Consider the following 61,706-nt stretch of genomic DNA (forward strand, 5'->3'; position numbering starts at 1 on the left):
ACTCAGATTCTTTATGACTCACTGCCTTGCTTCCTTTAAGTCTCCGCTAATGGCCATTTTCTCCCAGAAGCCTTCCTGGTAGCCCTTCATGAAATAGGAACCCCCAACCTCTTAGCCAGCTTTATTAGTCCTCCTCAGCACTTATCACCTCGTGCATGTTATGCACTTATTTGGTTGTCAGTTTGTGTTTTTCTCTCTTTCCCACTAGAATGTGAGGTCCATGAGGGCAGAGGTTTTGTCTGCTTTGTTCACTGTGCCCAAAACCAGCACCTGGATAAGGTCCAGCATACAGTAAGCACTCAACAGATGTAATTAGTGAGTGAACTTCTTCCTTTTTGGACTCTAGTGACACTGTACTGCTTTTGGCTGTCCTCACATACCATACTCTTTATCACCTCCACGCCCTTGCTCATGCCGATCCACTTTCTGGTGGGGCCTTCCTCCTTTGCGTAGATATTTCTTATGTTATATGCATAGATTTTTGCATAGATAGTTCATATGATGCCAAGATTTTGCTTGGATTATCACCTCCTCCAGGCAGCCTTCCCTAATTACTGCCTGTCTGTCTGGTTAAGTAGCCTTTCCTAGGCTCCTGTAGTATCTTGGACATTTCAATGGTAGGACTTATCACTGTGCTTTTGAAGGAATTATTTGTTGTTTGTTTGTTTCTTGTGAGCATCTTGTTAGCAAATCCTCCTTCTAGTAAATCCTTAACATATAGCTGGATATAATCAGTGCTGAGTGAATGTTTTTATGACTGAATGAATGAATGAGTTGGCTTGGGTCTAGCCATAAAACTAGCTCTGTGACACTGAGCAAGTCCACTCCCCTCTGTGGACCGCATTTTTTCTCAGTCTGTGTAACCAGGTGTCTCTCCAACCAGCTGCATTTATTAAAAATACAATTTCCGGTCCTAGCCCTGGGGGTTCTGATTCTGGAGAAGGGGACGTCTGCGTGCAATGCACCCCTGTGGGTCATTCTGATGTGGCAACAGCTGGACATCATAGCTTCTGAGGCCCATTCTCGCTCTGCAGACCTGAGATTCTGCTTTGACAAGAAACCAGAAGTGGCACTTGATGGCCCTGGAGGACAGTCCCAGGGGATTCCTGAAGAGTGGAGGTGGGGAATGGTATGGAACACAGGCAGGAAGAAAGCGGACCACCCCCCCTACCCCCCCAAATCAGAGCTGCAGATTGAAAGGGGGAGAAAGTAACACAGCTGCACAGGACAATTTAGCCCTTTCATTACGAGCAAGCTCTTGGCTGGCTGGCGGGGAGAGGCCTCAGTATGACCCTGGCCCCCTCCCTGTCTCCACTGCCTAGCAACATCTGCCTAGTTTTTTCACAATGTCCAAGCCTTTTCACCCCAGGAAGGGGTCTGGGATGTCCTTGAGAGACCCTAGGGCCTTGAAGTGGGCCCACAGAGATGGAGGGGCCATCCTCATGAGAAAAGAGGGAGAGGGAGCTAGAATCTGGGGGAAGGAAATATTTCAGTGCTGAGAATCCAAGGAATGGGGGTAAATCAGGTTAAACTGTGGCTGCTGAGGGCATATGTGTCTTGGGGAGCCCCCTTTCCTGTTTTTTTGTTTTGTTTTGTTTTTGCAGCCCTGCCACTCCAAAGTGGTGCAGGAGAAATTCTACCAGCCCTCTGAGCCCCACTTACCTTCTCTGTGAAATGGGTATCCCCACAGTAGTAGTGCTGATCATGCTGTAAATAAGCCTGTTGAGTGCCTCCCATTTCCAGCACCCTGGAATTTGTGGGGAGATCCCTGGGCTAGAAGTCAGGATAGTGAATTTGAATCCTGTTTCTGCCATGGACACACTGTGTGGCCTTGGAAAAGACTATTGCCCTCTCTGAGCCTCTTTGCAAGGTAGGTGACAGCAGAATGGAGGGTCTCTAAGGCAACTTATAACTCAATTACCTTAGCCTTGCACACATATCAAAAACATTTACTACCAACAGGATTTTATCACGATTGATGTTGACCTTGATCACCTGGCCAAGGTAGTATTTGTCAGGTTTCTCCACTGTGGAGTTACTCTTTTTCCCTCCTTTCCATGTTGTGCTCTTTGGAAGGAAGTCACTATGTGCAGCCCACACTTTAGGGGAGAGGAGTTATGTTCCATCTCCTTTCCTTTCCCGTGCTGAGAACACAGGTTCCCAAATCAATATATTTATTCACTTCTTCTGTCAGATAATATAGACAATAGTTTCAGAATCATAACACCACTACCTCTGCCAAGTACTACTAATTAAAGTTCAAGATTTCTTTGTAGTTCTCTCTTTGTCCTTAGAATATATCCCACTAAGAGGTTAGGGATCGAAGTCCTGTGGCCAAAATTACTTAAATTAATTGTCTTCTTTGTGTGGTTATATCATGAGTTTGACATACAATTAAGCTCATTTTTTTCTCTTTGTTTTCAAGTTTAGGGTTTAGGTTTTCACCTTTTCATCTAATTTTATTTTTGAAAATGTAAAATGTTTATATAGTTAAGAAGTCAGAATGTACGAAAATACATTTAGAGAAATTTTACTCCCATCTCTTTCTTCTCCATTGCATTGCTACTTCTCCTTAGGAGTCGCCATTTTTAGTAAGTTTCTTATTTGTCCTTCCTGCATTTCTCTTGCACAATCAAATAAAAAGGTACATGTGGAAATAATTAGTTACTTGTTTATCTATTTAGGGGGAGGTAATTAGGTTTATTTCTTTATTTATTTTAATGGAAGTGTTAGGGATTGAACCTAAGACCTTGTGCATGCTAAGCACATGCTCTGTCACTGAGCTATACCCTCCCCACTGGAAATAATTTTTAAAAAATTTTCTTGCATGAAAGGTAGCATACTGTACACGATTCTTTACATTTTGGGTTTTTTAAATTTTTTTATTTATTATATTACTTAATTATTTTTTATTTTGGGAGGGAAGGTAACTATGTTTGTTTATTTTTAAAGGAGACACTGGGGATTAGAACCCAGGACCTCCTGCATGCTAAGCATGTGCTCTACCACTTGAGCTATACCCTCCCTCTCATTTTGTTTTTATTTTATTTTTTTGGTTTAACAATGTATGTTGTCAGTCACTCCATACAGGTTCATAGAGATCTTCCTCCTCGCTTTCATGGCTGCATAACATCCTCTTGTAAGGTACCAAAGTTCATTCATCCAGTTCCCTATGGTATTTCTAACATTTTGTATTTACAAACAATACCTCAATGAATAATCTTGTATATAAGTTTTTAAATATTTGTGTAATTATATTTTTAGAATAAATCCTAGAAGTGAAAATCCTGGGTCAGAGGGTACAGCCTATGTCACTGCTAAATATTACAAAATTCCCACCAAAAATGTATGGGAATGCCTGGTCACTCAAAGGCTCCTCAATGTGTGTTGCCAAGCTTTAGAATGTCTGCCGATTTGACAGATGAGAAATGGCATTTCAGTGCAGTGGGATTTGCATTAAAACTTCTCATATGTCTCAGTCCCATTCGGATATACATTTCCCCAGGAGAAGGGCCACATCCCAGTAGATAGATTTCAGGCTGGTTGGTGGCTCAGGGGCCAGTGGGGTCTCCACAGAGAATTGTAGTTCCTCACTCCCCTTCTCTGGTTCCTCACAGCCACTAACCCTTCCCTCAGCCCCCCACCACGCCAACCGCCTCCTCCACACAAAGAAGACTCTGAGTGAGGAGAATGACTTGGCCTCTGAGAAATGCTGAAGTCTTGACCTCCCCCACAGCTCAGAGAGCCAGCTGGGCCGAGGAATGACGAAGTCAGGACCACAGGGTGCAAAGGATTGGGGTGGGACTGCTGCTTGAGGAAGCTGGATTTGGAGACACAGGGCACCCAGTCTCCCCGGGATGACTGACACAGTCTCTTGCTTACCTCTCAGACCTAAGGCTCATCAAGTCCATCCTCCCCTACCTGGCTGCCTGCATGACATGCCTACAACTTAGAGGTGACCAAGGCACTCGTGTATTACAGACTTCTTTTGGCTTCCAGTTGGGATCTGACCTCTACTCATTTTCTGAATAGAAGCTCCCTCCTTCCCTTCTTATCCCATATTCATCCATCCTTTCATCCATCTGTCCACTCATCCATCCATATTAGTTAGATGCACAACAAATTACCTCTAGCTCAGCATTTGAAATGAAAACAAACACTTATTTTTTTACAGTTTCTGGGGATCAGGTGTTTGGAAGCAGCTTAGCTAGGTGGGTCTGGCTTAGGGTCTCTCATGAGGTTGCAATCAAGTTGTTAGCCGGGGCTGCAAAGCCCCAAAGCCTTGACTGGGCTGGAGGGTCCACTTGCAAGATGGCTTGCTCACACAGCCACCAAGTTGAGCAACATGGCTGTTGGCAGAAGACCTCTGTTCCTTGACACATGAGCGTTTCCACAGAGCTACTCGAGTGTCCTAACAACACGGCGGCTGGCTTCCCCCTCACTGATTGATCCAAGAGACAGCAAGGTGGAAGCCACAATGTCTTTTATGACCTAGTCTTACAAGTCACACACTATCACTGCCTCCACATTTGATTCTTTTAAAGTGAGTCTCTAGATCCAACCCACACTGAAGGCGGCTCCACTTTGGGAAGGGGTGAGTGTGAAGAAATCTGTGGACATGTTTTAGAATCACCATGCTATCCATCCACTTAGCCAACAAACGTTAGTTGAGCACCTGTTGTGTGCCTGGCCTTGTGAGCAGCTCATAGTCTAGAACCTTTAAAAGCATAACATTTAGATCAGGGATGCAAACTCAGATGTCTGCAGGGTCCCGGAAGTAGCACGAACAAGTAAACTGAACCAAGCAGGGACACTGGTGAGCTGGCTACCACATGCCTGGATGCAGGGAGAAGTTGATGCCCTGCTTCAGAAGTTTATGTGATGCATCCTTATTTTTAGACACTGACAACTAATGTGGTTTTGGGTTTCTTTTAAAACTTCTGTATGGGTTTGGCCCATATGCCACCAGTTTGCAGCCACACGAAATTTCTCAACGTTCCCCCCAAATATTCATTCATTCATTCCACAAACATCTGTATGCACTGAGCCCCTTTCACACTACAGCAACGCCCTGCAGTCACGCCCTGCACACTCTGTTTCCTTGGCCTGGAGGGCCTTCTCATCCTTCTCCCCATAGTGAACTTCTATTCCTCCTTCACAGCCCAGGCCTGCGTCCCTGCCTCTGGGAAAGCCCCTTGGACCCCACTCTAGAGGGTGTTACTGGTTCCCCCCTCTAGGCTCCCATCAGGTTTGTGTCCACAGCTCCATTATAGCACTTTCCTGTTTCCTGGGCTCCTGAGGGATGAATGAAAAAACAGGTGCTGCTGAGCAGAGCTGGGGAAGATCACCTGGGGCCACTGGGCAGGGCTTCCAGGAGGTGGCGGTCCTGGGAGGATGAACAGGACTTGCACAAAGGGGATCTCTTGGCACGCGGAAGAGGATGAGCAAACCCCAGAGGCAGGAAAGCGTGGGTCGTGCCTGAGGCTGGCAGAGGACCAGCTCTTTCCTCCTTGGACCTCCCAGCAGCCGGCAGGCTCTTGGCGGCCTCCCCAGATGATGAGGGGCGAGGTCTACAGGCCCCGAGGAGCTCAAAGTAGCCGGGGAAGGGGAGACGGCTGGAATAAGAAACCCAACTCCTGGATGAGTCATCCATGGAGTCCGTCCCACAATAACAAGTGAGGGCTGGACCAGGAGGAAAAGAGAGGGCACAGACGGGTGGGGGCTAAGGGATGGAACAAGGGAAGCCATGGCCCTCAGTGCCCGCTGCCTCGGGACCTCCAGCCTCAAGTTCCCCTGGGGCCTTGGCTCCTGGTTTCTATTGCTCTTGGAGCTCAACTCTTCCCTAGCCCTCAAGAGACCCTTTGCTGGTGGGTTGGTCTCCTTGCAGCCTCTGCCTTCCCTCTACTGTGTCCTCCACCCAGAGCTAGAGGAATCTGGAAAAAAAAAAGTGATCATATTACTTCCTCTTTAATTCCTTCCCTCCATGGCTTTTCATGGTTCTAAGGAGAAAATTCAAGCTCTCTGTGATCTGCAGAACCTGGTCCACCTCTCCCACTTCTTCTCGTGTCCCTGTCCTTCTCACTCTGCCTCTTTTCCCTGCCCCTCTCACTCTGCCTCTTTTGTGCCATCAACCTGCTCTCCTGCCACAGGACTTTTGCATGTGCTGTTCCCTCTGAATGTAATGCTCTTCCTTGACTTCCTTCACCAGTTGATTCTTCCTCTAAGGTCAGATCTTAGCTTAAGCCTTCAGGGCAGCCTAGAATCTTCCTATTCCTTAATAGGTATACTTTTTCCCTTTTGACAACTGTATCACCATTTATATGATGCACTCATTATTAAGATTCGGTCCCTTCCTTACCACACTGTGAGCTACACAAGGGCTGCCAGTCGTGTTCACCCTGCTATTCCAGCACCCAGCACACACGCTGTGCCTGGAAGAGAGTGGGCCATCAATCAGTGCATCTCAGGAACTGCTACCCCATGCTGGACGTGACAACTGCTCATGGCTATTGCCTCACAGCAAGCAGGGAAGGAAGCCAAAGCAGACGAAGTTATTAGTTCCATTGTACAGCTGAGAAAATTGAGGTTCAGAGAATTTAGGCAAAACCCCGTGATCTCCCAGGGAGGTGGTGGGCAGACAGGGACTTGAACTCAGGGCCCCTACATATATATCACGGGCTTCTCTACCAGGAAGCATATTTTTTCCCCCACAATATAAAAATATTTATTAGCAGGGGACTGCATGTGCATCTTGCCAGGTAGTTGTCCTGGCTGGGCAGTGTGACACAGTGCGAGTCACCCCTCTCTGGGTAGATCTCCCTGCTGTAAATTAGGACAGTTGAACAAGTTAGGGTTTAAGTCTCAGGGGTGATAAGAGGTTTTGTTCTCACGGGTTTGGGCAGCCTTCCCAAATCTCTGTCCCTGCCACCAGATTGTAGGCATCCTAGGAGAGGGTGGGACGGTGTCTGAGGTAACTGTGTATCCATGGGAGTCCTCCACTTCCGTCCCAACACCTGGTATCAGGGACCTGAGTGAGGCACCATATTTTCTCCTGCAAGAACAGAAATTCATTGAGGGAGAAAACCATGTCATTTCCATCTTTTTTCATCCCAGTATTTATGAAGTGGGCCATGATCATCAGAGCTTTTGTTAGCTTAACCTGTGTTTCCATCTTCTTTCTGGTTTCTTTCAAGAACTTCTCCTGACTCCATGGAGTCCTGGTAGAGCTACGATCATGTGTTCCCACCTAGGGGTGAGCATAGAATCTCTTCTGGTCAATCAGAGTATCCTTGTTACCCTGACTATACTGATTGGTTCAGGAATAGACACGTGACCCATGCAAGGCCAATCAGGGTCTTCTCTAGAATTAGTATATAGATGTAGGGGGAAAATGTTGTCATTGTACCAGGACTGCAGAGCTGAGACCATGTAAGCCTGGAGTTCCTGGAGGCCGTCTTCCCTGGCCACAGAGGAGAAACTGCCAGAAGAATGATGACAGGGCTCTGGCACCAGTTCTTATTACTTTTAAGACCTTAAAGTCCCTTTTTACTTAAGCTAGGTTGAGTTGAACTTCTGTCACTTACAATCAAGAATCCTTGATGGGTGAGGCCAATTTCATTCAGGGGAGGCCATGGGTTATGTTACTGTGCCCTTCAGCCTCCCTGTTCTGGGTCGCTTTTGGCCCCCAGCACTCACAGTAATCTCTGTGCCAACCACTACTGTCACCATCAGAGAGGTGGAGCAAGCCACTCCTTTCCAACCCAGACTTACACAACTCAGTGCTGTGTTAGTTGCAGCCTCTGAGAAACAGAAGCCAAAGACAGAGTTAGAAGTACAAGAGATTCATTGGGGGTGATGCCCGTGAGGATAAAGGGGAGAGGAAGCAGGCAAGGAAGAGCCTTCAGACCACAGGTCCGACATCTGTGAAAGGAAAGGGGGAAGAAAGGAGGATTGGGTAGAAAGAACTTCAGACTGAGGTGCAGCACTGAAGACGTCTCTGCCAGCCCAGTGGGGAGCTCTGGCGCAGAGGCTGTTTATGGAAGAACCCCGCATCTGGCAGAAGTGGGGAACCCTCACACACGGTGTGCTCAGTCGAGGGCTGCCCAGCAAGTATGTGTTCTCAGCCACAAGCTGTATCCTGAGGCATCCCCAGCTCACTGAACTCCCTGCAGCGGGCTCTCTCATGAAGGGAGATGTGAGAGGCAAGCTCCACGGCTGACACAATGTCTCGGTACCTACTCATTTTGTAAGGGTATATAGGGGCTCCTAAGGCAAGATTCAAACCCAAGTCTTCGGCCTCCAGAGTCTGTGTCTTCTCCGATATCAATCTTCCTTATACACTAGGGACCACAGACAATTCAAAAAAAAAAAAAAGCATTGTCTCTAATGCCAACTCATACTGATTGGTAGCAGCTGCTGGGGCTCTGTGTTGAGGAGGATTCTGAGGCTGCCTTCTAGGTTCAGCAGCAAGTTCCATGATCGATTAGTGATGTCTACCGGGGGTTGTGGGTAGGAGAAGTGTGCACGTACACATGTGTGCCAAGTATTTACTATCCTGATAGTAGGAAAAAATACACATTTGTTGAATGAATGAATTCTGAATCCCATGACATTCTTTTAAATTAGGCTACTCTCTTCCCCCAAGTAAGACTGTCCTCTGCTGAGATGTTCTGGCACCTGGCCCTAGGAATCTCAGAATCTTAGGGAGAGCTGCCAGGGACCTATTATATGCCAAGCACTATGTTAAGCCCTTTCAATGCGTTATCTCACTGAATTCTCACAAAAGTCTCGTGAAGAGAGGCTTCTAACCTCCGTTTTCTGCCGAGGATACCATGGCCTCAATCTGTGCAGGGCTACACAGCAAACCAGGGGTAAAGTCCATCCCCCCATCACTTCCCCGTTTTCTCTACTCCACCATATGTAAGACCGGTGATGGATTTTGTTATTTCTCCAAATTCAGTGCAGCAATTGGAGCAAGATTCGGTTATTCATTTACCAACGAGAGAGGAAATGAATACTTGAATAGTCCTTGGAAAACCCTCTGGAAAGTTCCTGAGAGATGAACCAAGTCCAAGTTAAGGCTGTGTATTTAGAGGCTGATTTCACAACCATTGGCCCCTAACATAAACAACACCATTTTAAGTGTTGTATATTAATTCTACAGGGTACCAGACACAGTGCAAAGCACCTTACACTCATTAACTTATTTAATCTCCTCCGTAGTCCTGTGAGGAATTAAATATTATTCTGCCTTACAAAGGATGAATCGGAGGCTCAGGAAGGTGAACCTACTTGAGGTCACACACAATATGAGGCCAAGGCTATATGGATAAGTGCGTGTACTTTTTGGTTTCATGTGGAATTGTACCATATAAGTAGGAAGTATTTTTGGAAGTACATGTGATGGGAATAAACTTGCAAAGGATGTCAAGAGGCCCAAGCAATGAACTTTAAAATGAGCACTTGTGGTTTATAAGCCATTTCAGATCCATTCCCACCCCTCATATACAACCAAATTTCCCTTTGCATGACCAACTATTCCTGAAATGTTCAGTGTTAGTGGGACCTTGGGCACGTGGCCCAATGAGAATCTCTCTTTTAAGTCTTTGAACCTTTTGAGGAGAGCACTCGGCTTGAGATTCATTCTGGTAGCACAGGAAGGTAGCTCACAGCATAATTTCTGGAAATGGATAGCCTTGTCTAATTCCAGACTCCACAGTTACCTAGCTGTCCAACAATGGGCAAGCTGCATAACCTCTCTGTGCCTCAGTTTCTTCCTCTGTAAAATGAGGACAGTAATAGAATCTACTTCATAATTGTCACATGCTTACAGAAGTGCCTGGCACATGGAAAGTTCTACTTTGGTGTGTTTGATTGTCTTGATGTAATTCCTTTAGTCTTCAAGTGTTTACAACTCATTCCTGCCAAGGAGACCCCTGGAGCATCTTGCTTATCTTGTGCTTTTCAGAGGATGGACCCCAGCCTTCTCACTGATTCTGATACTCTACCAATCCTCCACTTCTCTGCTTAACTAACACAGAGTCAGTCTGTGCTGTCTGCAAACCGAGAACACTAAATGTCATGTCAATGCTGTCTCACTGCAAAGTTGGAACTCTAGAACCCCCAAGCCATGATCCCCCAACTCCCACCAAAACCATCCAGACTGGCTCCTGCAGGTTGGAGAGGGTTTATTTGACTGCTGAATACATACCACTGAGGGATCCTCTGGGCTGGATGGCATGGTGGAGCTATTGTTAGTCCTGAATTAACAATGAGCAAACGGCGGTCCAAGGATGTGAAGGAACTTGTTATAAGTTACATAGCAAGATGAGATGGCTCCTAGTTCACGTTCTTTCTACTAAAAGACTAATTCACCTTTGTGGGTTGGGAGATGGACTGTGAATGATGCTTGGACTTTGAACTTAAACCCTTCCTACTATACGCGTCTGTTTTCAGTTCTTCACTTACTCTCAATTTCCTTAAGCTTAATACACTACCTCAGGGCCTTTGTACATTCTGTTCCTTTTGCCTGGAACTCTGTTTCCCCTACCCCACCCCCCACCCCCCACTCTTCATTTATTCCTTCTCCCCTTTCAGATCTAGGCTTCTCTCCCACTTCCTAGACCACCAGCTGTAAGTTGATCTCCCTACTGTGCCCAGTGTTAACATCTGTCTGTTTCCTTCGTAACAGTTTCCACACTCAGGTTTGTTTTTTTTTTTTTCGTTTTTCTGCTTCTTGACTATCTTCCCTACTAGACTGTACATTACCTGAGGGCAGGGGCTCTGACTTGTTCTGGGTCAGTGCTTTACACAATGTTTCGACAAAGAAATGGATGAATCCCAGAGTCATCTAACCAGAACTAACTTCAGTTGTCATCTGGTTTCCCAGTTTCTCCCCAAAGCTGAGTCCTAGCAGAGAACAATGGCTTGGCCACAGTCACACAGCCAGTCACTATCTGAAAGAAACAAGACCAGAACTTGCAAACAGCCAACATCATCTCAGGTGGCCATGGTGGAGCGTGGGGTGGGCTTCACAGAGGAAGGGGGTTGGGACATATGCTTACTCCTCACCACCAAATCTAAGAGCCAGGTACTGTCATCACCACCACCATCATCACCACCATCATCATCACCGTCATCCCAACTCTTACAGGTGAGGAAACTGAGACTTATGAGTTCGTGACTTGTCAGAATCCTTCAACTGGCAAGTGGACGAGGAAGAGGCGCCACCCCAGCTCTGGCTCCGAAGTCAGTATGGGCTCCACGCAGCGCCTGGACGGTGGCGCGGGAGCCTCTCTCTGCCAGCCTGTACGGTGGGGGCTGCTGGGACCGGCAAGCTGCGAGACGGAGGCTGGAGCGCGGGGGAAGAGGGAGGAGCGGGGCCGGCTCAGCTCCCCTTGGCAGCCGGCGCGGCCCTGGGCCTGGAGGGGGGCGCCTGGTTCTCATCACGCGCTGCGGCGGGCGGGGCGGGGCGGGGGCGTGGCGCCGGCTCAGAGGGGCCGCCGCCGGCCGCCGCCGGGTCCCACGCGGGGAGCAGCCCCCGCCGCGCCCGCCCCGCCCCTGCCGCCGCCTTCGGTGGTGGCCTGGCCAGCCCGCCCGCGGCTCTCCCCTTCTCTCCCTGTCTCCAGTCTCGGTCTCCACGAGTCTATCCCACACCCCTTCTCTCCGCCTCTCTTTCTCTCCGTCTCTCTCGCTCCCCTCGGAGATGAGGCCGGGGTCGGCACCCCAGGCCAGCCCGCTCAGCCCTCTCCAGGGATAGGCCGGGGCGGGGAGCTGCACTGGACAGACTGCACTGGACAGCTGCACCGACCAACTAAGCCGGAGCCCAGCCGGGGAGAGGAACACGTGCCAGCCGTGCCCCGTCACCATGGTAATGCCTGCCAAGGCTTGGACCACCTTGCTTTTTCCCCTTCTGGTGGGACACAGCCCCCAAGGGGGTGTCCAGGGCAGACCCTTACCTTTTACACTGAGACAACCTTAAGTTCCTGGCCAGGGGTCTGTGCCTAACTGCCCCCACCAGCAAGGGTCGGGTGGAGGGTGCAGGATCCCATCTCCTCTCTCCTCTCCGGGCCTCCATCTGTCCACGTGTGAAGTGGATGGAGTAAGATAGGATGTCTGATAGGCTTTGATCCTGTCCTATCCCATCACACAGGTCAGAGCTGGAATCCTAGCTATGGGCCGTGGACAAACTTGGGTTGGTGTTGCATTTCAGACTTGGGCTTAGGGTCAGATATGTCCACTGTTGCCACAGGGGCTTGGTGAGGATGGGGATAAAATCTCTTCAGCCCAGTCTGGCAGCACAGTCAAGGAAGGTTAAGGGTGCAGAATGGAGGGGAGGGAGTTGCTCACCAAAACTTGTGGTAGTTCTACTTTAAACTCAGGGCACCAAAGTCAAATGTGCACATAGTCCCTGCGTGAGATGCTCCATGGGAATTGGGTGGGGAGGTAGACCTAGGGGAGTGGGGAGTGGGAGGGCAATATCCCCACCCCGTGGTTTCCTGGGCTGGCACCTCGAGAAGGTTGAGGTGCTGTGTGTGTGTGTGTGTGTGTGTGTGCGCCAAGATCTGGAAACAGAGAATGAAAGGAAAGTCTGTTTTCAGGGAATCCCAGCCCAGCTCCAGACAGGAGCCCCGGGTGGATTCATAGGAGCGGTGGGGATTTGGAAAAGGGCTGTGAGGACAGGCCATGGCTTTAACCCCTTGACTGTGATCCACACGTTGAATTTGTGTGGGTTTTCACTATGTGAATATGCACATGTTGAATTCTACATAGACATGTTCACACACACACACACACACAGAGCATCAAAACATGCTCCTACTAACTCACATGGCTGCACACACATACCCTCTCACACACACAAGCCTTGTCCACCTGATCTCCCAGACCACTAACATACGAGCATACACCTGCATACACACCACAGACACATTACAAAACAGGCTTCTAAATCCATACCCCACAGGGCAGGTGTACACACACGTTGCTCTTGGAGCTGTTTGACAATAATCATAAGCTAATGATTATTCACCTCTCGCCGCAGGCAAGGCCCTGAACTAAGCTATTTACATGCAGGAGATTTTGTAACTCACGTCAATTCTAATAATAAACCTGCTGGTGTCTCCACCCCACAGATGGAGACCCAGAGCTCTGGGGGCTTAAGTGGCTGCCCAAGGTCACTCTGCCAGGAGGTGGCAGTTCGGACAGCCTGAATTCTGAACCTGCACTCAGAACCACCTGCCCCAAGCAATATTTGCCAATCTTCGCCCAGTTTCAGACCTATCCCAGTTACTAGTTTTAGAATCCAGGAATTTCTCACTGAGGCTTAGACCCGTAGATCAAGGGTCAGGTGCTTGGTGGCTCCTCTCAAAGAGTGAACAATTCTTTCCTGAACGGGAGTGATGGACAGATTTTCCTCCCACCTTTGTCTTTGACTATTAAAGGTTGTCATCTGCCTGCCTCTCTGGCCTCATCTCGGTAATTAGTACTCAGGCGCCACAAACTGGTCTGTACTGGCCCCCGCCCAGCCCTGGAGCGGGCAGAGCAGGCTGGCCCCGGGTACCAAAGTCACTCTGACTTTCATTCAGAACCTCGTATGTTTCGTGCTGCCTCCTGCCACAGGGCCTCTGCACATGCTGTTCTTCCTGGGTGGAACACCTTCCCCTACTGAATTCCTAATCATGCTGTAATTTTGTGGGCTGATTTGATTAGTGGCTGTTTAGTGTTCTGGGGCAGCCCAATGTCAGAGCATCTTATGACAGGGCCTTAGAGTTTATCCAGTCCCTCGTTTCTGGAATTTCATTATCATCATAACAATTTTTGAGTATCACCTTACTGGATAAGGTATTACAAAGAAATGATAAAATTGGCTACTTATTATTTGCTTAATATTTTTCTTTAAATCAACTTACTTTATAAACTGAAGAATACGTTTAAATAGGAAATGTCACATCATGACCGTGAAAATCAGTATTCATTGTCATAAACAGAAAGTAACTGTAAAAATATATACTATGAAGGCAAATCTACATCAGAAAATCCTGGCTGAATCTAGTTGGAAGTGGGTGATTCTGAGCACAAGGACTACTTTCTTTTTCTTCAAAGGAGTAATAGCTAAATGTCGGAGAGGGGTTCGAGGAAAACTGGCACTGGACTATCCCTTTGGTGTCATCAAGAGGACTGGGAGAGAACTGGAGCGCCTTTCTTACTGTGATTTCACACCAAGTTCGCTTCCTCCCCCAAATCGTTCTGTGATCCCTTCCCATGTTTTGAGAAAAACTGATTGAGTCCAATTCAATTCATTCAACGTTGCCGAAGTACCTATCTCATGGTGGTCCCCCAAAATACCTACTGTGTGCCAGGCCCTGTGTAAGGACCGGGGCATGGAGATAAGTAAGCTCTGGTCCCTGCCCTGGGGGCTGGCAGTCCATGGGAAAGGCAGACCACTCACTGAGGACTCTCTCCTGGACCCCTTTGCCTGGAAGCACATGCATCATGAAAAGAGAAGAGAAGCAGGTCGGGCAGGGCTCTCAAGGGTGGGAAGGAGCTCATCCCATCTGGGGAGGGGTGCAGAGAAGTTCCGGTAGTGCTTCCCAAAGTGGGGAACCCACCATGGGTCCTAGGAGGGGAGACTTTCAATGACACTTTTTTTTTACAATTTTTTTTTTTTACAGCTTTTCATCTTATTGAGTGTCAGGAAGTGATTTAAACAGCACAAATGCATGATAATAAATACAAATAAATTTAAGTTGAAAATGAATTGACAAAAAGATGAATATAAAATAAATAATTAACAGTAAGGAAACAATAGGTGAGGTGAACAGCAAGAAAAACTCATGAATGCAGTGCACGGGACATTGAGAAGCCCGGAGCTGGAGTGGAAAGTGTATTAGACACAGGAAGGGTGTGCTAGGTGTAGACTGATAGGCTGCTAATGCCAGACTGAGTTGCTCGGGCAGTGGGGAACCACTCAAGATCGTTGAGTAGTGGAGGGTCCAAGTTGGATCTGTGTGTTAGAAAGGCCATTGTGGTGGCCAGAGGGGAGCCTGGCCTGGTGACAGGGAGCCTGAGGAAGGGGCAGAAGAGCAGGTAGTTGTGTGTGCAGGTTCGTACCCCAGCTCTACCATTCACTGGTGGGAGAACCTTGGGCTCAGTTTCTTAACCTGTAAAATGGGAATGAATATACCCATCCCATAGAATTGTTAGGAAGGAACAAACCCAAGTCTAAGGCCCAAAGAGGTGAACTAACTTGCTCAAGCTCACACAGATGACATATAACAAAGCTGGACTTGAACGTGGGTCTTCTAATGCCCACTCGCTTCTCAGTTCACTGCGTCTGGGTTGTTTTTCCAGTTTCTGAAAGTTTTTTTTTTTTTTTTAAACAAGGAGCCAATTCTCACTCATACCTCCACCCACACAAAACTAATAAGGATTTAAAGAGGGAGATGCTTTAGTTGGATGTGAGCAACAACTTCCTGGCAGCCAGAGCAACAAAACACTGGGTTTGGACTCTCCAGCCTGGAGAAGTTCAAGAGGAGAGTCTGGGTAGTTGAGCCTAGTGGTCACAGTCTAACACCCACTGGGCTGCATTTGGCTCACAGATGTGTTTGCTTTGACCCACCTTTAACATATTGGGAGGTTCAACTAAAATATCAATAGACCTGGCAATGCTGGCCAAAGGCAACACTTGACAGGAGCTGATGAGATGGGGTGTGCACCGAGGCCCCACTGCTCCCTGTTGCTTCTCTGACATTGAGGCTGACTATCAGGGGCCACTCAACGAAGGGCTCGGGAGCTAATTCCTCACACCTGGACCAGTTCTGTCTTCCATGTCAACTTTCAGGCCCCTGTAGCACTTGCCTTTGTGGCTGCCAGTTTAGACCCTCCCTGGGCCTGAGTAAGGAGATGGATGAGACAGATCTTTGTAAACTTTCTCACCAACTGAGGGTTAACTGATTTCATTTGGGAACCACCTCCCAGGTTCAAACCTTCCTGAACCTGATTGTGCCTTGAATTCTAGAAAGACCCCACTGGACGGGCCCTTAGAGATAGATAAGCCCAGTGCCCCTATTTTATAGATGAGGAAACTGAGGCCAATATGATGCAATGCGTCAAGGGTGGAATCTCCCCTTACCCGGGCATTCCTGCCATAGAGGAGCGCAGGGGTTGAAGGCAGTAGCCCTAGGACCCTGCCTGCCTCGACTTTCCTTAATCCTCTCTCTTCCCAAGCTAGGAGGTGTGATACTTGGTGATGCTAACATTTTTGCCTGTTGGAGTAAATGGATCAATCTGAACCTTTAAGAAGAGCTCAGCCCACATCTCAGAAGGCCCAACTAACAACATCTGGTGAGACCATTTAAAAGGGAACCAGACTTAAAAAAACCATGCACAATCACACTTTTATTCCACCCTCCCCCCCGCCCACCCCCAATTATAAAAGCTCTGTAGGCTGGTTACAGAGTTTGGAAAATCCAGCAACTATGAAGATAATTAAAACTGTGACTTACAAGGCCCCTGCCCCTCGCAGCCCTCAGGGGTAACTGCAGTTAACACTTTATTTCATGGCCTCTTGGCTTAACATTTTTACATGATGGGGATCATACCATATAGGAATTTTTCTTTAAAAAAAAAAATTCCAGTGGTCAGAAGAGTAGTTACCGCTGGGGTGGGGAGTGGTCTGGGAGGGGGCCTCTTTCTGGGGTGGTGGAAATCTTGTATTTCAGTCTGGGTGGTGCTTACAGGCGGGATGTACAGAGGTAAAAATGCATCAATCTATGCACTTCATATTTGTTTTGCTTCATAAAGATAAGACTTAAAATTGTAATATGAATAGAGGCTCATTGCAAAGACATTGAAACAGAAGTTGACAAACCCCCGTCCTCCCCGCCCCGCCCATGCCCAGACAGGACTGCTGGGAACAGACACTTTTCTATGTCCTTTGGCACCGTACATGTTTCCTTGGATCGGTCCAGAAGGTCTGTGAGCATCGTTTAGGCCCCAGCCCTGCGGGCCAGTCCTGCGAGCTGGTCTTGTCAGCCCCCTTGGTGGCCTCCTTCTCTGGATTGCAGGGGAGGGGGCTGGAGGGCTGTAGACTGGCTCTGGCCTGTGACATCCTTTTCCTTTTCAACTTCACGATGTCTCCTGCCTCAGCTCCCTCCCAGGAACAGTTAAAGGCCCAGACAGGCTGTGCTCACTGGGGAAGAATGGAAACACGTTGATTAAGTTTCACGGAAATCATTTTGAGGGGCCCACGTCTGGCCGACGGTGTTTGGGTTCCTGTGGTCCCAGGCTGGGCTGCCCGGTTGATTTGGAGTGGAGAGTGGCCAGCTCTCCTCCCTGCAGCCGTCACCCTGTGCTTCCCCCCATACTTGGACAGCTTTTGAGCTCCTGGGGTTCAGGCCCACAGCAGGTAATGCTCTGGCCAAGAGCTCCGAGACCCGTTAACTCGGAACATTCTTCCTTTTTCCTGGCTGCCCCTTATATGGTTACAGTGTGCAGCCGGCCGTGCCAGTTTGCAAAAGCCAAGGCATCCCAGTATGTGAGCCTTGGTCTGTGAGAGGTAAACAGCATCATTAGGCCTCACTTGAAACAGCGCAGGACAGGCAGCGGGGAAGGTGGCCCCCAAGGCTGGTGGCTGCTGGTGGCCCCAAGGCGGACGAGGCACCCATCTTATTTATGCTCATCTTACTTTACCTCCCTCAGTGTTAGATGGACCCAGAGCTTGCAACCAGTCTGGGGCAACCAGAGTGGCTTTCATCAGGCTTTTGAAGAGTTGAAAATCATTCCCCAGGGATTCTATTACCATCCCTGGTTGGGAACCTCAGGTCTTGTCCCACTTGCCAATTTTTCAGATGGAAAAAGTGTGATTCAGGCAGAGCCACTTTATTCATCCTTTTATGTTTCTTGAGCATCTATTTTGTGCCAGGAACTGAGACCTTGGAGGAGAAGGAGCCAGTGCCTGCTGTGTTAGTTTCCATTGCTGCTGGAAGAAATGATCCCCAATTTAGTAGCTGACAGCAACATCAATTTGTCATCTTGCAGCTCTGTAGATCAGAAGTCCAACACGGGTCTCTCTGGGCTCACATCAAGGCCTTGGCAGGCTGTGTTCTTTTCTGGAGACTCTCAGGGAGAATCTGTTTGCCTTTTCCAGCTTCTAGGAACTGCCCAGATTCCTTGGCTCTGCCTCCGTTTTCAAAGCCTGCAGCATCGCCGCTCTCTGATGATTCTTCCATGGTCACATTTCCTTCCAACTCTCATCTCTTCTGCATTCTCTTCCACTTTTGAGGACTCTTGTGACTGGATTGGGCCCACCTGAATAATCCAGAATAATCTCCCTGTTTAAGGCCAGCTGATTAGCAACTTTTATTCCATCTGCAACCTTCATTCCTCTTTGCCTTGTAACAGGACAGAGTCCTGGGTGCCATAGAGTAGGATGTGGGCGTTTGGTGGTGGTGGTGGGGTGCATTATTCTGCTTACCACCCCTGTCCTCAGGGAGCCCGGGATCCACGGAGGGGGATAAAATCAGTGTGGGAACCACCAGGGAAGCTTAGAAAAGGGGACATCTGACCCAGGTCGGACGGGAGTGGGAGATCAGAGAAAGTCTCCCGGAAGAGAGGAAGGTTGATCTGAATCTTGCAAAAAGAGAAGGAGTCAGCAGGTGACAAGGGAGTGGAAGGGGAAGGCATTCCCGGGGGAAGGAACAGCCTGTACAGAGTCACGGAGGTGAGGGAGAGACTGTATGACTGCATGGGTCACTGTGGGGGAAACCTGGGGAGAACAGTGAGGCTAGAGGCAAGGCTGGATGCTTTCTGAAGGTGGTGACACACCCTTGAGCAGGTTTTGAGCAGGAGGCTGACCAGGCCAGATTTGCATTTGAGAAAGGTCACTCTGGGGCCTTGGTAGAGAGACATGGCTGGAAGTGAGGAAGACTAGATTGGAAAACAGTGAGGAAGGGATTCAATGGAAGAGGTGATGGGGTCCTGAATCAGGGCAGGGCAAGCGAACAGAGCAGAGGGAATAGGTTGGTGAGCTTTTGTAGGTGAGAAGACTATGTAGAACATGGCTGAGGGTTGTTTGTGGGCAGGGGAGGCAGGAGGAGGGGGCAGGTTGATAAGCAGATTTTTGACCTAGGAGTTTGGATGGTGGGGCCATCACTAAGGTAAGGATGCAGCAGAGAGGAGTAGACTTAGGGAGGTATTGCATTGGGTTTATGTGTTGGTGTTCTGTGCCTGATAAACATCTAGGGGGAGCATCCTGGAGAGATGAATATGGAGCTCATATATCAATTATATCAACTTGTATAAGTTAGTTATTGCTGTGTAACAAACCAACCCAACTGTGTGGTATAGAAGAGCAGTCACTTATTATCACTCATACATCTGCATGTGGTTTGGGGCTTGTCTGATCTAAGTTGGGCTTCACTGGCGGCTTAGCTTCAAACTGCAGGTCTGCAGGTCAGCCAGGTGGTGGGATTTGGGGATGCTGACCTCCCTTTTCCCCTCTGGTCCTGACCTGGGTGCCTTCCCCAATTCTTCTACTCCACCTTGGACCAGCAGATGATATGTGAGCCAAGATCTGCAGGAGATGAGGGAATGAGGAAGTCTTAAGGAGGAATGTTGTATGCAGAGGGGACAGCTAGTGCAAAAGCCCTGAGGTGGGATTGTGCCTGGTATGTTTGAAGAACAGGAAAGAAGGCCATTATGGCTGGAGGGAGTGTGTGAGCCGGAGGGGGTTGGAGAGGAAGTCAAGAAGTTAACAGAGTCCTCAGTCAAATGGGACCAAGAAGGTCATGGGGAATGGCCACTACCCTTATTATTATTGTTGCTATCACTTTTTATCCTCTCCTTCTGTCCCCACAGGACCCCCCATCCCTGGACACAGCCATCCAGCACACCCTGGCAGGTCTCTATCCCCCTTTTGAGGCCACAGCACCCACCATCTTGGGTCAAGTGTTCCGTCTCCTGGATTCTGACTTCCGGGGCGATGGGCTGAGCTTCCTCCTGGATTTCCTGATCCCTGCCAAGCGCCTGTGTGAACAAGTGCGCGAAGCAGCCTGTGTAAGTCTGAAGGGACGTGGGGCCAGGGGACAAGCTCTCCCAGAAGGCCAGGGGCTGAAGGCGAGCAGGGAAGGAAGTGGGCTGGTGTGTGTCTTGTCTCAGAGCAAGAACTGAGGACGTGAGTTCTTAGGCATAACTGCTTCCCCAAAAAGAGACTTCAGCACCACAAATGGACAGGAAGGTCACTTGGCCCTTTACCCTCTGACATCGAGGAGTCAATCATGTTTGCACTTTGTCTAGTAGGGAGGGAGGCTTGGATAAAGCGCCCTTGTGGGTTCCCCAGCCCCTGGGAGCTGCCACTGTGGGCATCGCCAGGCTGCCTTGGCTGAAGTGGAGCAGCTTCAATGGAAACAGCAGAGAAAGTCCCAGACCTTCTCTGGAGCCCCTGTAGCGTCAGGAATCTTGCTTTCTTCCCTGGAGACTCCTTCAAACCCAGAGCTCAGGGAGACCTCTTCTGAGGCAAAGTGGAAAGAAAAGTGTTTCAGGCAGGACTCATTGGCTGCAAATGATAAAGCCTTAGTCAGACCAGGACAAGGTGATCTGGACCCAGACCCAAGCTGATCTACTGATCAAACCCCTTGAGGACTTTCTGTCTCTTGTCTCCACTTCTAGAACTTGCCAGCATCATTCTTATAGGCTGAGTGTTCCCACAAGGCTGGAGCCCAGGGCAGCACTGGGATTAAATCCTACCCTGGAGAGGAAAATGAACACTTTCCCATTAGTTGCAGATTGAAAATTACAAGGAAGGATCCTGATTGGCTGGGCTTGGGTCCTGTGCCCATCCCTGGACCAATCACTGCAGTGAGAGGAAGGTAATAGGACTGGCCAGGCTTGAGTCATATGCCTACCTCTACGGTCAGAGGGTGGAGATTGTTTTGAGGAAAAGGGGGGGGGAGAGGCCTTTGGAGACCAAAGCCTCAGATGCCCACTGCTGGAGCTTTCCCACACCCTTCACACAGTTGCTGACTGTGCCCTGCTCTGCTGTTGTTCAGTGCTCACCCACTGCTGCCCCTGCCTCAAAAATCACTAGGAGCATCTTAGGCTCCACCAGCTTTTCCTGAGTTGCTCGTGCTTGTCAGGGACATGGCCCAAAAGGAGCACAAAGTAAGAGGAGGGGACCATGTGTGTAATTTCAGTGATAGAAAGAAATTGAATGTAGTAGCTAAAAGTTCAGGCTTGGGAGCCAGAATTAGAGATGATTGGAACCAGAAGGAAACAGATCATTCATTTAATGTGCTTAGCACAGTGCCTGGCACATTGAAATAGCTCCTTACCCATTCACTGTTTTTGTAGGAGAAGGGTGAGTCTCATTGAAACACTGCCGCCAATTTCCATGTATCCACGTTAACATTATTTAAGCCATATCCCTTCCCCATCCTTATTTCTTTTCCCTGACAAGCTATGCAACCACCTGCTTCCTTTATTTGGCCATTAAAACTGCATTTGCACTGTTCCTTTCCACATTTCTTCGAGAGACAAGGGTCACAACATTTTGATTTCTCTATTTTTAATTATAGGCAACTTTATTTGTAATTATAGGTGAATTCATGTCACTTCAGAGCAAGGGGTAGTAGCATGGGATTAATATATGCCCTCAGAGGTCAGATGCCCCAGGGTCAAATCCAGTCTCCATCACTGTGAACTTGTGGGATCCATGTCACCTCTCTGAGCTTCAGTTTCCTCATATGGGAAGTGGGAATGTTAGTAACCCAGGACGTACCTCGCTGAGATAATATACACAGCTCAGCACGGAGCCTGGCATGAAGTAATTGCTTAGTAGCTGCTGCCTGTTACTGTCTCTTTTCTCTCTCTGAAGCAAGAATGTGCCAGCCTCAAAGTGTGTCTTTGTAACCGCCAGCACCTAGACAGTCAGCCACCATCAATGAAGTCTAGTGGGGGCTGGGGACAGACACAGCCAACGCCAAATGTGAAGGTCTAGGCACAGTCCTACTTTTGCTGCTTTTCAGCTGGGTGACTATGAGCCAAAGCTTGCACCTCTCTGAGCCCCAGTTTCCTCATCTGTAAACAGAGAATAATAATTCCCAAGCTGCCCACCCCACTGAGTTACTGTGAGTCAAAAAGGATGATCATAACAGTCATTCCTATGGTGCTTTGCTATTTGCAAAATACCGCTGGGCCGTTTCATCTTATTCACTGAGAAAGTGAGGGAAAGGATGTTGTAAACAGCAGAGGGCTAAGTGAAAAGGAGGGACTCACTCACAGACTCGTGAAATGTATAGATATGAAGTCCCTTGGAGACAGCCAGATCTGCAGTGTAACTGAAATGAACTGGTTTATCAGCGTGATCAGTACAAGTATGGTCGGACCTCATTATTTCCCCAATTAATAATTCTAGGAAACACCTGCTTAATTAGCAGGAATTTCAGTGTCACTCTGTGGAGGTCTCCCACATACACCACATCCACATCCAAATTTTATAAGATTATCCAGGACTTATTCCATCTGCAGGAATCGGACTAGACTCTTCCAAAAGTCAGGTAGAGATAGACCTGTTGACAGTCCGCTGGAGCTGTTGTTTCTTTTGTTGCCACATGGTGTCACTGTTGAACACTGGGCCTGCACAGCCCTTGCAGCACCATCGGGAGGAATCACTGCGTGGAAGGAGGCTGGCCGGGGATGACTGACTGCGTCTACCTATACAGAGAATTGCTGGCATCTTCTGTTTAAAAGGTTGACGTTCAGACCCAGAAGAGTGGAATGGCTTTTTCAGGGTCATCTAGCATGTCAGTGGCAGGGTCAGATTTCCTAACTTCCCACTTCATAATGTTTCTGCTTCACTCCCTAATCTCTCTACTTTACAAATTAGAGAATGGCATGAAGGCAGTAAATAGCCTTTTTTTTTTTAAATGGGATATCTGAGAATTTTTCAAAATATTGCCAAAGGGAAAGAAAATTAAATATTTATTGAACTTCTATTTATTATAGGTTATGCACTGTGTTGGTTTTAAAAAATAGATGTATTAATTTTTAAAAATTTTTTTGGGGGGAGGTAATTTTGTTTTATTTATTTATTTAAGTCTTTTTTTTTTTTTTTTTTTAATGACAGTACTGGAGATTGGACCCAGGACCTCGTGCATGCTAGGCATGCACTCTACCCCTGAACTTTACCCTCCCCCACTTAAAAAATATATGTATTTATTAACTCAATCCTCATCCCAACCCAATAATACCAGTACGTATCATTATTCTTGTTTGCAAATAGGGAAGCTGAAGCTCAAAGGTGTTACGTTGTTTGCACAAATGAACTGTTATTCAGACCTTAGGGACCTTGTCTTCCTGGCCCAACAGTGGAAGGCTCAGCTTGAGCTGGGTTAACAGAAGCTTTGATGGATGGAGAGAAGGGAGGCAGCAGGACCATCTTCATGGGAAAGGCGCATGCTAACTGGCGCCTGGTGCTCAGAGCTTTTCTCCCCCGACCCAGTAGGCCAACAAGTATTTACAAGGTCAGGGCCAAGACTAGGGTGAGGCAAGAAGCACCGAAGGCACAACATTTAAGAGGGGTGCTCGCTCTTGGGCTGTGCGACTTGCAGGATGCTGAGAGGGGGGCGTCTTGGGATGCTGTGTCCTAGGCATCTCTCTTGCCTCACCGGAGTCCTCGACCTGTTCAAGGTTCCTTTCAGGAGAGGGAAGGAAGCAAACCCACTGGCGGGGGGCTTTCAGGGCCAGATTCTCTAAAGCCATCCTCTTCTCTCCGCAGGCCCCCTACTCACACCGCGTCTTCCTGCACGAGGGCTGGCCGCTGTGCCTGCGGAATGAGGTTGTGGTCCACCTGGCACCCCTCAATCCCCTCTTACTGCGCCAGGGGGACTTCTACCTCCAAGTTGAGCCCCAGGAGGAGCAGTCTGTCTGCATCATGATCAAGTGCCTCTCTGTGGACCTCCGCACAGTGGACACGAAGCCTGTTCCCGTGGCATCCTACCCTGTACTTTTCACCCAAGCATGGCTGGAGGCCATCAACGGTGACTTTGAGGGAAGTCCCCTACACAACTGCCTGGTAGCTTCAGGAGATGGGATTGCCCCTGTGCCCTGGACCAAGATAACCAGTCCAGAGTTTGTGGATGACAGACCCCAAGCAGTAAATGTCCTCTCCTCTGCTTGGAGATCCCTTCAATTAGAAGCACTGGATTTGAGCAGCCCTCAAGAGCTGCACCAGGCCAGGTCCCCTGGCAGCCAGGTGCTGCTCACCCAGAGTTTGGCCAAGGGCAAGGGCAGGACATATGGGAACAAGTATCCAGGACTCATCAAGGTGGAGCAAACTGGGCCTGGGGAGGTGGCCTTTAGGATGGATGACGTGACCAGTCAGGACTTGGAGGGAGATTACGTGGCTCTCCTGGACTTTTCCCAAGAGAGCAGAGGAGTGTCTCCCAGGAAGGAGATGGAGACATCCAATGGGTGTCGTTTGGGGGCACTGGTAGAGCTATCTGGAGCAAAGGAAATCCCTTTCTCGCAAAGGATTCTGCCTCTCTCAGGGGCCAGTGGAGGGCATTCCTTGGAAAAATGGGCTTGTGAGAAGCCAGCAAGCTCAGAGGAGGAACTCTGTGTTTTGGGCTTGAGGACAAAGGTTAATCATAAAGTCCCCACCCAAGACTCAGAACACCAACCCCAAGAGCCCTACCTCAGCATCCTTGTAAACCCACTGCATTGTGCCTCTGGCCTCAGGGTGGGTGTCTCAGAAGAGCCTGCTGCGTCCAAGACACAGGGACCTCTGGGAAACCCAGAGAGTATGGTCCAGTTCAGTCTTGGACCAAAACAAGCATCCTCTCCCCGGCTGCGCCCATCTTCTCCTCCTGCTGCTCCAGCCCCTGAAACCAAGATGGAAGAGAGGACCAAACAGGGAGATGGGAGACTTCCCAAGCCTGTGACCAGCCCCAGTAGAAACACTTCCTCTTTCAGTTCCCCCGCTCCTGGGCTCAAACTCTCACTCTTAAAGGGGCAGAGGCAAGCCCGTGCGCCCCCGGAAAAAGTCTCACTCCAGCATGATGGGCCCTGGAAGGTCTTGTGTTCGCTCTACTCTCCCAAACCCAGCCGAGCCAAGTGCTTGGGGAAAGGTAAGATGCCCACTCACTCAGCTGGACTGGGGAACTGTTCTCTGGATGTTTTCAGGTGACAAGGTGGTACAGGCTGTTGGGGACAGAAACACACCTGAGCTGACTCAGTCTCAGAGGTTTAGAGCACAGGGTGGCATGTCAAGAAGCTTGAAGTTTCATGGGCTTGGAATTGAGCAAGGTGCTGTGACCATGTTGAGACAGCCTGAGTCTATACCCCAGCTTGGCCACATGCTGGCTGGGTGACCTTGATCAAGGACTTAACCTTCCTAAGTCCATGTCTCCCTCCCTGTGCAGTGTCGATCCTGCCTGCCTCCTGGAGTTGTTTTGAGGTTCAGAGACACAGAAATAAGGAGCTTAGCACAATGCCTGCCACATAGAAGGAGACCAGTATTGTCAGCTAGTCATATTACTCAAGAGAAAACATTTTCTCTGGGAAAATTCATCTTTTGCTTAACACCCTTTTTTGTTGTTGTTGTTGCTTTTCCCCAGCTGGAACAACTCAGACCAAAACATCTGGCCCAGACGCTGACTCAGACCCACTGACTGAGCAAAAGGATGGCTTCCCAGAAGCTTTGGCAGGCCCTCCAGAGAAAGGCCCCACTCTGACAGAGGACCCCCCAGGGCCTGAGCCCAGGATTGGGACTCTGAGTGTTGAGATCTTCCGTTCCAGGATAGCATGCCTGCCAGGTTCTCAGGGATTGTAGGGGCAGGGGGAGGGGGAGAGGAGGAGCAGTGAGGGTGGGGGTGGGAGTCCCTGAGCATCCTTAGATGCTGGTGGGTGGAAGGGAGGTAGGGAAAGTCCGGGAGGCCTGTGTTCTGGACCAAGCCTCCCTGGGACTCAGATTCCTCATCTTTTCAATGAAGGAGTTGGCTTATATGAGAGCAATGTCTAGGTATTCATCCATTCAACCTTCCATCCATCCATTTATCCATCCATCCATCCATCCATGCATCCATCCATCCATGCATCCATCCATTCGTTCATCCTACCTTCAGTGAGGGCATCAAGATAGATGTCTTAGGTCAGGCTCCCTAGAAGCAGAGCCTAAGACAGGGATATTTGGGAAAGTGATCTGTTTCACGGAAGGTGGCTCTCAGGGGAAGGGGAGGGAGGAAAACGTCCTCTTCTTTTAAGGACCCACGTCATATTAGGTTAGGGCCCACCCTCATGGCCTCATTTTAATTTAATCACCTCTTTAAAGACCCTATCTCCAAATGCAACCACATTTTGAGGTACTGAGGGGTTCGAGCTTCAACATAGGAATTTTGAGTGGGGAGAGGACAGCCTATAACCCAAAATGTCGGAAATGAGGTGAGTAGAGCTTACAGATCTTGGGGAGACTTAAGTACCAGGTTGAGAAGTTTGTCCTTTCTGCATGAGGCCTCGAGGATCCATGGAAGGTTATAGAGCAGGGGAGTGGCACCACGGGTACAGCAGACAAAATCTCTCTGTGTGGCGCAGGGTCAAGGGCTGAATCCGTCACGACCCCCACATTTGTTGGCAAATTGGCATTTGGATCTGTGGGATTGGAAAGCTGCTTCCCCACTCCAGGCCTCAGTTTCCTCATCAGTAAAATGGGCCCAGGGACATGAGGTAACATTTCTTGACCTGAGGAACCCAGTGGTTCTAAGAGGATTTCAGAAGGGTCTAGACAAACATCTCTAACTTTGCAACTTACGCAATTATTTTTTCATTTTAAAAAAATATTTTAATTATTTCACATTTTAAAAACTTTCTTTCATGAACAATTTCAAACATACAGAGAAGTAGAGACTACAGTATAATGAACACTCATATATCCAGTCCTCAGATTTAATAAATCTAAACCTTTTGGCATGTTTCACCTTTTTTTTTCCTGAAGCATTTTAAAGTAAATTACAGATTTTCATATTTTACCTGTAAATATTTCAGTGAGCATCCCTTAACTAGAGGACATTTCCCTTATAACCACAGTGTTATTCAATACACCTAACAAAATTAAAAATAATTCCAAATACTATTCAATACCCAGCTCATATTCAAATTTCCCATATTGTTCCCAGCAAAATGTTTCCCTTTTGGAATTTATAAATGAATATTAGGAAAAATCAAATGCATGATATCAAGAAGATACAAAGTTTATCTGTCTACACACACATACACAAATGTATATATTTGTGTAACATACAGTTATATATATTAATGTATACGTTTTGTATAAAAATATATATGCAAATGTAGATTTAAAAATTTTTTAAATTATGTGAAATTTCCAAACCTGTGTGAAACAAAGAATGTTCTAGATGGTTGCACCCCTGTGTAAGGCAGCACTTGTGAAGGTGGTTAAGTTTGTCTCAGGCTTCATGAGCTACAAAGGGTCTTACATGCTTACACACTGTGGAGGGTTGTGCCCACAAGGCGTAGGTGGTGGTCCTTGCAGGGTAGCCCTGAGAGAGGTGCCTCTGGAGGGCAGGGCTCCAAGCCCAGGCTGCAGGGCTGGCCCTGTTTCCAGAGGCCTGGGCCTCTTCCCCTCAGCTGTAGCCAGGCTGTGGGCCCCTGTGGAGAGAGAGGGGCACACAGCCCTGATTCCTGGAGCAGGAAGTAGTCAGTGGAGAGCTCACGGCTGGAGGTGGGCAAGAATAAATAGTCAGCCGGCGGCAAAGGCTGCACACTCACCACGTGGGAGGCCAGAGGCCGGGACAGAGATGATGATCATTGTAACAAGTGCTGTTTATTAGGCCTTTGCCATGTGTTATGTGCTCCTCGGGAACTGTAAAATTTAATCCTCCAAACAACCTAATAAGCTCAGTATTTTATCTTCCCCATTTAACAGATGGGGAAACTGAGACTCAGAGACACACTCACTTGCCCAAGGAAACACAGCAAGTCAGTGCAAAGCTGGGACTTAAACCCCTGTTTGTGTGACCCCAAAACTCATTCCGTGGGCTTCGCTTCCCAGGTGCCCAGTACAGAGGGACTCCAGAGGAGGGTGAGGCTGCCTCTGCATGGAGGACAGTCTCTGGAATGACTTTTCTGAGGAAGTGGCTTTTGAGCTGGGTCTTGAAGAATGAATGGTTCAGAGTTCACAGGGGAGAGAAAGGGCATTCCGGGCAGAGGGAGCAGTGTGGGCAAAGGCCTGAGGCCACAGAGCAGGTTCCCATAGTGGGGCTCCACCGAGGTTCTCACTGCTCGCTTGTGCCCTCTCTTCTCCAGGCGGTCGGGACAGGGCGGGGCGGCCCCTGCTTCTGGTGTCCACCACCAAGGGCCCCTGGGAGGCGCCATGGTGCACGGCCTCAGAGGTCACCAAGCTGTTCTCCTACCTGTGCACCGTCCCCAGGTAAGGGGCTGGGCCAGTCTAACTGCTCCATCCCCCCTCAACCTCTCAGCCCAGAGTCCAGGACCAGGTACCAGATGGAGAGACACCATATTCTTAGTCCCTGACCTCAGGGCATTCCCAGGCTGGCGGGGGAGATAGACAGCATGCAAGAAACAGAAGTGGACAAGCATCTCTCAGGAATGTTAGTGTGGTGAAGGAAATAGTGGAACATATATCTGTGGTTTGCAAACTCAAATGTGCATCAGAATCTCATGGAAGGTTCTTAAAAATGTTCTCTGGGCCCCACCCCTCAGAGTTTCTGATTCAGTAGGTCTGGGCTGGGGCCTGAGAATTTACATGTCTAACATGTTTCCTGGAATACTGATGCTGCTGGGCTGGGGACACATTTTGAGAGCCACTGTTGTAGAGTGAGAACAGTGGGGGACTAGTTTCAATTGAGAAATCAGGGAAGGCTTCCCTGAGGAGATGATAATTGAGCTGGCAACTGAATTCTAAATATTTGTTGAATAAATTAAGGTAAGAGTGAATGAGTGAGAGAGTGAAAGTATGAGTGAATGATGAGTGACCAGGCTGATTTCTAATACCGCTCTTCCCCTCTGGCCCCCATTCAGACTTTACGTTGGACTGGCTGGGTAAGAGACGCCATCTTCCCTCTGAGTCCCAGCCCCCAGCCAGGGTGGTCTCAGAGGTGATGTGGCTCAGGACTTTGGCTATAGATGCCAACCTAGAGGTTCTATGCTAGGGGTAGGGGGTGAAGGGACTTATGGAACCCTTTGGAACCTTCTCCATGCACTCCACCCTGTGGGAGACACCACTGCCACCTGCTGGCCATTGAGATTTTTCTTCCTCTTGTCCAAGGTGGACTGGCTTTTCTGGCCCTAGGGGAAGACGGAACCCACCTTTTTGTGCTAAGTGGCCAGAGTGGTAGACAGAATGCTGGAATCCCACCAACTTGCCGTATGAACTGGGGCAGCTAACCCCCCCTCTCTGAGGCTCACTTGAAAAAGGGGGATGACCAAGTGGGCTCTTAGGACCAAGGATGGTCACTAGAGGTGGGGGTGAGGTGCAGTGTGAACTGTACGTGGGGTTCTCGTGGGCTGGGCTTGCTTCTCCACCCCTGCTTTGAACCACCATTCTTGGGCAGCTGCCTTGGTCCCAGCTTCGTGTTGGGCTATGCTAAGGACCCAGATGCTCCTCCACTGGGCCCTGCCCTCTAGGGGCCTCCAGGCTGGTGATGGAGGCAGGTGTGGAAACAAACCTCTCTCCTAGCCTGGGCATAGCCAGAGGCAGGTGAAGAGTGGGACACAAAGTCAAAGACCCGGCCTCACCTCCAAGAGCCTCCTCACTGTCCACCATGTGACCACCCTGTGCTTGTTTCCCCTCCTAGGATAGTGGTAACAGCACACATTTACATCCCCGTTACTCCGCGCAGTCACTGAGGACCTCGCTGTAATGAACCCATCAGTCCTCACCACAGCCCCCTGCAGCCCGCCTATTATTATCCCTATTTACAGATGGGAAATTGACTCCCCGAGAGATGAAACAATGCCTGCAAGTGACTAGACACTGTGGCAGTGTCACAGCTCCACCCCCACGCTGGCCACCTCTGGTTTTGTCTGTGAACTGGCTGGTTGTAAGGCTTGAAGGCAGTTGGGGGTTATTTTCCCAGCCTGGCTGAATAGCCAGGGCACTAGGAACCACAGACCCCCTGGCTCCACCCCCTACCTGCTGGACAGATTTCTTGGGGGACAGAATCGGGGTGGGTGAGGAATCGGTATTTTAACAAGTCCTGACAATTGGGCCAGTTTGAAAAATCTTAAGGTAATCACTGAAAAGTGCACCATGAACCAGGGAGTGTGTTTTGGCTACAAGTAAAAAATTCCAATTCAAAATGTCTTATCTGATAAGAAAATGTATCATACTATGTCTCTGACTTATATTTCTTTGTAAGAACTTTTTAAAGGAGAGAATGGCTTTCCCAGAAGTTCCTGTCAAACTTCCCCTCACATCTTATTGGCCAGAGAATGTCACATGGCCCCTATCTAAACCAATCATTGGCCAGGGGAATTGGGTCACAACTTTTGGCCTCAACCAATCAGAGACCAGCCCTTGAGGGGCAAGGAAGATGATTATATGGAGGGAGTTGGGTTCTTGAACAAAGTGAGCCTTCTGCCCACACAAAAGGGGTGGATGAAGGTTGGGTGACTTACCTACCGCACCTGGGATAGTGGCTTATAGTTTGTGATTATTGGGTTGAAAGAGAGGGCTGTGTGAGGTACTGTGGGAGTACTGAAGAGAGAGCAATGTATTATGCCTGGAGAAGAATCATGGAGGGCCTCCTGGAAATGGTGTGTGTTGCTGGGGGCAGGGTGAATACTGCAACTTTGTCTTGCAGGATAAAGAGTTCACCAGTAAATCCAGGCTTCTAGCAGCCAGTTTCCCTCGCTGTCTGCTAGGTCCTTCTGCTGGAGAACCCTGGTTTATCCAGCAAGACTGCCAATTCTATTTACCACCCACAGGCCTGAAGATAAAACCAAGGGGCTGGCGGTTGTGATTGATGCCAGGAAACAGCCCCCACATCCTGGTCTGGTCAGTGCCCTGCAGGCCACCCAGGTGAGTGGGAGGTAGACAGCCTCAGCCTAGCAAGTCTTGGGAGCACCAGATATTCACGGATCCTGGAGGGGCTCAGAGCTGGGACCAGAACCCCAAGCAAGGACTCTTAGTTGCAGATAACAGAAACCCCAGCCAAACATGCTTAAAGACAAAGGGTGTCCATTGGTTCATGTGACTCAGCAGTCCAGGAGTTAAATCCACCACGTGGACCCCAGCCAGCTGCCTAAGTATGGTTTGATTCAGGGGCTCAAATATTGTCACCAAGATCTGGTTCCTCTCTTTCCATTTCTGGCCCGTTCTCATGGGAGAGAGCCATTTGCAGCCAGGTCCCCCTCTTGGTGGCAGTCTGGTTCTAGCAGCTCTAACTTCATATGGTTTTCCATTTAAGTCCAGCGATTCCTTTCCCTGAGGTCCCAGCAAAAGTTTCTTTGTGTCTCTTTAGCCCCAGTTGGCTCAGGTGTCCATCCATCACCCAATCTCCGTGGTCAGAGAAATGTGACACAATGATTGGCTTAGGCTGAGCACAAGTAAACCTCATGAACTAAGAATGAGGGAGGGAAGGGATTCCTAACTAACCACTATGGGTAGCAGAATCAGTGGAAGTTTGGCGTATGCTCACATCGTAGTCTGACCTCCACCTCCTCTTCCTCCTCCTTCTCCCTTTATAGATTGGGAAACTGAGACCCAGAGGGGGCGGGACTCTAGGAAGTTTGCAACCCAGCTTGGACCTGCTGTTCTCTTGACTTCCAATGACTCCCAATAAGTCATTTATTTGACTCACTCTCCAAATAAGGATCCCAGCCCTCCATACCACATAAGGATCCCAGCCATGGGGAATCTCCACTCGTGTCCCTGTGGCCCATTTGCCTACATCTTAGCAGAGATGCTCAGTGAAGGCCTAGGCAGATCAGCCCTAAAATGGTTCTCTCTGACAGGCTCTGGTTCCAGCCTCCATCCGTGCTATGCTATTCCTGGGGGAGAAGGAGGCTGCTCTCCAGCTGGAGGCATTACCTGACATCCAGGTGAGGCAGGGGGCAGCATTGGCTGAGGGGAAGAGGAGTTGAGCTTGAGCTGAGCACAACTGTGCTGGGTAAGGGCCCAGCTCAGAGGGAAGGAGTGCTGCTGTTGATTAGTGATGTCTGCCATGGGCACAGGCTAGGACAGTTGCAGTATGAATGCTGTTTATTTGCCATTCCTTACAGGACCTGGTTCTGAAATTTGATTTGTCAGAGTTTCCAGAGAAGATCCTTTGTCCAGAAAGCAACTCTTAAAGCCAGGACTAACCTTACTTGTGGGAGGTGGAGTGATGCTGGGCCACGGGTCTGGGTAGGACTTTCTCAAACATCTGTCTCTACATTGAGTCCTCTGGTCCTTCTAACTTGCTTCTTTTGTCTGCAGGTAGAGGTGCTGACCTCACTGAAGGCCCTCAGTCACCACGTGGACCCCAGCCAGCTGCCCACGGCCCTGGAAGGCCCCTTCCCCTACTGCCATGGCGAGTGGGTGCAATTCTTCCAGGTGTCTACCATCACAGCCTTTACCCCTCACCTTCACCCTTTCTCTTTCTCCCCTCACTGTCCTGCCTCACAGATCTATTGAGTTTGTTGGGTTCAAAAATAGTCATTCAACAAACACTTATAATAAGTGTACAGAGTGGAGTGATTGAGAACTTAGGCTCTGGGGCCCGGCTTCCTGGGTTCCAATCCCAGCTCTGCTGTGTGACCTTGGGTAAATTATATACCTTCTCTGAGCCCTTTTCCTCAACTACAAAATGAGGGGTAATGATAGTACCTCCTCATGGGGGCTGATGTGAGGATTGAGTGAAGGGGGTTAAAGCACTTAGAAGAGTGTCTGGTACAGCTCAGAGCTATGTTAATCTTAGCTGAAAAAAAATTTACAGACATCTGTGCTGTGGATTCATACAACTCACAGAGCTTGGGGGCTGGTGGAGGAAGCAGATGTGCTCCCTCCTGTGAGAGGGAGGAAGTAGGGACGCGGCCAGGGCTGGGCTCCTTTCCTGTGTGACCTCAATACCTCCTCACCACAACCTCTCAAGGGGGCATCTCATGCCCAGTTTAACACCCACGGACCCACAGGATGGGCATGACTTGTGCACCGCACACAGGAGATTACAGGCTTAAACTGCACCAGGACCAGTGCCCATAAATGCCTGCCCGGGGCTTTCTCTGGACCAGGCTGCTCGACCTCAGCGCTATTCACATTTGGGGCCAGATAAACCTGTTTTTGGGGAGCTGTCTTGTGCACTGTTGCATGATTAGCACCATGCCTGGTGCACCCTACAAATTATGACAACCACAGATGTCTCTAGACGTTGGCAAATTCCCCTGGGGGGCAAAACCACCCCCTACTGAGAACCACTGGTCTCCAGTCTAATGTGACCATTTGTTTATTTGCTTTTGGCCTGCTGTTCTTCTTTTAAAGATTGTGTCTATTTTTGAGTAGACTATATGTTCAAAATTCACGTGTTCCAAAAGGGTAGATATTGAAAAATCTCTTTTCCTACTTGTCCCTTCTCCAGTTTATCCGGTGTCTTTTGAACTGTATTTTTGCTTTTTAAATGAACTCTTACCTATAGTCCCAGAATATGAGACTGATCGTGATGATGACTGTGGTGCTGAGTGCCTGGCACACATTGATCCCATTTAATCCTCATACCAGCCTCTGGGGCAGGAACTACTCTGACTGAATTTTGCAGAGGAGAAAGCAGAGGCACAGAGAAGTTAGGAAACTTGCCCAAGGCCTCCCAGCTTGTAAGCCGGGCTGAAGCGGGACCCAGCAGAGGATGTCTTCCTACCCTGCCCTCTCCCTCCCACAAGGGCAGCCCCGCTGGCCTGGGAGTAGGTCAGGCCTACCTTCTTTCTTTTTCTCCCTCATTCCTAGCATGAGTGCTTCTCAAACTGTGGTCCCAGGACCAGCAGCATCAGCATCGCCTGGGAACTGGTGAGAAATGCACAGTCACAGGCCCTGCCCCAGAGGAACTAAACCAGAGACTCAGGAGGAGGGCTCTGCGGCCTGGGTTTTAACCAGCTTTCCAGGTGATTCTGATGCAGCTAAAGTTTGAGGACCACCATCTAATGTCACCACATGTCCTCCTGATGAGGGAGGGAAGGGACCCTCCTCACTGGCCCAGGCTGACACCCCTACTCTGGCCTCCTGTCCTGCAGAAGCTGGACCCTTTCCTTGCTGACCTCCGCCAGGCTTCCTCCCTGCTAAAGGCTTCTATCAAGGAGTTTGAGAAGTGCGACCCCCCTGGAGGGGTGCAGGTGAGCCAGAAGCACGAGGCAGAGGCGGGGAAGCCGCACCACACCCTGGCTTCCGCAGACCAAGGTCTCGGTGAAGGGGACTTGTTTTCATTCATTCATTTGACTGATATGACAGTCACTAGGTGTCACGCCCTGGAGACCCAGCCTGGGGCAAATCGACTTGTCCCTGTCCTCATGGGGCTCCTGGTGCAGCGGTAGAAGTTGCCATTAAAAACGCAAACAAATAAATGGACGTTTAGCAGGGGAGGATAATAGCTCAGTGGTAGAAGCCTATGCTTAGTATGCACGAGGTCCTGGGTTCAATCCATAGCACCTCCATTAAAAAATAATTTTAAAAAGGAAGAAAAAAAGAAATAGATGTGTAGTTACAAGTTGTACTGAATGCTACAAAAGTAAGATTGAGACTAATGGGGAAGGAGGGACAACCTGCCTGACAAGGTGGTGTTGAAGTTCAGCCTTGAAGGGTGAGACGGAACCTGCCATGGGAAGGCACTTTGTGCTTCATACATTCAGCTCTTCTGGACCCATGGGGTTGTATCAAGGAGTATGTAGGTTGGGATTTGATTCTAAATGGGCAAAGAAACCACTGGGAAGTTCTAAGCAGCAACGGAGTGATCAGCTTGGTACTTAGAAATCCTTCCAGTTGTCATGCAGAGAATAGACTGCAGGGGGAGTCACAGTGCTGTGGGGAGATCCATGAAGAGGCTGGGATGGGTGTCCAGCAAGAGATTGTGGCCTTGGACCAGTGAGGTTGCCATGGAGATAAGAGGAAGCTCAGCTTGAGATGTTTTTAGAGATAGAAAGGATACACTTTCTGTAGGACCTTGAATGTCAAACTGGGGGAGTCAGGTGGGGAGTGCCAGAAGATTGTAGGGAGAGAATGGGAATGGGCCTCAGGCCACCTCCCTACCCTGGCAGGAGGCCTCTAGGTGTCTGAGCAAATCCAAGGAGCTGATGGAGGCCGTGCTGAGGGACCCAGGCCTCCTGGGCCTCCAGCGGGAAGGTGGAGCCACGCTGGCCAGGCTGTGGCAGGAAGGCAGCAGGCTGGACTTCAACCCGGACGTCAGGTATGGACATCAGGCTTTTCCACCCCCAATCCATCCTGTTCCCCCAGCTGGGGCTTGGACTGGGGACACACAGGGTAGGCACCACGGATGCCCAAAGTGTGGTGTTTGCAAGGCCCATATCCTGGGCTGAGGCCTGGTCACAGGCTCCTGTGTCTTGGCAAATTTCCATTCCCTTCTCTGCCTGTCCTCAGCCCCAGCCATCTTCAGCCTGGGGTGGGAATCAGAGGACCACTCTTGACCATTTCTGGTCACCCTCGTGGACCAAGCACTCTCTCTGACCCAGACACCGGGCTGAGCCCTTTCAAGGACCCACCTCTTTTATTCCTCATAAGACCATGTGAGGCTCACATCTTCCTATTTGACTGATGGACACCTGAGGCTGAGTGAAGAGAAGTAGCAGCCAGGCCATCAGAGCACTAACCTCTGCACTGTCCTGCCTTCCCTGGCAGGGCCGGGAGAACCTCATGGTGTGTCGGGGTCTCCGAACCACAGAACAAACAATACACATTCCTAGAAAGTACCAATTTTCTTAAATTTAAGGGCGAGGGGAGTCAAATCAATAATTAAATCAGCCAGTAATTGTAAATATTTTATTTCTATTAGGACGAACACAACTGCAAGGTTTGCATAAGCTTCCAAGAACATTTTGTCTATTTAACCAACCTTAAATAGCACTTAGTATGAACAGAGCATTGTTCTAAGGACTTTACCAATATTAACTTGTTTAATTCCCCACCCCTACCGAAGTGGATCCTCGTATTTTCCTCGAGTGGAGGAGCCTGAGGCTTAGAGAGAGATTAAGTGACTTGCCCAGGGTCGCACAGCTTGGACGTGGTTGGGGCCAGGACTTGAATCCATGCAGGCTGGCCCAAAATCTCGAATACATCACTTGGAGCTGTGCCCGCAGACAGATTCGCACTAATGTGAGCAGTGGGGGATGCTGGATGTGGAGTTGTCCTCCTGCCCCTCATACGGCCTGGAGGCGGCTGGCACTGGGCCCCTCTGGTCCACCGTGGGCCCCTCCAGACCGCTGGCCACCAGCAGCTCCACCAGGGGGCGCTGTTGTCCCATGTGAGCCACTCTACGTGTTTGCTTTGCAGCTCCTGCCTGTCGGCCCCTTCCTCCCTCCCTCTGCCTGGCATTGTCCATCCCGTTCACGTACCCTGGCTGCTCACCCTTTCCCTGGAAAGGCAGTGACCCATGGGAAGCTGCAGTCAGACAAAGAGGCTCAGAGCAAGGCTCCCTCCAGGAAAACAGACTCTCCTTCCATCTCCTCTTTTCCCTTTTCCGTCTAAAGGACCCATAGGGCAGAGGTGGGTGGGGTGGGATTTGAGCAGTATTGAGAAGACCCCGAGGTTCCTCCCTTCACCCAAGTGTCACCACACCTGAAACCCCATCTGCACCCCTTCATTTATGTCTTACTGGCTTTGACCATTTTAAAAAATAATGTGCAGAAGAGGCCATGAACTGGGTTCCAATGCAGACTTATGCATGCGAGTCAGTTCCTCTCTCCAGACCTCAGTTTTTCCATCTGTAAAATGGAGACCAGAGTGGAGAGGTGTGTTACAACCACTCACCATCATTGTAACAGAAATAACAAGCACTAACAACATTTTGGGCTGGACACTATGTTAAATATTTTGAGTGCATGAGGGCAGGTTTGCACTGATGTCCAGGCCGCACTCAGAGACAGGCTTGGTTGGCCTGGGTTGGGGAGGGGCCTGGGCTTTGAGATTTTTGAAGCTCCCAGAGCAAGTTCTAATGTGTAGCCAGGGTTGAGAGCCAGAGGGTTAGATCATTTAATTCTCACAAGCACCCTATGAAGGGGTTCTGTTATCCCCACTGTTCATAGCTGAGAAAACGGGGATACAGAAAGGGTGAGAAGTTTGCACGAGCTCCTAGTACTAGAAGATAGCAGGGCTGGAATTTGAACCTAGATCTGTCCAGCTTGGCTCACATCTTCCCAGGGAAAGGGAGGGTCATTTGGTTTCTTGCTGTGTCCTCTGGTCTTCCCAGTCCCATGGAAGGCCAAGACTGAGGCCCAGAGAGGTGTAAGGACCTGCCCAAGGTCACACAGCAAGTCAGCAGCTGTAACATGCAGGCCAGGGCCACAGAGTTGTTGGGCGTCAGGGAGGCAGGTCTATGCTGAGCAGGAGCACTGGGGGTGGGGGATGGGGGCAAGCACCTGGGTTTTCTCTCATCCTCCCTGGCCTCCCAGGAGCCACCTGGCTGAAGCTGCTGCTCTGTACAGCCTCGTGGATGAGCAGCTGCATGTCCTTGTCACCGCGTCCAACCATCTCCTGAGGAGGCTGGAGCTCCGGGTCCGCCTGGGCCGCCTGGAGGCTGCCATCCACCAGGTGAGAGAGGAGGCTGGCCCAGGGACGTGGGGGCTTCTGCCTGCTCTGGACCCTGCCCCAGCCAGGGGCTTTGCTCTGGTGTAAGGACACCAGGCTGTGCGAGAGCCAGGCAGTCATTCTCAGGACCTGGCCCCGGACATGCACCCCGTAAGCTTAGTGGGTGAAGACAGAGCTCCAGAAGCTGTATTTATTAAATGCCAGCTTTGTGCCAGGCCCTGGGTCAGAGCCTTTGCTTACATCACTGCCTTCCAACCTCACCCCTGACCAGTGATGTGGGAATGATGCTAGGGTTTCTCCTACTCACTGATAAGGAAACAGGCTGGCAGACATGATGTCACCTGCCCGTGGTCGCACACCTGGCGACCACTCTGTCCAATGGCCAGTGCCTGGAACCAACGCATTTCTTCACGGGCTGGGCCGTGGAGCCCAGCGTGCCGGAGCCAGATGGCCTGGGTTCCAGTCCCGGCTCCAGCACTTACTAGTGGTGTGAATCTAAATGGGTTATTAAACCTCAGTCTCCTCATCTGTTAAATGGGGAATAATGTTAGTGCCCACTACATGGGCTTTGTGAGGATAAGCTGGGTGATGCTCCTCGAGACACCCCAGAATATGAAGAGAACTTCTGTTTGTGGGGGCAAGAGCCATCTTACCCTCTCTGTCCCTCTTCGAATCCTCACACCTACTTCATTTTGCCACAGAATAGACTGAAGCCCAGAAAAGGGGAGTGGTTTGCCCAGTTCGCTCGGTGAGTTCACTGCAGGCCCATGCACCTTCCTCTATAGCAAGCAGCTTTCTCCCTTTTGCTGTTTGCATGCCCCTAGGGACAGGGAGCTCATCACTCCTGAGGCTGCCCCTCTTATGGCTGGGCAGCACTCAGTGGTTAGAGTCAGCCCGAATTTACCATCCTGTGACTTCATTCTGACAAGTATGCATGGAGGGCCTACTATGCACATGGCTCTGGCTTTCTAGGGTCCCACTTAGGGAACCCTCTCTCCTTGAGTTATTTGAAGAACATGACAGTGCACACCCTCCCCCAGCTGTCTCTTTTCTCCTCCCCAGAACTGGGAGCACTTCAGTCCAGGCCAGTGGGCACAGGTCTAGCCCCTGAATGACTGAGGACAGGAAGACCTCAGCCTCCCAGGAAGGCGGGTAGCTGGCCAATGGATGTCTCTGCAGTAGCCCCTCATGCGCAAACCTCCCTCCCCTGCCCCAGGTCGGCAACTGGATAGAGCAGGAAGGAAACCGGTGCCTGCAGGTGCTGACCCCCAAGGACGGAAGCTTGGAGACAGTGGAGAAAGCCCATGCAGAGTTTGAGGACTTCTTCCTTCAGGCTGCGGTGCGTTCCTGAAACGAGAAGCAGGATGGGAGCAGATGGAGAGGACAGGGCAGGGGGTGGCACTGCTGGGCACAGGTGAGGGGGTGGGAGAGTGCAAGAAATCTTCCCAAGACAGGGAGGAGAGCAGCTTGGATCACAAAGTGTTCAGCTTAGATATCGTTTCCTCCAGAAGTCTTCCTGACTACCAAGTCCAAAGATGATCAATCTCAGAATCCCTGGAGGATTTCTTAAAATACACATTCCAGAATCCTATTCTAGTCCTGCTGAATCAGCGTCAGAGAGCAGGGGCAGGAATCTGCATCCTGGATGTGCTGGGTCCTGGGACACAGGGTGATTCAGCCTCTGTTACAGCCCTCTGGGAACTCCCAGGCCAGTGATGGGTATAGGTGGGGGACCAACAGGGAAATAACCAGAAAGGGAGAACTGTGGGGACACAGATGAGGAGCCTCTAATTCAGACCCTAAGGTTGGGGAGTTTTTCCGGAAGGAGGTGACACCAAGCAGAGTCCCAGCTGGGCAAAGTGAACCCAGGGCTCCCATTTTATAGATGAAAAAACTGAGGCTCAGGAAGTCTCATAACTCAGCAGCGGGGCAGCAGGAGGTTCTTGACCTCTTGGGGAGACCTCAGCCTAGCTGTGAGCTGAGTAGACACCCCCTCCCTCCCTGCTCAGGCCCAGTACCGCCATGGCCTGGAGCTGTCCAAGGAGGCGGCCCAGCTGGGAGCTGCAGCCCGAGGGTCCGGGGAGGCAGGAGGGACGGAGCTTCCGGAGCTGGTAGCCTTCTCCTTCACCCAGCGGGCCTTCCAGGCTAAGCTGACCCACTTCTACATGGCAGCTGAGCGGCAACGCACCGACCTGGAGACCCTGCTCCACCTCCACCACTTCTGTAAGAAGGTGAGCCCGGGCGTCCCAGGTCCCACCCGCATAGATTCCCCCGCCCCTGCCATCAGCACCTAGGAGGTAGGGTGGGGACAGGGAGTGGCGAAGACGCAGCCCCAGGCTCTTTGCCTGATTCACACCCCAGCCCCACGATGGGGAGAAAGCATGACCTGCATTTTCCAGAAGCGAAACAAGGTTTGAGAGGTTAAGTTACCCTCCTAAACCAGGCCTGGCTGATCCCTGTCCCCAGCTTGTCCCGCAATACCAGGCAGCCTCCCCGTGACCTGGACATAAACTCTCAAAGGACTCTCAAAAATCACCTGCTTCTTAAATGTTGGGATTAAGGGCAGAGCCTGGGGATTTCCATAAGTTGGGTCAAACCTATAGACTTTTCCTCTATACACAGACCTTTGCAGACAACTTCACGGGGTCCAGACCAGGCTAAGAACCTTGATCTTGTCCCACTCCTCTGTTGCAGAGTTGGGAAAACAGGTTCAGAGAAGGGCCATCACTTAGCCAAGGGCACACAGCAAGCCAAGCACCATTCTTGTACGCTTTCCCATGCCCCACCTTGAGCCGTGCAGATGGGGGGGGGTGGGACGCAGCTGGGAAAGGAGGGACAGCTGGCTGAGGACGGGCCCTGAGGCTGCTCTGAGCCCCTTCAGAACAGAGGCCTCAGTCCTCGCCATGAATTCAGAGTTTGGCCACGAGGGAGGAGGAGAGGGTCAGGTTTCTGGGACAACGGTTCAGGGGAGGGTGGGCAGAGGTGAGGTAGGAGGCAAGAAGAAGGCCATCACTTTGCATCTGTTGTCCCTTGGCAACTCAGTGTGGCAAGGTTGATCTGCCTCATTTCACAGATGAGGAAGCTGAGGCCCACAGGGGAAGTACCTTGCCCAAGGCCACACAGTTAGAGGAAAGAACAGCTAGAATTTGAACCCAGATGCATCCATATGTTATGTTCTTCGCCAAAGGGGAGCGGGGAGTGACAGTTCCCATGTCCAAGCAGGCAAGCTGATGATGGTGACAGAGATTAGGTGACTATTAGGGGGTAGCCCATGTTACTGACACTGTACTCCACGCCAGACCCTCCAAACCCTGCCTGATTTAATTCTCACCATCTCTTTCTGAGGGAGGAGCACCAGCGTTGTTTCTATTTTACAGATGAAGAAACTAAGGCCCAAAGAGGAAAGTGGCTTGCTCAAGGTCCCCCAGAGGGCCGGTGGTCGGGCAGGATTTGACTTAAGAGTCCCACCCCCCACACCTCCTAAATCCCTTTGGCCAAATCCTGCATTTTTCCTGCTGGGGAAACTGAGGCCTAGGTGGGCCAGGGAGCAGCTGGCGGGAGCTGTACCCAGATGAGATGAGAGCACACACTGCTGGCCTGGGCCCTCTGCCCTCAGCTGCCCCGGAGTGTGGGAAGAGCCTGACCCCAGCCTCCCAGCTGTCAGGCCAGCCAGCACACAGGGGACGAGAACACAGTATGCTTCGGCGGCAGGGAGAGGAATGCCGGTCAACTCCCGCCTGGGGCGCTGGGAGGACAGGCCCAGGCTGCTCTCTGTCTCCCTGGGGAGGCTGGCAAGGGAGGCAGATGTGGGCAGAGGCAGTGACAGTTCCCCAGCTCCTACCTATTCAGAGATTAGAGAGAGAGACAGTAGCAGGATCTGAGACGTAGAGTCAGGGCTGTGCCTGCCCAGGCTGTGTGACCTCAACAGCCGTCTTCACTGCTCTGGGCCTCAGTTCCTCGTCACTGGTAATGATAGTGATGATGATGATGATGATGATGATGATGATGATGATGATGATGATGATGATAATAATAGTAGTAGTAGTAGTAATAACAACAACAACAACAATAGCAACCAATGCTTATGTACAGAGTTCTTATTATATACCAGGCCCTGTTCTAGCCATTTCATACAATTTTATTGTCACACCAACCCTGTGAGGCAGGAAACACAGAGAAGTCAAGTAACCCACCCAGGGTCACACAACTAGGAAGCGGCATTGCTGAGATTCAGACCCAGGTCATCTGGCTCTAGTGCTGGCCTTGCAAGGTAGTGAGAGAATTAAATTCAGTGTGGGCACCCTCCTGCCCCTATCCCGGGCTTTGTTCAAATTGGAAATTATTATTTTTAACACCCACATTATTATTACCATTAAGAGGAGGAGGAGTCATGCCTCATGGGTTAAGAGTATCTGGAAGCTTCTCTCCCTTGTTTACTAATTTTAGCCAATTTCAGCCCCCTTGGCCTTCCCTGGAGAAACCAAACCAGCTGCAGCTCTGAGGCCTTTGCACAGGCTGTTCCCTCAGCCTGGAAAACTCTTCCCCTCGAGGGGCTGGCTTCTTGCCTTTTGTATGACTCAGCTCACAAGTCCCTTCTTCACAGAGGCCCTTCCTGACCTCCGAGCACCTGCCCCTTATCTGCCTTCACCCTGTGCTGACGACTGCATGACGCTCTTTGTAATCCAAGATTATCCTGTTGCTTCATCACCTGCTCACCTGTCCCTTATCTGTCACCTGTGAGCTGGGCTCCCCGAGGCAGGGAAGGGGTCTGACTGGGTCCTGTTCTACTGCAGCACCCAGCACAGGGTCAGCCTCCAGAGGAGCTGGGTAACCGGCCCAGTGAATGGAGGAGGAGTGAGGAGGCCCAGGAGGAAGGAAGGCTGGGGTACGTGTGCCAGGGCGGAGTCTGTGGCAGGCCTTACAGGACAGGAGGGGGCGGCCTTGACCCTGAGTCCCACCTTGGCCATCTCTCGCTATTCCACCGGCCCCTTCTCCTCTCTGGCCCTGAATTGTAATCCGCACAACAAGGGGTTGGGCAAGATGATTTCCGACGAGCCTCTGACCAGCTCAGCCTGGAAGATCCAGTCCCAGACAGACAGACAGGACGGCTCAGTGCTGGGCTCAGCCCCAGCGGCTGGCGGCAGCTTTGGCACTAAATAATAATAACCCGACTGTGCCGCTAACGGAGATTTATAGAGCCCTTTCCCAGCCGTGAGCTCAGTGTGCTTCCGCGAATATGAAGCCATTTATCTAAAGACAAGTTCCCTTAATCCGCGGAAAGATGGTTTCCTCGGAGAAAATGGTTCTCCAATCCTCACCGCCTAACAGCTCGCTGTCGGCTTCTAAATTAATGGAGAGAAAGATTATGTTTTTCACGAGCTGCTGGGAACGTGTTGGCTCCTTTGCAGCCTACAGACATTTTGTGGGTGAAGTGGGGACAGGCAGTATTCCCCAAATGGGGCAGAGGCCAGGCCGGAGTGAGGAGGCCTCCGGGCCTGGGCTGGCTGACAGTCTCGCTGTGTGACTGCAAGGGCACTGCCCTGCCTGGGCCAGTTTCTCCTGTGCAAGGTGATGCTTGGAAGATACCCTCTTGGAGGCTGGACAGAGCTGAGTTCAAATCCCAGCTCCTCCTCAACTTGCAGTGTGACCTGGGGCAAGTGATGTCATGTTTCTGAGCCTCAGTTTCCTCCTCTGCAAAATGGGCTGCTGGTTCAGTGTGATCATATATGAGACGCACAGAGCCTAGCAAACAGTCAGTACTCCATACACAGCAGCTGGACTCCTCCCTGTGCACCACGTATAAAGGAATTCCTACAGTCTGAGAATCCAAGTTTTCAGCTCTCAAATTTTCCTGATTATCTAGCACAATTTACCGAGGGAGAAACACCCCTAAAGAGGTCCTTGCTGGCCCAGAATTCTATGAGACTGTGCCTGAAGATCTCAAGGATGTTGGGCCTGTATCCTGGTGGGCGCTGGAGGGCGGTATTGCCTGGGGAAGAGAGGGAAATAGTGTCATCATCGTCAGCGCAGAAAATCGCGACCACGTTGATTGGGCGTTTATTATCAATTCAGCCTCCCAATGCTTATTCTCCAAGCCCCGCCCCCACCGATCTGCTTGGAGAGGCACATTGCTGTCCCCACAGAGCCCCCACCTCCCTCTCTTTTTGTCTCCCAGGTGACCTGGTTCCACATGGACTGTCAGGACCTGATGGCCCAACTCAGGCTTGGCAAGGCCCAAAAGGCCAGCCCTGGGGACCAGCGCCGCCTCCACCGTTACCTGCAGCGCCTGGCGTCTGAGTTCCCTGCTGAGAAGCTCACGGCCGTGGGGCTGCAGGTGGCCTCTCTGAGCCAGGAGGGCGTGGGCCGGGACCTGTGGGAGGAGGCCCGGGTGAGACATGAGGAGATCCAGACCCTCCTGAAGAAGGCACTGGCCCACTGTCCATGCCCAGCAGGCCCCACTGCCCACCTGGCATGCCTGGAACTCAGAGGGGTGGCCATCAAGGGCCAGGGGCTGGAAGGAGAAGTCACTTGCAAGGGAAGACGGGACCTGCCACTCCAGAACTCACCGGGCCTGGATCATTCACCAAAATCCTGTTGGCCTCCTTGGGCGCCCAGACGGGGACAGAACAGAAATTTCCGGGCAGACCCTCCACCCCAGGAAGCTGGCCAGGCTGTTGAGGCTGGTGAAGGTAAAAGCATCCCCAGGCCCCTCGATTCTGCCCCCGAGCGTTTTCTGGCCACCCTCTTCTCCTGGCAGCGGCTCCCCAGGCAGAGTCAAATCCCCCGTCCCCCTGGGGGCAGCTTCTCCTCAGAGGGGACAGACTCACAGACGTCTCTGGAAGACTCACCACAGACAAGTCCTCCCGCGTCCCTCTAGCTGGGAGCGCCTGTCAATCACACCAGGCTCCCAGGTCAGGGGTGGCTGGGGTGGGGCCCAGCTACAGAGAAAGCTGGGGAGCCCTGGACGATCCATCGAGACTTGGCCACTGAGTTTGGCCTGTGCTGGGAAGACAAGTCCCGCACCTGCTCCCGGCCCCCGGAACGTCCAGGAAGACCTGACTCCACACATTCAGAAGAGTGAGAGTGGAGGTTGGCGCAGGATGCGGTAGAGTGTGGGATTGGCTCCAAAACCCCAAACTCTCACTGTGGAAAGAGCTATGGTACAGACCCTTCCAGAGGTCTCGGATGTGTGCAGGCCAGACGCCCACCTGGAATTCAGGGATATGCGAGCTTGCTTTTGGGGCACGAGGGGCAGGTTGCCCTCATACGGAACACCAAGTGGGCAGACTGGACAGTGGCTTCTTGTCTTAAGGTCCCATGAAACAGACCCTAGACAAGGATTCGAGTGTGCATTTATTTGGCAGGGATCCCAGGAGCCACTGGTGAAGGAGCAGGGAGGCGAGGCTGGGAAGGATGTAAAGGGTGTGCTGTCAAGCAGATTACCGCATGTAATTTTTTCGCTGTCACCACTGGCCTCGGGCAAAGCGAATCACCTGCTGGAGGCCAGTGAGTACGCAAGGGATGGGGAAGGGCGGTGGACTGTCTGCTGCGTCTCTGCTGTGTCATTTGGCTCCTCCAACTGCCATGGGCCATCAGTCGTGAGTTCAAGGAACCCCAGAGAGGACCCCCTCCCTCTCCCATGATCTCTGTCTTCTCCTCCTCCTCACCACGGCTCCTTAGAGCCTCCATCCACTCTCCCCACCCTCAAGCCCCCTCTCAATTTAGGCACAGTCTCTGGTGCCCAGTGTCATCGTGTTCTGCTGTGGTTGAGACTGGGAGTGGGGGCAGTCTCCATCCAGCAGGTGGTGTGGGGAGACAGTGGGAAAAGGCCTTTTCACCTCTGATCTCAGAGCATTTGGAAGACAGAGAGCCTTTCCCACTGCCCAGAGTGACCCTGGCTAGCGCCTCCCCTGAATGTCATCATCCTGAGAGTGTGCGCCCCCTGCCTCTGCCTTAGGATGAGACCAAGATGACTTCTGGCAGCCTAGCCCTAGAATTTTCCTGGCTCCGGGGAGAGGGTGTGGCACACATCCTCCCACAAAATGAGGAGGCAGAAGGAGAGGGAGGCAGGACCAGAGCGGGCCAGGGAGGACAAAGAGGGTTTCTCAGGAGTCTCCTTGGCAGAGAGAGCCGCACAAACCTCAACGCCCAAAATGTCTTCAGGAATCTTCCAAGACTGAATATTTCGTCAAGAGTAGTCTGGGGCCTGTCTGTCTCAGAACCACAGGCAGAGCTCATCAAAGGTAGCTTCCTAGGAGATCCCACCCCAGATAATTAAAATCAGACCCTTGGGGACAGGGGTGGCTAGAATCTGCATCTGTAACCAACTACTCGGGTATAACCCATGCAACACAGTGAGGTGGGGGTGCCGTTGGGAAACGCTTGGGGCTGAGGTCTGAGCCGGCCCCCCGCCCGGAGCCAGCTCTGATGCTCCCGTTCCACTCTCCTGCCTTCTGTCCACACAGGCCTGAGGATGCAGGAGGCATTTGATCAGCCCATCTCCAGCCATGCCTATTGCCTCAGAGGGGGGCCAAAGTCTCTTAAAATGCTGTTGCTGTAGCAACAGCATCCAGCCAGTGGGGACCACAGGCAGGGAGCCAGGGTACCTGGGGTGCAAGTATGAAAACTGACTTCTAAGAGACTACAGCTACATCTAGGGATAAGGGGGGTTCAAGCACAGTGTGGATAATCCAAGAATCCTTGGGAGGGAGGGGTCCCTGAAGCCATCTTATGCATCTCTCTGTCTCCAAAAGAGCCAAGCCTCAACAACCTGTCTACTCACAGGAGCCCATGGAGGAGGAGGGGATGCAGAAATGAAATATAATAATATTAATAGCGAACATTTACTCTACATTTTCTTTGTGCCTGGCTTGGTGCTAAGCCCTTTATAAACTTGGTAGGGCTTGTTGCATTTTTCACAACAATCTGATGAAACCAATACTAATTTCACCCCATTTTACTGAGGAGGAAACTGACACTCAGAGAAGTCAAGGTGATACCTTGCCTAGTGTTATGTAGCGAGTGGCCAAGCTAGTACTTGATACAACACTGATGCTCTGGACTCACCCTCAGACAAACCTGGGCTAATCACTGGTTCTGCAGTGGCCACGGGCTTTGTCCCCTCAGCAGTCCTGCTATGCCTGGACTGTGCCCAGGGGCTTGGGCTGGGCAGGGCTTGGCCCTTTGGGCAGTGCTTACCCTGGCCTCCTGTACCCAAGGCAGTGTGGCGCAGAGGTCAGTCACATGGTTCTGGAGTCGGATGGACAGGTCCCCAGCCCAGGCTCCGTGACTTACAGGCTGAGTTCTTGGCCAAGATATGCCCCGTCCCTGCGCCTTGGTTCCCTCACCTGTAAAATGAGAATCATCAGACCCCAGAGGCTTGCTGTGAGTATTAAATGAGTTAATATGCGGAAAGCCTTAAAAAGGCCCCTGGACCACAGTAAGTGCTCATTAAATGGTATGTAGTATTATACTTTGGCTCCAGCCCAGCCAGCCTGTGCTTTCATTATCCAACAAATCAAGGAAGACATTTCTCCAGAGGCCACCAATGAATTCCCAAAGAGTTTTTCGCTCTTTGAATCATGTAGATTACCTCATTAGCTTTCAGGATTCCCCAGTTGTCTCTCAAAGGCCAAAGAAACCCAACTGATTGACTTTTGCCCTGACCTGCCCATGGAGGGGGCATGGCGTGGCCTCCGCAAAAGATTCCCACTGACCCCCAGAGGCTGCGCTGAGGAGATGGCGGTGTGTCTCTTCGTCGGATCTTTTAAGAAAGTTTGCAGCCTGTTCTGGTGGGAAGAATTTGGGGCTGATAGGGGACCCCACGTCTGCCAGTGACATGACTGGGAATAGCCCACAGTGATGGGAGCCCCCTTTTCAAGCTCCAGGGGTTGGTGGGCAAGGGGTGTTGTTAGGAGGAGTATGGCCTGGGAGCCAGGGACCTTTTGTGACACTTCTGCCCTGTTGCTGACTGCCTGTGTGACCCCAGGCAGGTTGCTTCCCCTTTCTGGCTCTCAGTTTATCTTATCTGTCCAAACAGGTCATTGAATGGTTAAGGATCTTTCTCATCTTTGGAATCAGAGAAACCGGCCTTCGAATCCTAACAGCCTGGTGACCCTGAGCAGACGGCTGACTCTCAGTTTTCCCCATCTATCTAATGGGTTTGTTAAGGATACTGGGCCAGGATAAGAAAGGATCCCTGAGCTCTACACAGGCCTTTTCCTCTCCAGAGGGGTGGCCATCATGTGAAGTCTGAGAAGTCCACTGGGCAATAGCTTGGGGCAGAGATAGGACTGAGCCCAAATAAAAGTTTAGGCAGTTTGCAGTTTACAGTTTACAAAGTACTTTTTTGTCCATTCATTTCTTCACCTGGTATTCCCTACAACCCTGAGGGCACAGAAGTCATACTCTAGGATGTCTCCATTTTACAGCTGAGAAGATTGAAGACTGGAGAGAGAGGTGATGTGCCCAAGGTCACACAGCAGGAAAAGGCCTAGAGAAGGGGAAACCTCAGATCCGGGCCTCATTCTGGTCCATGCCAAATCCTGGAGAGCAGATGTCGGCCATTCTGAGGTGGGCACCCCACATCCTCATGCCTTCAAGTCACCCACACCAAACCCAGACAGGGAAGCTGGCCAGGGTCAGGGCATAGGCTGCCCTCATGAAACTGAGATATTCTGTTCTCTGTGAGCTGTGAACTGGCTTCCAGCCCAGAACAAAACCATTAGGCCTGAAACCCCACCCTCTCCCAGTTGCAAAATAGCTCTCTGAGGCCAAGCCAGTGGGCCCCCTAGAGAATAAACAAGTCCTCTGGCTGGGCAGCAGGACCCTTGGATCCCATCCCCTCAGGTCTGGGGCATGATGGGGACCTGGAAGAATCACTGCACTTCCTTAGGCCTCATTTTCTCCTTCTGTGAAATGGGGGGATTGGGCATGACCAGGGATGGCAAACTGATGTGGTCTGGCCTGTGGAACTCCTGATCTACCCTCCCAGTTCTGCCTCCCTCTCTATGCACTGACCATCCATCCAGGCGCCCAGGCTGGAAACCTACAAGTTGTCCTTGAACTTCCCCACAGCTCCTAAATCCATGCCCTCTAATCTCTCCTTAATCTATTTCTCTCTCCCTCCAGCTTCCCACCCTTATCCCACCCTCCATCCCCTCTCCCCTGGACCATTGTAACAGCATCCTTGAGGGTCTTCTTGTAGCCACGTGGGCCCTTTTATCCATCCTCCACACAGAGAGGGACCTTTGCAAAATGTAAAATGATGACAGTCCCCACTTAACACAGCCCAGTGGACCCCATGGCTCTCCAAATGACCCCCACCCCGTCCATGGCTGTGATCTACAAAGCTCTGTGTGGTCAGGTCTCTGTGGTCAGACCACTGTAGCCTCTCCTTACCCCAATCTCCAGGTTCTCTGAGTTCCAGCAACACGGACTGCCTTTTAGTTCCTCAGCCATTCCAAGCCCTTTCTGAGGTCTAGTTCCCCTAGAAGCGGACCTGGCAATGAGGATTCAGGTGCAGGTGATTTGCTGAAGAGGCGATCATGAGAGAAACCATGGGAAGAGGGAAACAGGATGGAGAAACGAAGGAAGCCAAGGTGTAATTCCAGACCAAGGCTCAACCTCGCCTGATCACAAGAGGAGCTCTGGAGGGTATTTTTATTCCTCCGAGGCGCTGCACAAACTCCTACCTCCCAAAGCAGAGTCCAGGAACTCTAGGGCAGTGTTTGGAGAAGGGTTGCAGGTGTGGACTGAAGAAGATAATATTCTGAATACAAGTATACAGCAAGCTCTCACCACTAAACTTTAATAGGTAAAGGATGTGAACAGGCATTTCTCCAAAGAAAGTACACAACATGCCAATAAGCTTTTGAAAAGATGCTCAACATCATTAATCATCAAGGAAATGCAAATGAAAACCGCAACGAGATACCACTTCACATATCCTAGGATGGCTAGAATTTTAAAAGTCCAGTAATAAGTATTGACAAGAAGGTGGAGAAATTGGAACCCTCATGCGTTGCTGGTGGGAATGTAAAATAATGCAGCTGCTCTGGAAAACAGTTTGGTAGGTCTTCAAATGGTTAAACATCCAAGTTACCATATGACCCAGCAATTCCACTCCTAGCTATATACCCCAGAGAAATGCAAACATATGTCCATAAAAATTTCTACATAAGGTTTGTAGTAGAATTATGCATCATAGTGCAAAGGTAGAAGCAACCCAAATAATGGTCAACCAGTGAATGGATAAACAAACTGTAGTATATCCACACAATGGGATATTATTCAGCCATGAAAAAGAATTAAGTCACCTTCTAACTTATTCTGTGAAGTAAGCATTATCCTGATACCAAAGCCAGATAAATTTTTCACAAAAAGAAAATTATAGACCAATATACCTTATGAATCTAGATGCAAAAATCCTCAACAAAATACTAGCAAACCAAACACAATAGCACATTAAAAGAATTATACAGTGTAACCAAGTGGGATTTCTCCTGAGAATGCAAAGGCAGTTAAACACAAGAAAATCAATCATATTAATAGAATGAAGGGAGAAAAACAGGATCATCTCAATTGCAGAAAAGACATTTGACAAAGTATAACAGCCTTTCATGATTAAAAACAAACAGAAAAGAACAAAAACAAGAACAAGAAAAACTAGGACTAAAAGGGAACTTAACGTGATCAATGACATTTATGAAAAACCCACAACTAAGATCAAACTCAGTGGTGGAAGACTGCAAGCTCTCCCCCTAGGATCAGGAGCCACACAGGATGCCTTTTCACCACTGCTATTCAACATTGTACTGAAGTTCTAGACAAGAAAATTAGGCAAGAAAAAGAAATAGAAATCATCCAATTAGACAAGAAAAAGAACAATTAGCCGCCCCCACTCAAAGAAAGAAAAGGTATCCAAAATGGAAAGGAAGAAATAAAGTTGTTTATACTCACAGATGACATGATTCTGTGCATAGATAATGCCAAATAATCCACAAGAAAGCTACTAGAGCTAATAGATTCAGCAAAGTTGCGGTCAACTTTGCAATCAACACACAAAAGTTGTGTTTTTACACATCAGCAATGGACAATCTGAAAAAGGAATTAAGAATGCAATTTCATTTCCAAAAGCATCTAAAAGAATAAAATACTTAGGAATAAATTTAACCAAGGAGGTAAGAGACTGATACAACACGAACTATAAAACATTGCTGAAAGAAATTAAGCAAGACCTAAATTATTGGAAAAACATTGTGTCCATGGGTAGGAAGACTTAACATTGTTAAAATGTCAATGCTACCCAAAGCAATCCCGATTCAACATAATCTCTATCCAAATTCCAACAGCCTCTTTTGCAGACATAGAAAAGCTGACTCTCAAATTCATGCAGGATTGCAAGAGGCCCCAAGTAGCCAAAATAACTTGAAAAAGAAGAACTTGGAGGAGTCTCAGTTTCCAATTTCAAAACTTACTACAAACTTACAGTAATCAAGAGTGTGCTACTGTCAGAAGAACAGACGGCGAGACAAATGGAATCAGAATAAACCCACACATCTACGGTCAATTGATTTTCAACAAGGGTGCCAAGTCCATTCAATGGGGGAAAGAAAAAGCTCTTAAATGGTGCTGGAACAACTGGGTTTCTACATGTAAAATAATGAAGTTGGACCTCTGCTTCACACCACCTATGACAATTAACTCAACATAGATCAACAACCTGGCAGATTTTATGTTATATATATTTTACCAGAATAAAAATCTTTTTAAGGAAAGAAGTACTGATATTTGTCACAACATGGATGAACCTTGCAAATTTTAGGCCAAATGGAAGAAGCCAGTTATGAGACACTACATATTGTATGCTTCTATTTATATGAAATGTCTGGAAAAGGCAAATCTAGAGAAATGGAATTTGATTAGTGGTTGCTTAGGGCTGGGAGTGTGGAATGGGAGGGTATGAATCCATAAAGAGCAAAGCGGTTTATAAACAAGAAGGTCATGCTGTATCGCGCAGGGAGCTATATTCGGTATCTTGTGGTAACTTATGGTGAAAAAGAATATGAAAACGAATATGTGTATGTTCATGTGTGACTGAAGCATTACGCTGTACACCAGACATTGACACAATATTGTAAGCTGACTATACTTCAATAAAGCAAAGCAGGGTTTTTTTGAGGTCGTGAAAATGTTCCAAAATTGACTACAGTAAAGGTTGCATGTATCTGTGAATATACTAAAAAGTATTGATTTGTATATTTTAAATAAGTGAATTGTATGACATATGAACTATATCTCAATAAATCTTTTCCTTTAAAAAAAAAAAGGTAGACAGAAGCCAGGGGAGGGATGCACAGAAGCAAAAAAATGATCCTAGTTAATCTGGGTGAAGCACTGACAATGTCTACTTATACTCGCTTTCTTGTCTCCCACTTTTCAGTTAGTTAAGCTCCCTTCTCATTTCAGATATCAGCAACAGGGTCAGGCTTTCCTGGCTGCTTTGAAAGAGTCAAAATCCCCCTTTATAAAAACCTTGTAGTTCTCCTTCAGAGCACTTATCTCCATTGCCATTTTGCAATATTTTATTAATGCTCATATTCTCCACTGAACTCTGAGTTTCATGAGAGCAGGAACTGAACCTGCCTGTTCAATGTATCCTTGGCACAGGGAAGAAACTCAACACAATTTGCTAGATGAGTGGATTAATGAATGAATGCCAACTTTGATCAATTAGTAGGGACTGCTTAGAGCACCTGGTTGGCTCAGGAAGAAGACATTCTATGACTGATTAATGATGTCTGCCATGGATGAGGGCAGGGGTAGAGGTAATAGATGTGTCCTAAATTTGCCATCCCTGAGCTACACAGGGCCATGCCCCAGGGTCCCCCATCAGAGGGCGCTCTAAAAGCAGTCTCATCTCCCTCAGTTCCCAGGAGGGGAGTGCTGTTGTCATTCCACCTAGCCTTGATAATCAATCACACAGACACGCGGTGCCCATTAGAATTTGTCACTGAGCCACATCCAGGTGCACCAGGCAGGAGCAACGGGCTCATTTGCATCTCATCTACGTGGAAATTTGCATACGCCTCCACAGCTTTGGCTCCTTGCAATTTTCAAGCTAAAATGTCATTATCACTCCTGTGAAGCCTGTTATTTCTTGATTTCATTCTCCCTGCTCCTCTACCCCGACTCCCTCCTAAGCCCCAGATACTCAAGCCTGGGCTGGAAGAAGGAAATGGATTTGAGCTCTGGTTCTGCTGCTGATTCACTTGTGACTTCCCTCTCTGGGCTGCATCCGTGCTACTGGGAACAGGGACAGGGCTGGTCCTATGGGAGCTGCCCTTTAAGCAGCCACAGGACGGATGCCACAAACAGCCACTCAGGGCTCTCTACGTGAAGCTTCTGATTTCCCACCTTTAAGCCTTTGACCATGCTGTGCCCTTATCCTGGAAAAGCCTTCTCCCTTTTCTATAGGGTGAATGTCCCTCGTCTCATTCTTTAGCTCTCTGCTCATACCGTGTCACAGCCTCTTGGTCATAAACAGGGTGGATGAAGAGATAGACACGTGACCCAAGCTCATCAATAAGGTTTCTTCCCCCAGATTTGGATTTGGGAATCACAGATGCTAGGCATTTTCTGAACTGAGAGTGTAAACTTGAGTTCAAAGGGCCACTGTGTCCAGCTGTGCCATAGAAAGCGGGAAAGTAGTTCTTGGTTGGGGAGGACCAAAACTGATGGGCTGAGAGCCAGGTTCAAGAGACAGAGGCAGCAAAGGTCCTGGTTCCCGGTCCAGCCCCCATCCCCAAGCCTCAGCCCCACAGTCAGACCACCCTGCCTATAATTGGTTCCAACACCCAGCACCCCCGACCCCCGCCTGCTTTCATGCTTCAGCAAGCTCTAGCGCCTTGTGTTCCTTGTGACTGGGATGAAACAATAGGATGGAACGTGAGCTCAGGGACCCCAAAAGGAAGTTTTGTGGCAAACGAATTTGATATTTGACATCTCCAAAAGAACATGGAAGTTGTCATGAAAAGAGAAAGCAGAACATAGAAGAACTTTCTTTTTTGGTGTTTATACCGAGAAAAGCCGGCATCATAAGTTCTTTAGAAACAGGAGCTATGATTTTTTCTTTCTTTTTAAAAAAATTTTGTTGAGGTAGACTTGATTTACAATATTATATAAGTTTCAGGTGTACAACACAGTGATTCACAATTTTTAAATGTTACATTCCACTAGTAATTATTATAAAATATTGGCTATAGTCCCTGTGCTGTACAATACATCCTTGTAGCTTATTTATTTTATACGCAGTAGTTAGTGCCTCTTAATCCCTTCCCCTTATCTTGCCCTCTCTCGTTCCCTCTCCCCACTGGTAACCACTAGTTTGTTCTCTACATCTGTGAGTCTGCTTCTGCTTTATTATGCTCACTAGTTTATGTATTTTTTTGGATTCCACATATAAGTGATATCATACAGTATTTGTCTTTCTTTGTCTGAATTATTTCCCTAAGCATGATACCTTCTAAGTCATCCAAGTTGCTGCAAATGCCAAATTTCATTTTTTTTATCATTGAGTAGTATTCCATTGTGTGTGTGTGTGCGTGTGTGTGTGTGAAACTTTTTTTTATTTATTCACCTGTTGATGGACACTTGAGTTGCTTCCATATTTAGCTACTGTAAATGATGCTGCTATGAATATTGGGGTACGTATATCCTTTTGAATTAATGTTTTCATTTCCTTTGAGAAACAGAAGCTAAGATCTTAATCTTCCAAAGAGCCTGGGCCATGACCCTTCCAGAGGCTACCTCCTCCAGGATGCTCACTCTGATACCCCCATTCAAGTCAGAAAGACCCTCCCACATCTCTAAACCCCACAGCCCTCTGTCTGTCCCTTCATGCCTAGCACTCACTCCCTTAACCTGGCCTTCATTCCCAAGGGACTGTGTGTGACCAGAGGGCAGGGCCCCATCTGAGGCCAGGAGGTCTGCCCACCTTGCTACCTGACACTGTTAATTAATAATAATAAAATGAATACAAAATAACAATGACCTTTTATTTATTGAGCATTTCTTCTGTGCCAGCATTGTTGTGGATGCTTTACCTGGGTTATATCATTTCATCCCTCACAACAGTCCTTTGCGGGTAGGTTGGTTTTATAAAGGAGAAAACCGAGGGTCAGAGAGGTTAGGTAATAGGCCTGAGCTCACACAGCCCATAGAAACAGGACGCAAACCCAGGCAGTCTCATTTCAGAGTATGTGCTCTGACCCTCTACACATAGATTTGATCCTCCCTCCCAGGGGTCCCCTATGATTTGAGGAGTTCTCAAAAATACACCTGCCCCAGAAGTCTTCTGTCCTAGCTTGTGGCTCGTGCCTGAGTGTCTGACATTTGTGCTTCTAATACTTTGAGTTAAGCAATGACCCATCAGTAGGGTACCCAGATATCTGACTCGGACAGTCTCAGTACCTGCTGTCCCCTATAATTATTAATAGCACCCCAAAATGTTCTAGTTTGGACAATAAATTACAAGGTCACCATACCTATCTGGTGCATTTCACTGAAGAACAATGCCCCTCTGGGAACAGAGGGTGGGGATGGCAGTGTTGTGCCCCCCTCACTGCTGAAGAACAAGGCTGGAGCAGGGAGGCAGAGGGTAGGGCAGCGTCAGGGCCACTGGGATGTGGGGATGAGTCATGGGGACCATCTGACCAGCTGAGGTCTGCAGGGAGGGAGCTGCTGGCTCATCCCTGTTCCTCCATCATTCCCACACATCCTGCTCACCCTGGGGAAGGAGCCGTGGGAGGATGTTAGCCAGGGTCCAGCTGCAGCTTCTGCTCTCCACCCTCAACTCCTCCAGAAAGGAGGTGACCTGGTTTTCTCTCTGGACTTCAGTTTGCCCATCTGTTACAATGGGGGAAGTTACTGGCTCTAACTGCTAGGAAGCTGGGATAGGATGGCTGGGGGCTGGGATGCCTGTAGGGCCCACTGCGTCCATACACCTCTCCCCCAATCCCATGAACTCTTACTGACATAGTCACATCTGCCTGGGGCTCCTGGAAGTTCTAGTTGCCAGTGGCCTGAGATAGGAAGCTCCAGCGCACCTGAGCAAGGGCTGGGAATATCCCAGCATTTCCAGCGCTCTCAGGATGGGCCAGTTCCCTCCCTGTAAACGTGCACCTGAGCATGAGGGCTGGGTTTAGGATCTCATCTCACTCAATCTGTTAATCCCTGTAAGTCACATTTCCTCCTTTGGAAAGTGGGGTTGCCAGTAAGAGTTCCTACCCTTCAGGGCTGTCGTGGGGTTGGAGATGCACGTGATGCTCAGCATTGGAGGGCTGTGAGTGGGAGGTGGCATTGTCATTAACAACTCATTTACAGGGGATTCAGAACCCTAAGAGGCCTCTGCAGGACCCTTCAGTGGAACGAGGCAAGGACTAGGGTTTGAGTCCCAGCTGGGCCACTGGTTTACTGTGACCCCAGGCAAGCCCCTCTCATTCTCTAAGCCCCAGATTCTCCTCTCATTGCTGGGGAGGGTATCAGATGGTGGAGGAGGTGGAAGTCTGGACTCATCTGGATCAGGGAACTGTTAATGTACCTGGGGGCTGGTCCGGCTCTTGTATCTCCCCCCAGAATCTCAGCAACCCTGATCTCAATGATTCTTTCCACTCTGCTCATGGCCATGTGACCCTGGGGGTGCCCTTCAGGCGCCCTATTTCAATCACCTGCTCTCTGAGGGTCTCTGCTCTGTGGATCCAGTCCAGAATCCCAGCCCCACCCTCCAGCCCTCAATCCATAACCACATCCTGGGACTCAAGGAAGCATTTCCCAGCTGGTTTTGTCTCAACATTTCCCCATCTGCTTAACCAACTGTCCTGCGAAAGCTGGGGTCACCAGGGCTGATGGATGCTTGGGTGGGGGTTTTGCTTTTGTTTCCTTCAATATTTATAAGGAAAAGGCTTAACAACTCTGACTGTTAATACATTCTTGCTTCAGGAATGGCCCTGGGATTAGCTCTGGAAGGAGACTGAGCATGAGCTGGGTTTGACCAGATCAGGCACAACTGGGTCTGAGGGAGGGGTCTGAGCCACATGGTCTCCCAGTGACAGGGCCAATGAGGCCTTGAACCAGAAGATCCAGGGCCCAGACCCCACTCGGGGGCCCTCACATCATCACATGGGGCAAACTGTAACTTCCCTGGGTGGCCACGACAGCATCTACCATCTCACCTGCTTTTTTTACAGTGTGACCCTGACTTTCCTTCTGTTGAGCAATGAGGTCTGTTTCCTCCCTTTTGTGACTGCTTTGACCAACAGAGCGTGGCCAAAGCAGCTTCCAAAACTAGGTCATAAAAATGCAAATCTACTTGACTCTCTTTGTTACTGGAAGCAATGGGTCTGTTGCTTGGGGTGCTTAGCCAACGAACACACCAAGTATTTTCGATTAAAGCAGAAGCATTTATTACTTGTGATAAGTAAAGAGACAGGGAATTAGCTCTCAAAGCACTGTCTCCCCACATAGCAAGATCAGGGAAGTTTTAAGCTAAGGGTGCATGCATATGCATGGAAGGGTGAGTGTGGTCTTCCACGCAGAGGTGGAGCTCTAGATGAGATTGTGCAGTCAGACAACAGGTTCAAACATACTTTGCCTGTTCAAAAATGGTGGCCATCTCCACCCTCGGGGTGGAGATTTTAGCGTCAAAATGATGCAGCGCTTACTTTAGGTTGACAAACGCCAGACAGTATCTGAGTGAAGCCACGAGGGTCAGCAAAGTTCAGCATCACCATTCCTTAGGCTCCAGTTAGTCTGGTGGTTGAGTGCTCAAGGGGGTCTGGATCCTGCTGAAGGCTCAAGAATGTGCTTCAAGCTGATCTTTATCTTTGAAACAGAACTGGGAGTCTTTAGGATTGATTTATTATCTTGGCTATGGTTACTTCTTTTGCCTGATAACAGTCATTTGTTCCTGCACTTTATTCTTTTTAAAATCATTAATTACTGAGACCTATTCTTTGTTTCCACATGAAGACTTAAGAGGCTACTGGTCACCCTTCTCCTGATCATCAGTAAAGAGAACACAGAAGGGTTCTGAAATTCATGCTCTGGTTCTTACCTGAAGCTTGTCCAGCACGTGTTACAACTTCTCTTATTGCCTGATATTTTATTTCAGCAAGATATGACGTAGTCTGGTTTAACCCCACCCTTTCTTTATTACTGTCTCGCTAATATCTTGGAACCCAGCCACCATGCTATAAGGCAGCCCAAAATAGTCCACATGGAGAGGGACCACCGGGAGGGGCCCTGTGTAGGCGACGGGCCCCACTGAGCTCCTAGCTGACAGCCAGCATCAAACTCCAGACCTGCAAGTGAGGATGCTCCTGCATGACTCCGGCCTCCAGCCACTGAATCACCCTTTAAGTGCTCCCAGCCGACAACATGGATCAGGACAAACTGTCCTGAGCTGTGCCATGTCCAAATTTCTGGCCCACAGAATCAGGGAGCATCATAAATTGGTTGTCTTATACCAGGAAGTTTGGGGTGGTTTGCGATGCAGGGATAGCACCAGAACAGTGGCCTTGCTGGGGGCTGCCCTACCCAAAGTTCTGAGACCTGTCCTCACTGTTGTGGGTCTCAGCCCCCTCTCCTCGCTGAACCTCACTCAGAACCTTACCCAGAACATCTTTTTATTTAGGTAAAGAAACAGTTTCAGGGGGACCAGGGACTTACCTGGGGTCCCACAGCCTTCAGGGGCTAGCTACCCTGTTGCAGGGGAAGCTCTGATTAAACCAGATCTCTTAGAGCAATCCACCAACTTGGCCATGGGGTTGGCCCACTGCCTGTTTTTGTGAATAAAGTTTTATTGTAACAGCCTTCCTTACTCATTTACATAGCTCTTGTGGCTGCTTTCATACTGCAAGAGCACAGTTGTGAGTGGTCCACAAAGGCTAAAACGTTTACTACTGGGCCCTTTACTGAAAGTTTGCCTTCCTTAAAGACTTGTGGAAGCTGCAGCCTCTCCAGGAAGCTCAAACCTCCCCAGGGGACTAGTTGGAAAATTTGCAGCAAAAAGCTCTAAGTTCAACCCTGGGAGACCTGGGTTCTAATCTCCTCCTTCTCTCCAGACCTCCTTCCATAAAATAGAGCAATAGCTGGTCCTGCTTCTGCCAGGTGCAGGGCGGATGGAGCAAGTAATGAGGGTAAAAGCCCTCTGCCTATAAGCCCTGGCACGTGGCGGGGCCCTCAGTCCTGTGAGCACCTGCCCAGCCCCTTCCCTTCCCTCCTTGAGGAGTTTCTGGCTTGCAGGGAGGGGCAAGAACTGAGCTGGAGCCTTCAGAGAAATTAGTTCCTGGGCCCCGTGGCTTCACCTCATTTGTGATGTTAATTGCATAGATTTGCATAATGTGCTCACTGAGGTGTTATTTCACTTGCACATTTAAATCATTTAATCATCTGTGTTTTCCCCCTCTTAATCTTGAGATGCCAAGATGAGGAGGGGGAGGTGAAAGAAAGACAGGAGACTGTAAATGCACTCCCAAATGCAACCCCGATGTTCAACACGCTCTCCATCTCCAATACTGGACTCCAGCCACACTGCCTCAAGCACACCCCTGCCTCAGGACCTTTGCACTTGCCTTCTCCTCGGCTTGGTATACCCTTTCTCCAGATATCCACACAGTTCCCTCTCTCACTTTATTCAGGTGTTTACTGAATATCACCTCTTCAGGGAATAAATACTTCCTTGACCTCCTTGTCTTATTTAGTAGCTTCTATCCTTTTTGCATCTTCCTGTAAAGCACTTGTCACCACTCGACATTGTACATTTGTCTGTTTTTCCCTTGTCAATGCTCTTAACAGAATTCGAGCTTCACAAGGGCAGGGTCTGTTTTTGTGTTACTTTGCTGGTTTTTTGTTTACTCTTGTCTCTCCTAGTGCCTAGAACAGTGCTTGGCACATAGTAGATACGCAGTAAATGTTTGTCAAATTAATGAACACACATCGAAGGCTCAAAGGCCCCAAAAGGATAAGATATGATGACTGCACAGTCACAGTTGCCCAAGGACACACCCTGAGGCACTGTCAGCCGAGTCCAGGACTCAGGTTTGCTACCAGTGAGGCCAGGCTTTCTCCAGAAGTGGAGTTGTTTCTGGAAGTGCTCTCGAAACCCTGACCCCAGGTCAGCCTCCCCCTGGGGGCTGACATGTCCTGGGCAGGCAAGAACAGCCGTCTGGGGTTTGGGCCGAGGGAGTCTGTACTAGCAGCCTTCTGGGGAACTGGGCAGTTGTTTTGCAACCCGAGTGTCATCTGTGGCAAAACTCAGCGGTCAGACTGATAAGCCCCGAGGTCCCACTCTGACCACAAAGGGCACGAGAAGGAAGGCTCTGGGTCACAGGAACAGAGGTCACTGAGATTCCTGAGAAGATTGCTGTTTCCTCTTCTCAGTGGATATTTTGAGCCGAGAATCAGAGCTGGAAATTCAAGCCTCCTCTGTACCATTGTACAGATGAGGAAACTGAGGCTTAGCCCAGGGAATTGGCTTGTCTGAGTGTCCTGAGCAGGATTCACCTCCTAAAAGAGCTCCTGGGTGGAGAGGCCTTGATTGAGGAAGCTTCGGGCACTGTTCCCACTGCCTGTGTTGCATTCCTTCCTCCTCCAGAGCCTCCTCAGATGTCACTTCCTCCAGGAAACCCTCACTGATACCCGGGCCTGGGATATAGTAGGTGGGCGAACAAATGTTTGGTGAACGAATGAATGAATGAAGACATCAAGCCACCCTCAGATTTACCATCTAAGTTGGTAGCTCAGATGTCAGCGGGGTGGGGATACAACTGCTCATTGTAGGTTTATCTGGTTGGGGGTTTCATTTCATTTTCGGTTTTTCTTTTTCTAAGGAAATGGTTTCAGTCCCCAGGGGCCCTGTCGTAGCTCTCTCATTACCAGGAAATCATGGGCCCTGGCATCATGGGAACATGTGGCTGGTCCTGGGGAAGCTACTGACACCCTCCCCTTTGGGGTTTTCCCAGCACACACTGCACTCTCTTTGAGCCTCTTCCCACCTCCTCTGGGAGGCCTTGCAGGGTGTGGAGAGCTGGACTTGGGAGTCAGACAGATCTGAGTTTGAGTCTCAGGCTTGTTTCTCTGCTGGCTAATTGACCTTGGATGAGTCACTTCCCTGATCACTGCCTCGATCTCCCCACCTGATAAACGAGCATCTTCAAAGTCCTTGTAGGCACTCCGGGGCTCCTCTTCTTGTCTCTTGGCCTTGGGGGAAATGAAGGACCAAAACATGTGCTCAGAGAGCAAACAAGAGTCTGTTTTCCGAAGGGTAGGCTGGAGCCCGGGACCGGGCTGGGAGCCTCACACTCTTGGAGCTGACCGTCCTGCCAAGTGCAGCCTGGGTCCCGGGGAGGGCGGCCTTGCTACCAGGCTCCCAGCATGGCTGGGCAGGCTGAGCTGGCAGAGGGAGGAGTCTTGTTTTTCAGAACCTGACCTTCTCTGGGGGCAGCCCCTCCTTAGCCTCAGGGCTTGGCCCAGCCCCCGTTACAGCCAGGCCTCAGCTGGGATGGGAGGTACCAGGGGGTGATCCTGGCCTGGCCCCACTTTGGCATTTCCTGCTTTTCAGCCTGGATATATCTTCCCTGGAGGCCACCCACAGGGGCCTGGATCTCCTAGATCAGGGACCAGCAGTGGTGAGGACCAAGGGGGCTGCCTGTAGCAGTGACCAGAGGGATCCACCAGGGCGAGATTTCTGGACCAGCATAGCATGGCGGTGAAGGGCCTGATGACTGTTTTTAAATTTTTGCCGGGGGAGGTAAAGGGATTGAACGCAGGACCTCGTGCCTGCTAGGCACACACTCTACCACTGAGCTATACCCTCCCCCTTCTGATGGCTGCTTTTTAAAATCCCAGCTCTGCCTTCTTACTTTGCTGGGCCTCGGTTTACTCATCTGTC

The 61,706-nt window shown here is 49.8% G+C and overlaps 1 protein-coding gene and 1 long non-coding RNA gene across 2 annotated transcripts; one reads left to right on the top strand and one right to left on the bottom strand.

The window, feature by feature from the left end:
* Window positions 1-11,557: 11,557 nt before the first annotated feature.
* On the top strand, window positions 11,558-46,992 carry KIAA1755 (KIAA1755 ortholog). Its single transcript, XM_010975235.3, has 14 exons — window positions 11,558-11,869; window positions 19,858-20,055; window positions 23,774-25,124; window positions 25,614-25,811; window positions 28,318-28,441; window positions 30,961-31,054; window positions 31,990-32,076; window positions 32,453-32,569; window positions 34,237-34,335; window positions 35,254-35,402; window positions 37,621-37,759; window positions 38,973-39,095; window positions 39,766-39,987; window positions 43,932-46,992. Exons 1-14 carry the CDS (start codon window positions 11,867-11,869, stop codon window positions 44,631-44,633), a joined length of 3,606 nt encoding a protein of 1,201 aa, XP_010973537.2. The 5' UTR covers window positions 11,558-11,866; the 3' UTR covers window positions 44,634-46,992.
* On the bottom strand, window positions 43,152-49,592 carry LOC116147386 (uncharacterized). The gene is made up of 4 exons (XR_004130928.2): window positions 49,157-49,592; window positions 46,955-47,103; window positions 44,034-44,126; window positions 43,152-43,745 (listed from the first exon to the last, which is right to left on the bottom strand). It is a non-coding gene; the product is annotated as an uncharacterized LOC116147386 (long non-coding RNA).
* Window positions 49,593-61,706: the final 12,114 nt, after the last annotated feature.

Source organism: Camelus dromedarius, chromosome 18 (genome assembly GCF_036321535.1).
Source record: "Camelus dromedarius isolate mCamDro1 chromosome 18, mCamDro1.pat, whole genome shotgun sequence".
NCBI lineage: Eukaryota > Metazoa > Chordata > Mammalia > Artiodactyla > Camelidae > Camelus > Camelus dromedarius.

Excerpts from the sequence above, each read along its gene's own strand:
- KIAA1755 (XM_010975235.3), top strand. Across the intron at positions 28,442-30,960 it reads TACCTGTGCACCGTCCCCAG|GCCTGAAGATAAAACCAAGG; the intron begins GTAAGGGGCTGG and ends TACCACCCACAG. Across the intron at positions 34,336-35,253 it reads ACCCCCCTGGAGGGGTGCAG|GAGGCCTCTAGGTGTCTGAG; the intron begins GTGAGCCAGAAG and ends CTACCCTGGCAG.